Genomic DNA, 72089 nt, shown 5'->3' with positions numbered 1-72089 from the left:
CTTCTGCCTTAATGGCAGCGACTTTCTTGGGGTGCACCTGCCATAGCCGTTGTCATACTGGTTTGACATCTGGATACATCTTAATTTCGTGTTCAACGATACTCGAGTCAATGCCTGGCATTTCACTATATGACCAAGCAAAGACATCTCTGAATTCGTGCAAAAAAGAGCGTCATATATTTCCAGTTCTGAAGGAGAACAACATTTGCCAACATAAATATTCTCTACAATATCTGTTTTGGTTGAGATATTTATGGCGATAGTCTCTTCAATGTTGCACAAGTTTCGCTCGGAATCCACCGTGTTTACAGTATTTGATAGAAAATCAAAAACTGAAGGACGATAAAGGTCATCAGGGTTATCTTCTCCACAATCCAAAAGAAGGGAACGATGGTGGGAGTCATTCCATGGTGCTGCTTCAATTACCATTGATTGAACAATTCCTTCGTCGGTGACATGCACTTGCGACCAAGGATCTAAAGGGGTACCATATTCTTTAGACCTATCTATCCAAACTCTTGATGAGCGTTGACTTGGGTTTGCCATCCAGGCTAGGAACATTGATTGCTACAATATTTCCGTTGGGCTTGGAAGCAAAACCATTGCATGATCCATGTCGATATCGTTTTCTGAGATCTTTTTAGAAGATATCATATTGCAGGTTCCTACCGATGCTACTTCCGCCCGATTGATTGGAGGTGGAAGGGTGAAAGTTCCCATTAATATAGGGTCTTTTAGTAGGCCTACTCCGATATTTTGAAGCGAATGGGGGCTTCCATGGATCATAGGAATGATTCCTGTAACTTGAGAACCATTGGGGAGGAAGTTTTGTTGATCGACGATTGTAATCCCTCCTTGAAAGGGAAATGTAATCTTCCTAAAATAGGTCGACACAACAGCAACCATAGCATATATCCATGGTCTTCCTAGTAGGATGTTGTAATCAAGATTTCCATCGATTACTTCAACATCTATTGCTACTGTTTTCCCTCCTAGTTCAACTTTCAAGTTACTTAGAATACCATATGGGGTATATGTCCTTCCGTCGAATGCTTTTAATGTCATCGAAGATCGCGACAAGGTTGGAGATCCTAAAGTTTTGCAGCAACTCATCAACATAATGCATGTAGATGCCCCCTCATCAATAATTGTTCGATGAACAGCTTTGTTGAGGGCTTTCACTTGAACAAGGAAAGCTAGTTGAGCTGGTAATTGAGGATCGTATCCTTTATGATAGAAGGATACAAGATTGGAATCCTTTGGGTCTATTCCACCAATGGTTGATAATAAAGCCTGCTTTTGGGATGGGCAATTTTGTAGTACTTCAAGAGTCAACATAGCGGATGGCGATTGGGCCAAATCTTCCACTATATTATAATGTTGTGCTGCTCTAGCGCGGGGATTAAACATCGACTTGTGTACTACTCCCTTCGGCGGTTTTATTGTCAATTCAGGAATGATGGGCGGTGCAACTTCTATCAAAGTTGTTGTTGAACTACTAGGTTGATCTTTATCCTTGTTGTTCGATAACTGTGGATTCTCATAATCTTTGTTCCTTGTCGATATCAAAGCATAATTTTTCTGTTTTGAAACCGACAACATTAGCACTTGAGATGGGGAAGAATTTCCACTTTCAACCAGATTTGTTCCTGGATTTGGAAACGGATCAGTTAACACTGCGGAGGTTTTTGAATTCTTGAAGAATTTTTTAAGCTCAGCTCTATGTGGACAATTTTCGGTCCAATGATCCTCATCGCATATAAATCATGGATTTTTTGGTTTCCTATCTCCAGGAGGGTTTGTAGAAGATTTTTTAGGTGATGATTCTTCCTGTTTCTTCTTCTTCCCTTTGCCTTTCTTCTTGCCCCCTGGTTGTTTGGTTTCTTTGCCTTTATCTGTCGATACGACATTTACTTCCGAGGCAAGAAGTTCATCTTTTTCATTTTGACCTGAAATCTTACGGGCATTTTTGGATGTAGCCTTTGTCGATTTCGTGTCTGTTGTGCCAATCACACCATCGCCGGCATGAGAGTCATCGTTTGATTTAGGAGGAGGAGGAACTGAGAATTCCGGTCTAGGGGCGTCAGGTATTTTATCGTAGAGCATGCCAGACTGAGTGTAAATCAAGTCCAAATATTGCGCACGAGCAATAACTTGCTCTTCTGTGACGACTCCCCCCTTTGCCACATCTTCCGTGATGGAAGGTAGTAATGAATTGATAAACCATTCAGCTAAGAGCTGATAGGGAACATACGTTTTTACCATTCTACGACGACGTCGCCACTCATGTATATGATCAGATATGTGAGTGGCCATCGTCTGTTTGAAGTTGGTAAGGAGTTCCGTTCCCATTTCGTACCTTATCGGTAATTGAAAATGGGTTAAAAAGGCTGTGGCTAGGGTACTGAAGTTGTCAAATGAAGCTCTAGGCAATTCGATGTACCATTTTGCCACCGGACTAGTTAACGTCCTCTGAAAAAGGCAAAGCCTTATCGAATCATCATTTAGGGTGTTTGATGAACACCACAGATGAAAGGTCATCACATGATTCGATGGATCTTCACCCGGATTTCCATTAAATTTAGGAATATCTGATGGAAGTTTATGCGGAATCGCTGGCCACCAAGGGGCGTAAGCGATTGGATCGTTTTTTAACCGATTTAAATCAGGTAACTCTAAAGTCGCCACAAAGGGTAACTGTTGATTCACGTTAGGTGAAGCATACCCAGGATAAGATGGGATTGCCTGAGCAGTTGGTCTTTGCATACCGGCATAATGCATTTGATGCTGGTAACTTTGGTAAGGTTGGTGGGCATGACTATTGTAAAATGGTTGATTTAGACCATTTCGAATATACGGTTGTCCACTATTTGTAAAGATTTGTTGCTCAGAACCTTGGTATACTTGTTGGAATTGCAGTTGTTGGTATTGTACTAGCCATGGTTGTGAAGCCATGTGCTGTTGCCCGATACTAACAGTTTGACCAAGATGAGGGGTAATTGTACCCGTCTGAACCTGTGTCATTCCACTAGTCGGAGATTGTGGTTGATTTGCAGGGTCAAGGGGCTGTTGCATTACAACCTGAGAGACCTGAGGTTGGCATATAATAGGCAGCACTTGAACTTGCGACACCGTCACAATAGCTGGCGTAGTTGGTATATTTGACATAGGTAAGCATTGTTGCATCGAATATACAACTCTTGGTTGTTGAGGTTGTATCGGTACCCAACCGCTTGAGGTAATTCCAGTATAACCCAAATGTTGTTGTGAACTCCCGTATGGATATCCTCCTGGAGGGGATAATGAAAGGGTATACTGCCCCCCATACGGTGGTAATCCAGAACTCAAGGGAATGGTTTGCCCTTGAGGGCCAGACTGCCCAAATTGACCTCCAAAAGGATCAATTTGTTGAGACTCAACATAAGAGTTTCCGGATACTATTTCGGATGAACAAACAGGAACGGACCATACTGTCGAAATGGCCCCTGAGTGGGATCCTTCTAGCGGTTGAGAGCTAGTTGGGACAGATGGTATACTGGCAAACATTGTTGGAGTGATAGCAGGGAGTTCTACCATCGCTGTGTCAGACGACAGAGTCCTAGATGTTGACGGTTGTTCAGACATTTCTAGTCTATCCAAAAGATTACCTAGCGATTCTACAGGAGCTTCCACTGGAGGTAGACTAATTTCTGATGAAGAAGGATACAGAGTGATCCCGACTCCAAATTGCGATGGAGTACTAATTGGAGGATCTTCCACAATCTCTTCTATGGCAATCAGACCAGGTGGAAGGGGTAGACCGTCAGGTCCGTAGAATATTTCTGGTGCCGAAGAAGGTATGGAATCGGCAGCGATGGATGTTTGAGGAGCAAGACTCTCCGAACCAGTTGTAAATGGAACTGGTTCGGTAACAAAAGTGCTTACCCTCAGACTAGGATCAGTACTACTTTCCTTCTGTGGCTGCTGAACTTCTTCTGTAGAGGCAGGGATTCCAGAAATGTTTGGAGTAACCAGAGTCTCTGATGTTGTTGGAACACTTGTTCTAACTTTAACAAGAGATTTGGAACCGGTTAAACGAGTTCGTTTTTTCCGTACTAGCTTCGATTCCGGAGACAAAGACGGTTCACTCGTAAGCCTCCACGAATGACGGGGTTTCAATTGACTTTCTTCCACGATTGCGGATTACTTGATCAACTAAAAATAAAGGGGAAGTATGTTTCTGAATTAAATGAATTTTAGACGCTTTGACACAACTTGTTTTTTCAATTTTTAAGAGTCGAGAAAAAACAAAAGATGACTCTAGTCTCCTTCGATTTTTAATGAGCCTGAAGTGACAAGTGCTCAGATGGACCTTTTCTGTTAAAGAGTCTGAAAAGGAATGAAAGGGACTCTTCTGGAAATCTAGGTAGAGGAATTACCAAACCAATCACAAAACTGCAGAATACTTTTTACGGTATGGCAGTCAATCTTCCCGAATGCTGTGTTCAGTGCATTGTGATCGATAGGGTGGCAGCCACGACTTCCTATGGATAAAGGATTAAGCCTATTGGGGTCTCCCAAAATATACTCGACGGTACGTGGGAGCACAAGTCCGTACTGGCACTTATCATCTCAAAGTGGAGGAATCACCCAACCATCAGTGAGAACAACAGTTAGCAGGCTTTACAACGCCGGAATACGTCTCTAGCCTAGACTTCTAAATGTTGTGCGTTAAGTTCCAAAGCGTTGTTAGATTCATTAAATTTATTTTATAGTTGATCTTTTTTATGAAGTTCGCCTTTCAGGTTCACCGCGAGATGTAGATGTAATTCCTAAAATGCAATCTAAGATGATAAACAATCTTTTTATCTTCTTTGTGCAATGAAAATCCTAGCTACTAAGGAAAGAAAGACATAATCTTTTCACAAAGAGCAAAGAGCACACTCTAAATGCACTTTCCTAAATCAAGCCAATCAGACTGTCTATATGCAAATGCACATGCATGTATTTGTTTTCGACTTTCTTAGTATATGAATGATAAAAAGAAAGTTGATGCACAAATCTGAATTTCTTTTCAAGCGACAAATATCAACAAGTTTCTTTTCGAAATAAAAAATGGAGACGATCACAACACCTTACGATTTTGAAATGAATACTTGTTCTTGACACTAGAAAATTACAAATTCGGACCAAAAACAATAGTAACAGGATAATCAACCATCAACAGCAATCAAACTCTTTCCTACGATTGAAATCGACACTTGCGACAGTTTCAAATCAAAGAACGACAGTACGATTATGCTACTTTTGCAAAGGAGAATTGAAAATGACTCAACAAACACACAAAAACATCTACAGTTCTTTTGTACAAAGGAGGCATAATAACAGCAAGGAAAAGGGGTTTCAAACAGACATATACTGAGCACAGGTAGCAAAATTCAGGAATAGAACTGGAAAGAATGAATCACAGAAACCAAAACTGCACAGAGCTTAGTCTGATGAGCGCACCTGTAACACAGAGAATTTGAAATGCAGTGCACCTTGTCCACTCAGGAAGTGTGCTGAAGTTCAGATTCTCTGAATAGTACCTACGCTGGGCCAGAAACAAGATTCTGTTTGGGTTCCGGGTCACAGTTTGCAGTTCAGTTCTTGGGTTTTGGCCGAGCAAAAAACAATCAGTAATGCAACAATTAGGGGTAGATCTAAGGAGGATCTAAGAGCTATCACAAGGGTAATCAGAGAGTTTGTGAATCAGTTGTTTAAATCATAAACAGATCCAGTAGATGGACTAAAGTAGCACTTGTCTACTTCGCATTTTCTATGGCAAATGCAGTTCGAATGCTACCTGTAAGTTTATGAAATAGACAACAAGGAATGATAAACAAACAAACTAATTCTTCCCCAGAGGAGTCGCCATTTTGTTACAGGGAAAAGTGTCTATATAGAACTTCTCTATCCCACTAAGGTGTGATAGCTGCCTTAGAAACAAACAGAGAAAAGCTACTTTTGTTTTCCCTTTATGAATTATAGATAGAGAAGAACAGAAAGACCAACCTTTGTCTTGCGCTAATCTCCTGATTTGATTCCTCTCTTCTTTGATAGTCTTTAGCTACCTGCTCCCTTGCACGTCCAGCTTCACAAAGTACCTGTAAGATCACAGTAGCATAGCACTATACAAAGACATGGATCTATAATCATAAACAATCTAGGATCAGATATAAATTGACCATACAAATGTAGCAAACATCAATGACACAAGAGCATGGAGGAAAACTTGAATAACTTGTATTGATAAACAAGAAAGAGCCAAGAGGAGTTACAACCAGTTGTTCTGACCCAACATCAACCTCCCAGCAAGGAAGCCCCTCTTCACCTCAAACAAAGCTTAGATCACCCAACAATCTGATGTTTGTCTCAAGAAACCAACAGCAATTCCTTACAATATGGAAAATTCCAGCCTCTGGATCTCTGGGATGAGGGATCCATATATAGATATCTATAATGGAGATGAGTAAGCTCATGATTTGATTAGTGTCTTCCCTCTGATAGTTCTTGCTTCCACTTGGAGATTGATGATCTCTTACTCATCCTTGGTCGAATTCAGAGAGGCAGGTGTCACAGGAGAAGATTCTGGAAGCTTCCATTGCCTCTACACCTCGCGGAATGACACTGCCATTTGTCATTTCTCGCCCATCGCACCCCATAGAAGGGCTTTTTGAAATGCAGCGCACCCACACAGTGTATTTAGGTGAGATGCAACGCACCTGGCTAGTGGAGCAACTGAAATGATCCTGTTTTGACCAATTCTGAGCATTTTTTCATGGAGAACTTCTGGGAGAAGCTGTAATCTGTTGACCTTGTTCCTTTAGGGGTTAGAACAACACTTTTAGGGACTTAGGAGCCCTTGGTTTATGGACATTTCATGCTTGGGGTTGTAGTGCCCAAAAATGTCTATAACACTACCTTTGTCAGGATCCCTTCCAATGCTCTGTTAATGACCTCCACCTGCCCATTGGCTTGCGGATGATAAGGGGTGGAAGTACTGTGCATGATTCTATGATCTATGACCAACTCTCTTGGATACTTGAACTTGTAGAATATGTTCTCTCTCAAAAATTCAGCTGCTTTTTCCTCTGTCACCGCTTTGATTGCTTTTGTCTCTGCCCACTTTGTCAAGTAGTTGGTGCACACAATAATATATTGCTTCTGTTTTGAAGGAGGGATGATAGGCCCCACAAAGTCCATGCCCCACTTCTCAAATGGCTCAAAGGTCACTTGAGGCTACATGGGCATTTCATCCTTTGGAGTGGGTTTCCCCATACTTTGACACTAATCGCACTAGCTGACATATCTCCTCACATCTTGATGAAGAGTGGGCCAATAGTATCTTGCTTACAGTATCTTGAAGGAAACTCTTTTTGCTGCAAAATGACCTCCACAAGGCCCATCATGATAGCCCAGGAGGATGTCAAAAGCTTCCTCCTCCCTGAAACATCTTCTCAAGATCTAATTTGGGCCAAGTTTGAAGAGATTTCCCCCAATCCAGGTGAAAGGGGTGCTTTTCCTTACTATCTTGCTCTTCTCTTTTGAGGATAAGTGTGGTGGGAATTGTGCTGAAACCAAGTGGTTTGCTATATCAGCAAACCATGGAGAGAGTACTGGGATAGCAAACAGGTGCTCATCTAGCTTTAAATAATCCAACATCCCTTCTTCACCTGCAGGCAAAGTTACTCTAGACGAAAAGTCAGCAACAACATTTTCTTTAACATGCTTATCAACAATGGTTAAATCAAACTGCTGTAGTAAAATCAACCATCTAATAATGTGAGCATTTACATCTAGTTTATTCATTAAATATCTAATTGCAGCATGATCAGTGTGCACAAAGGTTTGATAGTCTGTGATGTAATATCTGAATTCATTTAAGGAATGCACTACAGCTAGGAGTTCCTTTTCGGTGATAGTATAGTTTAGATGTGCCTTTGACAAAATTTTTGCTTATAAAGTATATGGCATAAGGCAGTTTTTCATCAATTTGTCCCAAGGCTACTCCTATTTCTTTGTTCGAGGCATTTGTGTGAATGTGGAAAGGTAGGGCCCAACTTGGGCCTCTCAAAATTGGGGTAGTCACAAGCTTGCTCTTCAAGGTATTTAGGGCTTCTTGAAAGTTTTCCTACCATATAAATTCGACATCTTTACCTAAAAGACCAAAAAACGTATAGTCTAGCTTGCTGAAACCTCTAATGAATCTCTGGTAATACCCAACTAATCCTAGGAAACTTTTGACATCTCACACCTTTTGAAGAGGTGGGACCCTTTAGATGATGGCAATTTGCTTGGGGTCCACCTGCAGTCCTTGTTGAGATATTGCATGACCTAGCACAGTCCCTTTAGTCATAAAAAATTAACATTTTTCAAGACTGAGGGATACATTCATCTCAATACACCTGTCTAGAACTTTTCCTAGGTTAGAAAAAGCTTCCTAAAAGTTAGAGCCATAAGGAGTAAAGTCATCCATGTATATCTCTACTGCATCATGAAATAATTAGGAGAATATATTCCGTACCTCTCTTTGGAAAGTGGATGGAGTGTTACACAAACCAAAAGGGAGGACCCAGTATGCAAAGGTACCCCAAGGACAAGTGAAAGTGGTCTTATCTTAGTCTTTTTGGGCTGATCTGAATATGATTGTACCCACTGAAGCCATCTAGGAGAGAGAAAAATCTTTTCCCTACCAATCCATCTAACACTTGATCTATGAAAGGTAAAGGAAAATGGTCCTTTTTAGTGGCTTTGTTCAATTCTTGATAGTCGACACAGATTCTCCATTTACCATTTTTATTTAGCACTAGCACCAAAGGAGAGACCCATTCACCATCAGAGATAGGATAGATGAATTCTGCATCAAGCAAGTTCTGCATTTCTTCCTTAACAATATCTTTAAGTGTTGGGTTCATCCTCCTTTGAGGCTGTCTAACTGGCTTACAACCCTCCTTGATGTATATATGATGAGTACAGAATGAAGGGTGCACTCCCTTCATCTCCTTATAGCTCTAGGCAAAGGCATCTAAGTGCTTTCTCAACAGGCTACATAGTTACTTCTCTTGGGAAGTTGATAGGGATGGATTTATTTTCAAGGTTCTTTCTAGATCAAACTCTATATTCTTAACACAAAGAGAAGTTGAGTCGGTGGAGGTGGATTCTCAATCAGATTTTCAATCATATCATCCTCATCTTGCTGTTTTCATCGCATGGCAATTTCTAATGTACAAAGTGGTGCAGAAAAAACTTCATCCTCATCTTTCTCCTCCAACCAGAGAGGTAGATCATGCTCTAACAAAGGTTGGGTAGAACTAAGAAATTAGTAGGGTACTCCCAAGAATCAATGGAGACCATCACATCTTCCACAATCCCCTCCGGGGTAACGGTGGAGCGGTCTACTAGCTGTAGCACGGTTGTGGTCTTCCTTAAGGAACCCTGAAGGTTGAGTTTGAGAATTGTGTGCTTTGTCATCACATTAATGACAGCTCATAGATCAATCAAAGTGTGTGGGATCATGGTTCCATTGATGCGGACATCAACTACTGGGCTTCCAGGGTTTAGATATTTTGGACAGATTACCAGCCCCAACATTAGGTCGGATAGCTGCCTTATGACATTGATGGTTGGGGCATCTCTCTTGCACCTTCCTGGATGCCTAAAGCACTTCTCTTTAATCAACCTATTGTAGATAGGCACATCCTTTGTGGCTTGGAGAAGTGGTATCTTTACACATAGATGTTTCAATTCCCCTAGGAGTTCAGCTTCTTCTAAGGTAGGCTGGACTGTCAACGATAATATCTAAGGAAAGGCTAGAATTTATTTCAGTTCACTTTCCTCTTTATCTTCCTCAACCTCTGTAGGTGGAGGCTGAGTATCTGGGAGAACTTTCCCAGATCACAAGTTGATCTCTTGAATCTCCATAGCATAAGTTGGGCATGATGGTTCCCCACTATTGATCCGAATTGGATCCTAAACACTCTCTAAGTTTTCATGACTGTTTCAAATTATGCCAAAAGATTCAATTCCTAGAAAAATCAAAGCTATCAGGAGGAATCCTCGTAACAGTTGCAGTTGTGGCCAGAGTAGAGTGTGCAGATCGTTGGCCCATGATAACGTGCACTGGCACAAAATGGCAAAACTGGAGGCCAAATCAAGAAATGGGGGTGGTTTCTATTCATGTACCGCATGGTGTCCCCGTCCGTGAAGGAAAGCCTCAAAGTGCCAAGACCCGAAAATGCTATGAAATGCGGAAAAGTAATGCATTTGGTTCCGTAGCATGAGATTCCAGAAACCAGCAGGATATTGGAAGGGTTCAAGGTGGTAAGCAGTTTTGACTGAGTCTCACCTGATGCCACACATAAAGAGACACACGTCTGGTGGATGAGAGAGAAAACCACCCACATTGGATGGGTAAATGTCATGCAACTTGCCCACCCGATATGAACGACGACCATAGGATCTGGGGGGCCTAGATCAACGACGGAGGTACATCTCGATAAATGACTTGATTTGACAAGTCAAAAAGAAAGATTAGAGGGGATTTGAAGTCTAAAGTGGACAATGCGTTGGCAAACTATTCGTGCGAGCGGGTGATCTTGAAGCAAATGGAATTAGCAGCCATTCTAAAATGATTCAAGGAATCTGACACCAAGTTTGTTAGGAAATAGGTGGCCACCTCCCTACAAGGCGTTAGCCAGTGATGATGACGCAGAGCAGAGGAATTCAAATGGACAGAGGCAGGGAAACCAGAAGGCTGGGAAGCGGAAATGAACAGTCAAAGAACATACTAGCTTTAAAGATATGAACTGATAGAAGCTGAGGTTTTCCCTTTCAAGAGGTTTTGCTCAGCAATGCGCGATTAGCGCTAGGTGCTAATCGCGCATCAGAAACTGCCTCCGTTTCTTGATCCAGGCTTCCATGGTGCGATTTTTTTCCTTTTGTGTGTTTTCTTTTAGCTGATATAAAGCTCAAAATTTTTGAAAATAATGATTCCGTAAGCTCTTGACCCCGAGTCTTAAATTGTCTGTCTCTGATATCAGTGCTGTCCAGTATCCATTTAATCATGTCTGTGTATGGAATAATTTTGGGCCTCGCCACTATCCTATGTAAGAACGAACAAGCTAGCTCTGTAATGGATGCCTCAGAAGAAGCATGTGAGCTTGCAGTAGCCTCAACCTCCATCACTCTGGGATTCTCTTCCTCAAGTAGACTATACATGCCTTCCCGAGTAGCAATACCAGTGTCTCTATTAGAGGCGGTGTCTGTATAAAAGGATGCCATTTCTTTCTCTTCAGAGCTTGGAGCTTTGCCTTTCTTTCCCATGATATCCTGCGTACTACTTCGTATATTTCTCTGCACTTCGTTCCTGCAATTTACACGTGAAGTGAGAATAATGATAAGGAAAGGTGAAGGGAAAGTTTTAAATGCCAAAGACATATCAAATACACCACCTTACATGAAATGAATTTATGATAAGAACAAAACCATATTCCATTAATGACTGGAAAATAGCTCATTAATTAACATTAAAATGCATAACCAGGTGTCGGTTTATGGAAAATACATTTTTGGACAACAAGCCCGAAAGATCTACGATGAAGCGATTTTGTGATTTTCTTTGCAATATCGCGGATCACAACATCGCAGAATCACAACATCGTAAGGTCTCTCTATTGCTTTATCGCTTGCTTTCTATATTGCATTATCGCATTATCACATTATCATAATATTGCAATATCGCAATATCGCAATATCGCAGGAGTGTGGCACATGACAATTTTCGTTAATCCGTTTTCTGTGAAATGCGAGTTGCAATATGCGCCATCGCATATTGGCAGTTTAAAGTTTTTAAATGTAAGCGGTCTTTGATGGACGCGATGCGATATATGTTTGTAGTCCCGTATCGCGATCTCACAATCTTAGAATTCGGCTTGCAAGGAGGTATCCTCTTATCCTTTTTGCAATGCGATTTTTCTTAAGGAAAGATTCTACTTTATCATAAAACTTAGGCTTTTTTGATTTTTTAAGGGTATTTTCGTAAGTTTATGATGGTAAGTTTTATTTAAAAAGGAAATTAAAGTATTAATTGATTTTTAAAATTTTTTGACTAAGGGTCCCCACTTATTTAGTATTAGGAATAACACTAAATAAGAAGGGGGGTTATTGCTGGCCACAACAATTGGCGATTCACTTGGAAGAACCAGTTATCTCTGCTTTTCTTTTGAATTTTCTAAACTTCCAAAACAGAAAATTTTCCAGAAAATTAAACTTTATTATAGAAAGACAAAGTACATTATGCTTTTACCTATCAATGATATTTTGTTTCTTCTATTTTCAACTTTGATTATTTACTCCCTCAAGCTAGTTCTTGTAACTACATCAGTCATTACTTGGTTTATAAAGATAAAAACAAACCCTTCTCTGTAAATCAGTTTTGAATATGCTCATTTGTCGTAGGTAGAGCCTCTGCTGCCAGCAGGTGTTTATAGCCTCGACAGGGTTACCTGTTACCCAGCAATGATCCTATATCCTACTTAGAGAAATTTACAATTTTCAAAGAGAAATCCATATCCACACTTATTTCTTGCATTTTTCTTTTTACCCTTAAAGAACAATGTATTGGTTTGATAGCCAATTTATGACATAGTCATTCACTTGATTTATAGCTTTGCTGAACAACCTGGCTCGTGATGAGACCCCTTGTCTTTTGATTGCAACAATATTGAGTCATTGCCTTGTTGTGGTATGCAGTGTTGGCAAAGTCAGCAAGCTATAATATCTATGATCATGATAATTCGGCTCGTGATGAGACCTCTTACTCTTTAAGTTAAAGTGTATCTTTGGATCATTCTCTGAACATTGTAGTTTCCTAGGTGGGGAGGAAGTCATTGTTTCCTTAAGATGGCTCTGGATGACAATAGTAGAGTTTTTGGAAAGAGCTTTTCTACAGAGAATCTTCATTTTTGTTATTGATACCTTTCATTGGATTGATATAAACAATTTCCCACTAAAGGTTGCTTTTCATCAAAATTTACAAGGTCGAAACTAGTATCCTTTCTAGGCATAGAGCCTTTAATTGTATCTTTCAATAATAATGATCAATTTTCTAAAATAATTCTATTTATACAAGTGAAGAAACAAAATCTAAAAGAGAATTTGTGTCTTTTTCATGAATTCTGAATGTAACCATTTACAACTAGTTTTATTATGAAACTAAAACAACTACTCTACAAAATAGAAGAATCATCTCCTATGGAAAATATTTTTTGAGGATCTGTCCATTAATAGGTAAAGAATCTCTTTTTCCTGTTAAATCCTATAACATAAAAGTGGGCGGGCCTATGACTTCTACGATTTGAAAAGGGCCAAGCCACATTCGTTGAAATTTCGTATGTTTCCATTTTTCCTCATGAGCCTTGTCCCATTTTAAAATTAGATCTCCCATCTGAAAATATCTTCTAGATATCATGTTTGAATCAAAAGAGGCTTTTACTAATGCTTGATGATGAGCATGAGTTATTTTAGCCTATTCTCGTTGTTCTTCCAACTTAATTATTTCTAGTTGCCTTAGTTGTAAGGAAGAAGTTGGTGCTTCATCAATATATTGAACCAAGGCTAAAGAGGGAATTTCCAAATGAGTTGGAAGAACCACTTTTTTCCCATAAACTAAAGTAAAGGGAGAAGTGCCAATGGAGGCTTTCTACGTTATCAGATCTGCCCATAAAGCATATATTAAAGACTTATGCCAGCTTTTGTGATTTTGATCAATGGTTCACTTAATGATTCTGATTAAGTTCTTATTTGTAGATTCAGGTAACCCATTCCCTTGTAGGTAATAATTGGCAGAGTATTTAAGCTTGAAACCCCTTTTGAGTGCAAATTCAGTCATCGCATTACTAGAAAAATATGATGCATTATCAAACATTATAAGAGAGGGTAACCCAAACCTGGTGATTATGAATTGATCTATGAACTCGATGATATTTTCAGAATTAGCCATCTTGAGTGGAACTACTTCTACCCATTTAGTAAAGTAATCTTTTGCTGTAAGGATATATCTATGCTGTTTAGAAGAGTGAGGAATGATCTCACCTATTATTTCCAATCCCCACTGATCGAAAGGTTGTTCAATGTTAACTGGTTGTAGTGGCAAGGATGGTTTCTTTTGTCTCCTAGCAGCGGTTTGACAGACTTGACATTTCCTCACGTAGTTATGTGAGTCTTTGAATAATGTGGGCCAGTAATAGCCTACACATAAGATTTTATGAGCAGTAGCATCTCCAGCATAGTGTCTGCCTGTTGGCCCATCGTGGAGTTCCTGCAAAACTTTTTCAACTTCAGATTTCTCAAGACATCTAAGGAGAACATAATCATAATTTATTCTAAAAAGAACATCGTTCACGAGATGATATTGTTTGGCTTTCAACCTTAGAGCTCTTTTCTTGGTATGATCGAGGTTTGAAGGAGCGTATCCATTCTTTAGATAATAAATGATATCAACATATAATGACTCAACATCGTTTAGGCTTACCTCGTACATTTGTATCTCTGGAGATGGAATTTCGGACATCAGCGATGCTCCGGCCAGCATTTTGCAAAATCCTTGACCTTTTACAATACTTGTTGGTTTGATTTCTATGTCATATTCATGCAAGGCAGTAACCCAATTGGCTCTTTTCTCACCCACATCCTTCTGTACTAGAAGATTTCTTACTGTTGGAAATGGTACTATGATTTTTGTATGTGTTTTGAGTAAAAAAAGGTCTAAAATATTTAATTGCTTTGAAAATAGCATAAGCTTGTTTCTCCACATCTGAATAATTTAACTTAGCCCCTTGTAGATTGGAACTGAAAAAAGCAATTGGGTCTTCTACCTTTTCTTGATTTGCTTCAGTGAGTATCACAGCATATGATCTATCAGAGGCAAATGTATATAAAATAAAAGGATCGGAAAAATTTGGAGTTGCTAAAGATGGAGCATTAACAATTGCTTGTTTGATCAGATTGAATGCCTCATGTTCATCTTGGGCCCATTTCAAGTTTGAGTTCTTTTTAATCATTGCTTATAAAGGAGACACGATTCTTGAAAAATCTAGAACAAATCTCTTTACAAAGTTAATCTGGCCAAGAAAAGATTGCATGGCTTTCTTGTTGTGAGGTAGGGGTATTGCAGAAATCTCCTTGATTCTATGAGGATCAATGTGAATTCCATATTTTGACACTATGAATCCAAGAAGTTTTCCTTCACTTAATGCGAAAAAGGTTTTTTTTGGGTTAAGTGAAATTCCATACCTTTGAAAACATTGGAAGATTTGTTTTAAATCTCTAAGATGATTGTTTCGTTTCTTGGAATATACAATTATATCATCCAAATAGATTACCACTGATTTATTAACTAACCCCTTGAATGCGATGTCCATGGCTCTCTGAAATGTGGCACCAGCGTTAATCAGACCAAATGGCATCTTTTGATATGCGTATGTGCCCCATTTAGTTTTGAATGTGGTTTTTAATTAATCATCGGGATGTACCAACACTTGATTGTATCCTGAGAATCCATCCAAGAATGACATTAATTTTGAGCCCGCGACTGCCTGCAGAATTTGTTCCATGGGAGGTAAAGGAAAATTATCCTTTTGGCAGGCTTTGTTAAGGTTTAGAAAGTCAAAGTAGATTCTAATCTCTCCATTTTTTCTTTCTAACAGGGACCATATTGGAAACCCATTTGGAATGTCGAACGGGAAAAATTATTTTGTATTTCAATAACTTATTGAGTTCATATTTGATTTGGTTTTCTAGATTGGGATGGATCTTTCTCAACTTTTTTTGGACAGGTTTTTCATCGTCTATCATTGGAATAGTATGCTAGATGATGGAGGTGTGGTACGTTTTGAGTTCATCATAATTCCAAGCAAAGACACTTTTGTATTGTCTCAAGAGATGAATATATGCTAATTTTACTTCAGGAACTAGACCAAGGCATAGATTGATATTCTGTGGTTTGGTATCAGTTCCTAGATTTACTAATTCATAGTTCAAAGTTGAACTTTGGAGTTTTTAATTGGTAGATCTTTCAAACCGATCTTTCAAATCATAAAGGTCTTCTAACTTGACTACTGACTTAGGTATACATTGTTAGTGCTATCTTGTTGCAATTGTCGATCAAGTTGATCTTCGTCAATTATTTGATTGTTGTAGGGTCCTTCAGATGTGAGGAAACTCATGATGTCAGGATCATTGTTGAAAATCCTCCAATTGGTAATTTTATCAGGAATAGATGGTCTAAAAATTAATTCAATTGAAAATCGATCAGGGCTAAAATCTTCTGAAGGAATGAGCTTGGAAGCTACGTTAGCTAAGATGTCTACACTAGCATTCTGGAGTTTGGGAATTGATGAAATATTAAATGCTATAAAGTGTTCAGTCAGATCTTGAACTAAATATTGGTAATGTTTTAAATGCCTTGATAAACAATGTATAGTATTACGTACCTGTCTCATTACAATTTCAGAATATTCGAAAAATTGAAGGTATTTGACGTCTAATCCGATTGCTTTGTATAACCCTTGGACTAAAGCCTCGTATTCTGTGGTATTGTTGGTGCAATCAAATTCGAGTCTGCAAGTTAGCATAGTTTTATCTCCCTCTGGACTTATTAACACGCATCCTGCTCCTGCTCCTTTGTTAGACTTAGAACTGTCAAAAAATAATTTCCAAAATAAAGATTTATTTACAGGACTATCTATAAAATTAATACATTTAGAACTATCTGTTTGAGAGAAATTTTCTACTTGAGATAAAACAGAATGTTCTAAGTAAGGTGAAGTATGAGCATTAAAATTTCCTAGGAAAGAATCTACTGAGTAGTTGCCAATGATGTTATTGTTGTATGCTACTGGTTCATTTTCTCCCTCCAGTTCTGTTACTATGTATTTCTGATGTCTTTCTTGCTCAACTTTTATTTGATTTGGTTTACCATTGTGAGGGAGCCACATGTGCGACCAGTTAGTTGCAAAGTATCCATGAAGTTTTTCTGACCAATCTCTGCTAAGAATTAAGCCATAAAATTCTGAAATATCAGCAACTAAAATGTCGATAACTTGACATACCTTTGGGTTGGATGACAGCCTTATGGTAACCTCATTTAATTTTCCAATCACTTTGACTTGCCATCGATCTAATTGAACTATGTGCACAACAGATTTTTGTGGTTGATCGTTCAATTTTGCACATATTGACTTTGGTAGAATATTCAATGAAGCTCCAGAATCCACTAAGCAATTATGCAAATTTTTATTGAAAATTTCATAAGTAAGAAGAAATGGGGGAGTATGGGATCTCGATCTTCCTCCAATTAAGGTCATATCATTTGGATCAACTTTATTAATCACATTAGTGGGAGGTCTTCCCATGTCGTGGGAAGCTTAAGAGATTATAGCGGCGGGCAAAGGTACAACTTGTACAGCATGTAATTCTTTCAAAAGTATCTTTTGCTGGTGTTTTAACTTGCTCAATTCGTAAAACGTGATATTGGCCCTAGTCTTTTTCATGTCTTCTATGATATTATACTCCATTTCATCCGAAATGATCATCGTTTCAGATGGATTTGATTGGTCTGTTTGGACTGGGCTAGTTTGAGTCGCTTTAGGTGTAGTTTTCTTGGCTGCGACTTTATCCTTAGTCATTGAGCTTGCGCTCTTTGGCTTAGGGTAGGTTGAGGAGGGTCAAGTTGAATTCTACTGCGAGTACTAACTGGGGATGCCTCTTGATCCTCTTCATGTAGGAGGATGAAATCCCACATACCTTGTAACTCTACAACTTCTTCTTCATCGGTATGTTCTTCAATAGCGATTTCATCTTCTTCTTCTTCGGATTCAGCACTTGTGATAGCATTAGGGGGCTTGGCATCGGTCGAAGGGTTTCTTTTAAAAGGTCTTTACGGATTTTTAGAAGAAGTTTCTAACACTTGTTTCTTAATGTCGACCATCTCGTTAGACATGGTCTTCAAAACTTTTTGCAATCCTTCTAAATCGAATGGATCTTTGGATTGTTTTTTCTTGGATCTTCCTTGAAAGAAACCTTCTTGGATTTTCGTTCTTCTATCGGGTTTTTCTTTTCCAGAGCCATAATGTGTTTCTCTACTACTATTGCTTCTTTCATATTTTCAATTAAAGTTGTTTTGTTAGCCCTATCAACAAAGATTGCTATTTTTGATGGTAAAGCAGTAATGTACCATTCACTTCGCACTTCTTCGCTAGGCTTGGAAGCAGTAGGAATTTTGTTTAAGATTTTATTGAAACATAAATTGAAATCTTTGATAGGTTCTTTTGACTCAACCCTAAGGTTAGACAGGTCGTTGATCAGTGTCGCCGTAGACCTGTCATCACCGAACTTAGTCAGGAATTGTTCTTGGAAAATCTCCCAACTAGTAATAGATCTAGACGGTAATGAGAAATACCATGATCTGGCTGTTCCTTGCAGAGCATAAGTGTTGTAGGGAAAAGTATCCGATTCGGATGACCCTATCCCACTCTAAGGGTGATAGTACCTCAGCAACAACTGTAAAGAAAACTACTTAAGGTTTACTTCTTTATGAAAGCAAGAGAGAATGAAGAAATGCACTAACCGTTGCCTTGCGCTTAATGTCGAATCCAAACTCTTCTCTTTGCTTGCTTGCTCCCAGCTCCTTGCTCTTTTACTGGCCCAGCTACAATGAGATCCTGTAAAATAACAAAGAAAGAAACTACAAGAAGCATGCAATCATAACTGATTCAAGGATTAGCATAAATCAAATATACAATTATCACAACACATCATTGAAACAAATGTATATAGAAGAACCTCAATAGCTTTTATTAATAGAAGAAGTAAAGTTCTGAGAGTGTTACAACCATTGAAGGCCCCAATCCAGCAACACCTCCCAGCAGAAAGAATTTCTCCTCTTCACCTCCTTCAAGCAATCACCCAATAGTTCTCTAGTGAAACCAACAGCATATCGTTACTTTGCACAAAATTCCAGCCTCCTGAGCTCATAGGAGAGAGCTCAATATATAGATGAATTGAGAAAGGATGAGTCAGCTTGCAACTGATGTGTAGCTACCTTGTGTCCTCTCTCTCTTCAGTTGATCTTCAGTTCTTGAGTCCACTTGGAGAACTTTGCTTCCACTTGGAGAAACAGAGCCTCTGACTCATCACAAGGCGAAATCCCTGATCCAAGTGTCATTTTTGGAAGATTCCAGAGCAATGACTCAGTGTGCCACTTGTCCCATCTCGCTCAGCGCAGGTGGCCTTTGTTCTACCTGCTTTGCAACGTAGGTACACCATGGAGGAGTTGAGTTTCAGCGCAGAAGCCTAGTGGAGCACCTGCTTTGATTTCAGGATTGCTTGTTTTTGAGTGTTTTCAGGTGGAGAACTGATCTGAGAGCTGTTGGTTTGCTGACCTTGTTCCTCTAGGGGTAGGAACATCATGTTTAGGGACTTTGGATCCCTTGGATTATTGACAATTCATGCAAGGCACAAAATTGTCTATAACCTTTTCGACCTTTAGACTTTCGTCTGGTCTGGATTCAGCAGGTTCATTCTCAATGACGGACACTTCAGCTGACCACTTGAGCGGGCCAGCTGGATTTTCAACTATCGAGGGATTAGGCACGAGTTTTTGATATCCAGGAGGAAGTCGTAACGGTGATACCGGACGATCTTCCAAAACTATCTTCGCCTCATCTAAGAATGGACATCGGTGGATGGCGTGATCGCCTTCACACAACATACAGGGTGATCTTGGTCTCCCTTTTCGTCCTTCACTCTCGCTAGTTGATGGACTGCAATCAACATGACTACCAGAGGTTGATGCTACCGGATTGTGCAACCTGGGGGACTAGTCCCTTAGTATCCGGGGAATACAAGGACAATCACGATGGAAGTGGGTCCCTTTGCAAATGACACATGGCGATTTAGGCCCGGTCGGTGCAGTGTGTGGATTTTTGTCAGATGTCTTTTGCTTGCCCCCAGTCGCCTTCGCCATAGGCCCCTTCTGCTTCTTTTCTTTCTTCTTCTTTTCCTTCTTCTCCATGGGAGGCTGACTTCTGCCGGCTCTACCTTGTGAAGATGAAGGATCAGAGGAAGAATTGTAAGAAGTGGAAGGCTGGTGGGCAGCTCTAGACTGGTCTGACTGTTGATTCGACTGCTCAGGATTTGTGGCAATTTGAACTACATTAGGTGAAAAGAGCCATACAGGTAGGCCAATTGTCAATCCTGGAAGTGACAATGTGGCCATATGAGGCACACCAACATCTCCCCAAGAGGAGAAGGGATTGGGATTTCCACCAAGGTGACTTCCTTGGTTGGTGGGCTCCATACTTTTCAACTGAAATATCAACATGGGAATAACAGGTGATTATGTTCCGATTAAAATAAATTTTATTAACGACGCTTTAGACACAACTTTGCTTTTTCATGTTTTAAGAGTCGAGAAAAAGCTAAAGATGACTCTAGTCTCCTTCGATGTATTAACGAGCCCGAAGTGACAAATGCTCGGATGGACTTTTTCAGTTATAGAGTTTGAAAAAGGCCAAAAGAAACTGCTCTGGAGTTCTAGGCAGAGGGTGTGCCAAACTTTTCGCGAAACCACAGAATACGTTTTACGGTACGGGTGGTCGATCTTCGTGAATGCTGTGTTCACTGCATCGCGATCAGTAGGGCGGCCGACACGGCTTCCTATGGATAAAGGCTTTGTCCCTATAGGGGTCTCCCAATATATACGCGACGGTACGTGGGAGCACAAGTCCGTATTAGTGCCACCGACTCTCAGGAGGAATCACCCACCTTCGTAGAGATCGACAGTCACTACGTTTAACGACGCCGGAACACGTCTCTACCTAGACCTCTATGTGTTTGCGTTATGTTACAAAGCGTTGTTATGTAAATTGAATTTATTTTAATGTTGATCTTGCTTAGCAGTTTTCCTTTAAGGATCACCACGAGATGTATGTAACAAATTCCTGAATGCAGTCTAAGATGAGAAGCAAACTTTTCAATCTTTCAACTTTGAAAATCTTAACTACTGAGGAGAAGAAAGGCAAATCTTTTCACACAGATCATAGAGCACACACTAATGCAAAATTTCCTAAATCAGCATGTAAACAGTCAAATGCAAAATGCACAATGCATGTATTTTCTTTTCCCTTTCTTAATGTTGATGTATTACAAAAAGAAAGTTGTTATATAACTTTGATTTCGATTTAAAGCGAAAACAAACAAGCTTGTCCAAAATCAAAAGACACCTTAAGATTTACTTGTTTAATCACTGGAAATACATGAAATCAAACCATAATGACGAAAGTAAAAAGACTAATCAGCTATGGACAGCAAACAAGCTAACTCTTTAGACCAGCAAAATGCCTAACACAGGTTCAGATCTAGGAGGCCAAAGCAAGACTAGTTTACTTTCGTTATGGGAAATTGTAAATGACGTAAGAAATACAAAAGAACAAGTACAATTTCGCTATATAACAGAGGCGGAATGATGGCAAGTAAGGTTGGTTTCAGAACAGGTACAAGACTGGTAACTGGCAGCCAAATCTATAGTGAAAACAGGCAAGAAAAAGGGAGGAAACCCCAACTGCACTAGGCAAAATTGGGCCAACGCAGGTGCTGCACAGCCAGTCTGGCTCTCAGCGCAGGTAGCCCCTTTGGGACCTGCGTTGCAAAGCAGGTAGCCTGTGTACTACCTGCTTTGGAAAACGAAAGTTGCGTTTTCTCAGTTTCCGGGTCACAATTTTCTCAAAAATGCACAGTTTTTGCTCAAATCAGAAGCAATCAGTCAAGCACACACAAAGGGATGATTAGGAGGATGAAAAGCTATCACTAAGAGCTTACAAGGATCCTTGTAGATCAGCTCTTCAAATCATGAACATGCTCAGAAAATGAGCCAGAGTAGCTGCCCTCTACTTCACTTTTGATATAGTCAAAAGCTTTTCGATTTGGTACTCTTTTGTTCAGGAAATGAATAGAAAAATACTACAAACAATCAAACAGATACGATCCCCAGTGGAGTCGCCAGTTTGTTGTAGGGAAAAGTATCCGATTTGGATGACCCTATCCCACTCTAAGGGTGATAGTACCTCAACAACAACTGTAAAGAAAACTACTTAAGGTTTACTTCTTTATGAAAGCAAGAGAGAATGAAGAAATGCACTAACCGTTGCCTTGCGCTTAATGTCGAATCCAAACTCTTCTCTTTGCTTGCTTGCTCCCAGCTCCTTGCTCTTTTACTGGCCCAGCTACAATGAGATCCTGTAAAATAACAAAGAAAGAAACTACAAGAAGCATGCAATCATAACTGATTCAAGGATTAGCATAAATCAAATATACAATTATCACAACACATCATTGAAACAAATGTATATAGAAGAACCTCAATAGCTTTTATTAATAGAAGAAGTAAAGTTCTGAGAGTGTTACAACCATTGAAGGCCCCAATCCAGCAACACCTCCCAGCAGAAAGAATTTCTCCTCTTCACCTCCTTCAAGCAATCACCCAATAGTTCTCTAGTGAAATCAACAACATATCGTTACTTTGCACAAAATTCCAACCTCCTGAGCTCATAGGAGAGAGCTCAATATATAGATGAATTGAGAAAGGATGAGTCAGCTTGCAACTGATGTGTAGCTGCCTTGTGTCCTCTCTCTCTTCAGTTGATCTTCAGTTCTTGAGTCCCCTTGGAGAACTTTGCTTCCACTTGGAGAAACAGAGCCTCTGACTCATCACAAGGCGAAATCCTTGATCCAAGTTTCATTTTTGGAAGATTCCAGAGCAATGACTCAGTGTGCCACTTGTCCCATCTCGCTCAGCGCAGGTGGCCTTTGTTCTACCTACTTTGCAACGCAGGTACACCATGGAGGAGTTGAGTTTCAGCGCAGAAGCCTAGTGGAGCACCTGCTTTGATTTCAGGATTGCTTGTTTTTGAGTGTTTTCAGGTGGAGAACTGATCTGAGAGCTGTTGGTTTGCTGACCTTGTTCCTCTAGGGGTAGGAACATCATGTTTAGGGACTTTGGATCCCTTGGATTATTGACAATTCATGCAAGGCACAAAATTGTCTATAACAGATGCCCCCTAAAGTATGAGGTCGTTTATCGGGTGAAATGCTTTATTAGGAGGATCCGAAGTTCATTCAATCTACTGAGAAGTGTCCTGTAATAAGACACAATACAATACATTATTCTTTCATATTTTTTCATGATCTAGCTGAGGCGGGCATTCCCATGCTCAGCTTTATAAATACATTTTGGTACATAGAACAGACGATTGTCTGATGATAGACTGATAATTCTCTGCTGAAATTATCATCCTTTGAGAAGGATGATCATCTGCTGCAATGATGTACATATCAAATGTCTTTATATCCTGAATATATATCGCAGCCCGGATGGATGAAACTAGATCCGGGGTCTTCAATCTCTTCCGATCTTCACTCGATGTACAAGTCGATCCATGTGAGAATTTCTTGAAGTCGAACATGGAAAGACATCGCTTGATTACCGGTCAATGATGTAAACCGTTAACAAGCGCGAGAGGAATCACCGATAAGGATGATGACCCTCAAGGCACGGCAGTACAATTCACATGGTGGGAATAAAGGACTTGGTGTCGACCACCATGAAAAATCTTCTGGTCGAAGGTCATTGATGTATACCTATCGCCGGAAGTGAGAAACTTGCCATTGAGGCATGCAAGCTTCAAAGTACTGAAGGGGTTGTTCCTAGATCAACTCCTTGGATAATGAGCTGATGTCGACAAGGAGCGATCCGTCAAAGGAGGGCCTTAATGAATCCCACATCATTGACACGGAACGGAGCTAGTGATTGTGATGAGGTGAAAACAAACTGTGATGTATGATTCAGGGTGGCGGTCATGAAATGGATGAAGGACAATGTATGGCAGTGGATGGGACACGGTTGACTCTTTGCAGAACAACATCTCTTGAATATATAACGACACTGATGTGATGGATCGGTAGCATTACCCCAAATGTGGATGGTGTGGCGAGGACCATGGTGATGAGACCGGTGAATGAAACAACCCAACCCGATGTGATACGGAGGACAAAGTGTCATGTTCAAGAGCGACTTGCTACCATTAAAGCTGTGAGGTTCTCCCAATTTTTTCCCCAGTCATTGCTGACCAGTACCTCTTTATTTTTGTCAAGCTTGAGGAGGATAACATATGCTTGTTATATAACCTGCCCTTCGGGCAAGCCCATCGCTATGTTTTAACGAGCCTAGCGATAGGGAAACTCATTCTCGTCTAAAGACAAGTTTGTCGCTATTTAATGAATTTAACGAGTCTAACGACAAGGATAACTCGGTCCTTTTCATTTTTAGAGAGTCTGAAAAGGTACGTAAAGTCAACTCCAAAATTCCTTTTTCGTCATCTAATCCCTTAAGTCCGAAAAAGTATAAAACAATACAAAAGGGATGAATTTTCGATTGCTTTAACGAGCCGAACAAAACAAGCGCTCGATCTTTTTGTGCAATAATCCCTCAGGTCCAAAAAGATTAAAATCTAGAGGAGGGATAGCTTTCCGGTCGCTTTAACGAGCTGGAAGGCCAAAACTCGACAATCTTTTCATATTTTACGAGTCAGTGAAAAGAGCTTAAAGACGACTCGTCTTTCGAGGAACGAGTGATGAACAAGGCAGCAGCAGATTCCAGGTACAGGTTGGAATATTCCAATCACGGCAGTGTCACAAGGATGGCTTAGTGAAATCACTCTTCGCAGCTGTTCCTCAAAATGGGTAAACAAACATATGGAGATGAACGATTGGCCAAGTGAACGGATGGAGGTGAGATTGCAAGAACACGACCAAGGGCTTTAATATGGCTGTCAAAGGTTACATTTACCAAGGTTATTTACCGGTTCATTTTTTCTGGGTGAGCTTGAACTCTAGGGGAAGATTGCTCACAACTTATGTTTATTTTTTAACGAGCATGAACTGTGTGCTAAAACTGCTCGATTATACCAGTCTTAAAACAAGAAACGCCTCAGGTGAGGTAGTCATATTTAAGGAGCTATACCTCACTAGTTACTCCAATTTGGAAAGTTTTAACTTCTGCCCCACATCCTTTCTTTATGCAAGCTGGAAACGGCTAATCCTACGAGTTTAACGGGTTAGACCTACAGGTTTAAAGGGAGGACCTAAAAATTTAAAAAATAAATAGTCGTCCCATGCTTGCACTCCAAAAGGTTTGCATGCCCCGAGGTATAAAGTATAATTTCGAGGCGTTGCCTCTTACTTATTATCCGAAAAATGGTTTTGTTCGCTGCCGCAAACTAAACTCTCTTTTTCCGGCGATGTCTATTACTAGGTTACTAAAGATGGTGACCACTTGTTGCAGCAATTTCATCTCTTTCTTTGGAGGCTGCCCCTACTTATCCTTCAAAACATATGTTTTAATGGGTGAGGCTTGCCTTCAAAGATGGTGGCTACTTGCCGCCACAAATGGATCTCCTCCCTCGGCATCCTACTTATCTAGACAAGGGGAGCGAGAAGCTGATTATCTCACTCACATAACTTTGACAAAAGAACTTTATTCTAGAACAACCCTCTCTTCCATGCCGGACGGGGTACAGACCAGTCATATTCTTCTGCGGAAATTAACTTTATACCCAAGGTTTTCTATGCCCAAGGCAGGCCAGGGTGCATGCCCCCTAGGTCCCAGTTATATCTTTCCGAATCACTCGCATTCATCGGGAAGTAGAATCGGGGGTGGAGGCATTTCTTGAGTGAATAAGCCATTTAGGGTTGGTATTTGACTATTTGCGATGCGAGATCCCGGAAATGAAAGTCGGTCTACGAGCTTGACCATCTTTCCTTCGTGTGGAAAACACATTACTCTAAAGAGTGAGGAGACTATAGCTTCCATGCAATATATATAGTCCCGTCCAAGGAGTAGGTTATAATCCAAGGGTCCTTGGACGACCATGACGTTCATATGAACTGTCTTCTTCCTCAATGTAATCGGAACATTGGGGAGGATCCCTAAAGGGCGACTGGTTCCTTTATCAAAACCTGATAGATTTCTCATCTCAGGTAAAAGCGCCGGGGAACCCAGTGCTTTCCAAGCAATAGAGGAAAGGATACTCACAGATGCCCCTTCATCAATGATGGTTCCAGCCATTACCATTCTATAGATTTGGACAATGATTCTGAATGGTATACTGGCTGGTAACCGGGGTCTGCCTAGTTGATTCCAATCAAAGGATACAACTAGGTTGCTTGGTGGTGGGACCGAATACACGGCCGGATACGACCCTGACGATGTTCCTCCCTGCGATAAAGGAATGGGCGCATTGCCCTGATGCTCATCAGAGTCTGTGTTGATGAAAAGAATCTGGACGGTGTCATCCTTATTCTCTTCAGTGAGGGTGTCATTTGAAGATGAATCTTCAACGACGGTGTCATTTGAGGATGAAACCTCTGAAGGAAGAACAGGGTCAACTGCCGTTTCGACCTTTAGACTTTCGTCTGGTCTGGATTCAGCAGGTTCATTCTCAATGATGGACACTTCAGCTGACCACTTGAGCGGGCCAGCTGGATTTTCAACTATCGAGGGATTAGGCACGAGTTTTTGATATCCAGGAGGAAGTCGTAACGGTGATACCGGACGATCTTCCAAAACTATCTTCGCCTCATCTAAGAATGGACATCGGTGGATGGCGTGATCGCCTTCACACAACATACAGGGTGATCTTGGTCTCCCTTTTCGTCCTTCACTCTCGCTAGTTGATGGACTGCAATCAACATGCCTACCAGAGGTTGATGCTACCGGATTGTGCAACCTGGGGGACCAGTCCCTTAGTATCCAGGGAATACAAGGACAATCACGATGGAAGTGGGTCCCTTTGCAAATGACACATGGCGATTTAGGCCCGGTCGGTGCAGTGTGTGGATTTTTGTCAGATGTCTTTTGCTTGCCCCCAGTCGCCTTCGCCATAGGCCCCTTCTGCTTCTTTTCTTTCTTCTTCTTTTCCTTCTTCTCCATGGGAGGCTGACTTCTGCCGGCTCTACCTTGTGAAGATGAAGGATCAGAGGAAGAATTGTAAGAAGTGGAAGGCTGGTGGGCAGCTCTAGACTGGTCTCACTGTTGATTCGACTGCTCAGGATTTGTGGCGATTTGAACTACATTAGTTGAAAAGAGCCATACAGGTAGGCCAATTGTCAATCCTGGAAGTGACAATGTGGCCATATGAGGCGCACCAACATCTCCCCAAGAGGAGAAGGGATTGGGATTTCCACCAAGGTGACTTCCTTGGTTGGTGGGCTCCATACTTTTCAATTGAAAGATCAACGTGGGAATAACAGGTGATTATGTTCCGATTAAAATAAATTTTATTAACGACGCTTTAGACACAACTTTGCTTTTTCATGTTTTAAGAGTCGAGAAAAAGCTAAAGATGACTCTAGTCTCCTTCGATGTATTAACGAGCCCGAAGTGACAAATGCTCGGATGGACTTTTTACGTTATAGAGTTTGAAAAAGGCCAAAAGAAACTGCTCTGGAGTTCTAGGCAGAGGGTGTGCCAAACTTTTCGCGAAACCACAGAATACGTTTTACGGTACGGGTGGTCGATCTTCGTGAATGCTGTGTTCACTGCATCGCGATCAGTAGGGCGGCCGACACGACTTCCTTTGGATAAAGGCTTTGTCCCTATAGGGGTCTCCCAATATATACGCGACGGTACGTGGGAGCACAAGTCCGTATTAGTGCTACCGACTCTCAGGAGGAATCACCCACCTTCGTAGAGATCGACAGTCACTACGTTTAACGACGCCGGAACACGTCTCTACCTAGACCTCTATGTGTTTGCGTTATGTTACAAAGTGTTGTTATGTAAATTGAATTTATTTTAATGTTGATCTTGCTTAGCAGTTTTCCTTTAAGGATCACCACGAGATGTATGTAACAAATTCCTGAATGCAGTCTAAGATGAGAAGCAAACTTTTCAATCTTTCAACTTTGAAAATCTTAACTACTAAGGAGAAGAAAGGAAAATCTTTTCACACAGATCATAGAGCACACACTAATGCAAAATTTCCTAAATCAGCATGTAAACAGTCAAATGCAAAATGCACAATGCATGTATTTTCTTTTCCCTTTCTTAATGTTGATGTATTACAAGAAGAAAGTTTTTATATAACTTTGATTTCGATTTAAAGCGAAAACAAACAAGCTTGTCCAAAATCAAAAGACACCTTAAGATTTACTTGTTTAATCACTGGAAATACATGAAATCAAACCATAATGACGAAAGTAAAAAGACTAATCAGCTATGGACAGCAAACAAGCTAACTCTTTAGACCAGCAAAATGCCTAACACAGGTTCAGATCTAGGAGGCCAAAGCAAGACTAGTTTACTTTCGTTATGGGAAATTGTAAATGACGTAAGAAATACAAAAGAACAAGTACAATTTCGCTATATAACAGAGGCGGAATGATGGCAAGTAAGGTTGGTTTTAGAATAGGTACAAGACTGGTAACTGGCAGCCAAATCTATAGTGAAAACAGGCAAGAAAAAGGGAGGAAACCCCAACTGCACTAGGCAAAATTGGGCCAACACAGATGCTGCACATCCAGTCTGGCTCTCAGCGCAGGTAGCCCTTTCGGGACCTGCGTTGCAAAGCAGGTAGCCTGTGTACTACCTGCTTTGGAAAACGAAAGTTGCGTTTTCTCAGTTTCCGGGTCACAATTTTCTCAAAAATGCACAGTTTTTGCTCAAATCAGAAGCAATCAGTCAAGCACACACAAAGGGATGATTAGGAGGATGAAAAGCTATCACTAAGAGCTTACAAGGATCCTTGTAGATCAGCTCTTCAAATCATGAACATGCTCAGAAAATGAGCCAGAGTAGCTGCCCTCTACTTCGCTTTTGATATAGTCAAAAGCTTTTCGATTTGGTACTCTTTTGTTCAGGAAATGAATAGCAAAATACTACAAACAATCAAACAGATACGATCCCCAGTGGAGTCGCCAGTTTGTTGTAGGGAAAAGTATCCGATTCGGATGACCCTATCCCACTCTAAGGTTGACAGTACCTCAGCAACAACTGTAAAGAAAACTACTTAAGGTTTACTTCTTTATGAAAGCAAGAGAGAATGAAGAAATGCACTAACCGTTGCCTTGCGCTTAATGTCGAATCCAAACTCTTCTCTTTGCTTGCTTGCTCCCAGCTCCTTGCTCTTTTACTGGCCCAGCTACAATGAGATCCTGTAAAATAACAAAGAAAGAAACTACAAGAAGCATGCAATCATAACTGATTCAAGGATTAGCATAAATCAAATATACAATTATCACAACACATCATTGAAACAAATGTATATAGAAGAACCTCAATAGCTTTTATTAATAGAAGAAGTAAAGTTCTGAGAGTGTTACAACCATTGAAGGCCCCAATCCAGCAAAACCTCCCAGCAGAAAGAATTTCTCCTCTTCACCTCCTTCAAGCAATCACCCAATAGTTCTCTAGTGAAACCAACAGCATATCGTTACTTTGCACAAAATTCCAGCCTCCTGAGCTCATAGGAGAGAGCTCAATATATAGATGAATTGAGAAAGGATGAGTCAGCTTGCAACTGATGTGTAGCTGCCTTGTGTCCTCTCTCTCTTCAGTTGATCTTCAGTTCTTGAGTCCACTTGGAGAACTTTGCTTCCACTTGGAGAAACAGAGCCTCTGACTCATCACAAGGCGAAATCCCTGATCCAAGTGTCATTTTTGGAAGATTCCAGAGCAATGACTCAGTGTGCCACTTGTCCCATCTCGCTCAGCGCAGGTGGCCTTTGTTCTACCTGCTTTGCAACGCAGGTACACCATGGAGGAGTTGAGTTTCAGCGCAGAAGCCTAGTGGAGCACCTGCTTTGATTTCAGGATTGCTTGTTTTTGAGTGTTTTCAGGTGGAGAACTGATCTGAGAGCTGTTGGTTTGCTGACCTTGTTCCTCTAGGGGTAGGAACATCATGTTTAGGGACTTTGGATCCCTTGGATTATTGACAATTCATGCAAGGCACAAAATTGTCTATAACAATAAGGGAAAAGTTAGATGACAGAATCTTCATTGGTAACTCCATTAAGATTTATGGATAGCATAAAGTTATTTATATGTTCTTCCGCTAGCATGCCTGCCTCAAGATTAAACTTAGGCAGCCATTTTTCAGGATGGGCCGGTAGCTGACTCAAGGGTGCAGGCATTAAGACTGCCCCTAGGTTATTCCATGGAGATTGGGCCATTGCTGATCTATTAACAGAGGAAAGTGCAGAAGATGATCCCTGCGGTTGAGAAGATGAGGATATTACGACTCCAGATGATTGAGAAGGAGATGTGGGAGTACCGATGGATTGATGGACAATGATCTGAAGTGGAGGAGTGGATGGTTGACTTCGCGGTGAAGAGGTTGAGATGGATGATGATGATGAAAGAGTCTCGCTATCGGACTCTTTAGGAGATTTCCTTACTCTCTTCGTTGTAGGTAGAGGTAACTTGGTTGGCTGAACACCAAACTTTTCGCTCTTTAATCTGGTAAGAGGGTGAGCAGGGTTATATTGCGAAGTCATGCTGCCTTGAGATTTATCATATCTTTGAGGAGATATAGAAAATCACTGAAGTTTGTGAATCAAAGATTCAACTTCAGGAGGTCAAATAGTAGATTGTTCTGAAATGTCAGGGTTTGTAGCAACGGCTGTTGCTCTTGCGACTTCTGGCTCTAGATTTAAAGATTCTAAATGCAATGGAGAAGTTGGGGGAGATGGTGAGGGAGATTTACTCTCAGAATGGTATTTTGATTTAGACTTACTTGCCATTCACAGTTCGGGGCCCTCCTTCTAGCGCCAAATATGTTGAAGCCCCGAAAATTGGGTCTACAACAAGGGGGATACCCACCCAGTCTGGACCTTGGTTAGCAGCTCCTCTTCCATTTGGTATAGTGGGTCCGATTGGGGATATGGGACCAGTTTCCCAATTTATGTGTGTGTGTGTGAAGAATTGATATTTCCATTTCTAAAATTTCTTAAGTGAGATGCTCTAATTCTAACTCTAATCTAATAACATGCAAATTGTATTCTAATAAGCAAAAATATCTATATCTACACTAACCTAGGGTGTAATCCTTGTATTATGCGATCTAAAATGATTTCAGATAACAATTGGTAATAAAGATCATTCAAATGTTATGAGAGAAGAATTCAATAAAGATGAACCACTTCGTATAAAAAGTGAGACGAAACAGTTGTGAAAGGCATATCGCATAGTAAGCTACTCATACATTAAGCATAAATAAATAGCTACCACCGTACAAAAGTGCCAAATGATAACTCAAGAATTCACGCATCAATATATAAACAACTGAACATGAATATCACTTTTAACACAAAGGCAGAAATAGTTAAGAGATAAAAGTACCATTTCTAACTAGTCCTACTCATGAGCTTCAAGTGATAATGATTTATCTCTTCTTAATCCAACATCCACTAAGAGTACAAAAGTGCAACATCAGTAGCAGATATTAAATGCAGATATCAATAAATCCTGTTCCATTCATTCATCAAAACCTCCTCAGAGGGTACAAAAGTGCATGTTCTGGGGATAAGTTTTTGATAAATTTCAGGACCCTTCTCTAAATGCATGAGAAGGGTTTAAATACTACTAACTAAATCTAAAAATAACTTATTACAAAAATGTAGGATGCGGTTTAAATGACCGTCCTCATTTCAGGCAAAAATAAAACAAAATTAATACTAACATTGAATCTAAAACTAAAACTACTAACTATTTATGCATCTGATCCTTGAAATCGCAAGCATTCAGCATTTGTTTGAGAGGAGTCAGCTGGCCGACTTCCGATTTTAGTTGTGCTGTGAAAACAGAATAGGCAAGAGCTGATGCCATCTTCTTGGCAGAATTGATGATACACTTGAGAGTCATGCACTGGCTGTGTGGTTTTACCAAGTACATCCAGTAAGAATCCCAATTCAACTTGGTTAACCTTTGGATTGATTCTACCTTTTCTTGAGCTTTCTGTCTCCAGCCTATCTGCAGTTGCTGAGCATATATACATACCATTTTGAAGATATTTCTGACAAATACCACTGGTTTTAGGGTTCGAGTTTTACTTTTTTACCTCTAGCATTCTTTTTACAAATTTCTGGGCTTACAGGTGACTGAGCAATTAGAGGTTTTCCCTTTCAAGAGGTTTTTCTCAGCGATGCACGATTAGTGCTAGGGACTAATCGCGCATCAAAAACTGCCTCTGTTTCTTGATCCGGGCTTCCCTAGTGCGATTTTTTTCCTTTTGCACGTTTTCTTTTAGCGGATATAAAGCTCAAATTTTGTGAAAATAATGATTCCGTAAGCTCTTGACCCTGAGTCTTAAACTGTTTATCTCTGATATCAGTGTTGTCCAGTATCCATTTAATCATGTCCATGTATGGAAGAATTTTGGGCCTCGCTGCTATCCTGTGTAAGAACGAACAAGCTAGCTCTATAATGGATGCCTCAGAAGAACCACGTGAGCTTGCAGTACCCTCAACCTCCATCACTCTAGGATTCTCTTCCTCTAGTAGACTATACATGCCTTCCCAAGTAGCAATACCAGTGTCTCTGTTAGAGGCGGTGTCTGTATACAAGGGCGCCATTTCTTTCTCTTTAGAGCTTGGAGCTTTGCCTATCTTTCCCATGATATCCTGCGTACTTCTTCGTATATTTCTATGCTCTTCGTTCCTGCAATTTACAAGTGAAGTGAGAATAATGATAAGGAAAGGTGACGGGAAAGTTTTAAATGCCAAAGACATATCAAATACACCACCTTATGTGAAATGAATTTTTGATAAGCACAAAACCATATTCCATTAATGACTGGCAACTAACTCATTAATTAGCATTAAAGAACATAACCAGGTCTCGGTTTATGGAAAATACTTTTTTGAACAACGAGCCCGAAAGATTTTCCATGAAGCGATTTCGCGATTTTCTTCACAATATCGTGGATCGCAACATCACAAAATTGCAACATTGCAAGGTCACTCTATCACTTTATCGCTTTCTTTCTATATTACATTATCGCATTATCACAATATCGCAATATCGCAATATCACAGGAGTGTGGCATATGACAATTTTCGTTAATCTATTTTCTGCGAAATGCGATTTGTGATATGCGCCATCGCATATCGGCAGTTTAAAGTTTTTCAACGTAAGCAGTCTTTGATGCATGTGATGTGATATATGTTTGTAGTCCCGTATCGCGATCTCGCAATCTTAGAATTCGGCTTGCAAGGAGGTATCCCGTTATCCTTTTTGCGATGTGATTTTTCTTAAGGAAAGATTCTACTTTATCATAAAACTTAGGCTTCTTTTATTTTTTAAGGGTATTTTCCTAAGTTTACGATGGTAAGTTTTATTTAAAAAGGAAATTCAAGTACAAATTGATTTTTTAAATTTTTTGACTAAGGGTCCCCACTTATTTAGTATTAGGAATAACACTAAATAAGAAGGGGGGTTGTTGATGGCCACAATAGGACTCCAATAACTTCATTAATGAGATCAAACACATAAAACTAGACCAAAATGACATATTGGTAACTTTTGATGTAAAGGCACTATATACTAATATTCCTATAGATGAACCAATGGAAGTAGTCCACAAAATCATTGATCCTGACATAGCTAAATTAGTAGAAATTTGTCTGAAATCCACCATTCTCAGCTTTAGGGATGATATATACGAATAGACTTGTGGTGTGGCCATCAGATCACCTCTATCCCCCATCATTGCCAATTTTTTCATGGAACATTTTGAAGCCAAATCCACTGAGTCTTCCCCTTTAAAACCTAAGCTTTAGAAAAGATATGTCGATGACACTTATGTCATTTGCCCTCATTGAAAAGAAAACCTGGACAAATTCCTAGAGCACCTTAACAGTCAATCAAATTATATCAAGTTTACAATGGAAGTATAAAAGAAAGGTTGTCTTCCATTTCTTGACATCCTAATCAAGAGAAAGCAAGATGGCTCAATATCTCACCAGGTCTATCACAAGAAAACCCACACAGACACTATGTGCATGCCAACTCTTACCATCATCCTGCCCAGAAACTTAGGGTGCTCATCACTCTAGCTACCAGGGTGGTTCGTATTTCGGATCATGATCATTTTGACTAAGAGAAGAACCACCTCTTAGATGTTTTTGAAAAGAATGGATATAGAAGACACCACAGAATTAAAGATTTCAAAAAAGCAGAGAATCCTAAAAAGAAACAACCATTGGATGACTGCGCACACAAGGTTCACCTTCCCTACATTCTAGGCACCACTCACAAAATTTCACCCATTTTAAAAAAGAATAATATAAAAACTACTTTCAAACCCTTGAATACAATTAGCAAATGTCTTAAATTTGTAAAAGATCCCAATGATCCTAGGCACCACAAAGGGGTTTATTTAGTTACGTGTTCATGTGGAAAATCCTACATTGGTGAGACTCATAGTTCTATATTAACTAGGATTCAAGAGCATGCTGTTGACATAAAACATAACTTCTCCAAAACCTTAGCTTTGGATGAGCACTCTAGTAAAACCAATCATCACATTTGTATCGAAAACTCTAGTGTTTTGGCTAAAGTCAATCATTATCACCATAGAAAATTTAGAGAAGCTATCAAAATATGAAAACACCCCAATAATCTCAACCGTGATGATGGTTGTAAAATTACTGACAATTGGATTCCTACACTAACTCAGGATTCTACTGTCCCCGAGGTACTCCTGGTCCCTTTATCTCTTGATGGTTCACCTATCCCTAAAATCATTAAATTAACATTTTAATTAGTATATTCAAACCTTGATTAATTGAATCAAGTACTAAACAAAAAACTAGTAACCTTTATAAATCAACATTTAATACTAATGTAACATCTAAATCTAAGAGCTTCCTAAAACAATTTATCTCAATATTATTAATTAATAAAAAGAAATATAATTAAAATTCAATTAATAATATATATATATAACCAAATTAATTAATAAACATTATTAATATAGTAAACATTATTAGTTGTTAACGAGAAACCTTTAAACCTTTATAGATCGATATATAATATTAATCTAACATTAGAACCTACAAACTTACTTAGCAATAAAATTTAGATGTTTTAATTAACTTGCAACATTTAAAACATTAATGTTAAAAATAAATAAATTTAACATCAATAATTCAACAAATCAATTAATACTCAAACTTTTAGTTAAACATTATAATATTTGAAATATTATAGAATCATAATTATCACATCATATAATGTTTGAATAAATAACATTATAATAGTTGAATTAATAACATTAATCAAGAACCCTAGAAAAAAATAAATTTATGAATATTTTATTAAAATTATGTTCAAATAATTTTAATTTTATATAAACTTTAGTTTCCCTATCAAGTAATTAATAAAAATAATAAACATCATGAAAATATAAGCATACAAATATCAAATAAATTAATACTTAATTAAGTAAACTAAATTTATTTATGAACATTAGCAAACCTCTTGGCTCCATTCATTATCATCCCAACCATATCCTCTATTTATTGCTCCATTATTTATTGACTTTTTCACACATTTGATCTTGATGATGAACCACAGAGGTTGGTTCAAAACATCCATACTATAAAATCATGAATGCGATGACTCCAGAAAATATCACTACACAAAATGAAGATCATAGAAGCCTCAAATCGACATTTATAAAATATGTTAGTAAAATATCAACTAATGGGTAGCCAAAAGAAAATTGATTGCTAGAGTACTAACATGGTAGGCCCACCTCTTATGAGAAATCCCAAAGTTCAACCATGAGTCTTATCTCGTTCACCTAGATGAAAGAAACCAAAATATAAAATAAAATTAACATTCCTAAAATTAATTAAAGCTTATGAAACAAAGCCAAATATAAACAAAATTACTACATCATAAAATTAGTTAAATATTGCTAGGTTTTTAGCTACATAAGATGATGTTCAAATGTGATGAGAACCGTTAAAACATATTTCAATTAGTATTTTAAAATTATTATTATTATTTTCTATAAACGTGATACATAGTATATTGAATATATAAATATTATTCTTAATATATTAATTATTTTATATATATTTTTAAAATATTTTAATTATTTTAATAATGATAAAATATGTTCCACGAGGTTGAGTTGAAGTCATCTACTGTAAAATAATTATTAATTTTATATATTCCCTACAATATTCTCTTGACTGAAGTTAATATTTACGTTATTGAATGTATAGGTGTGACTAGGTATATCCTATATATAGGAAAACGTTATACAACATAGAATCCAAAATGTTTCCTAAGATTTCTTCTAACTCGGGCCAAAACTTCCACATTTTTCTCAAGCTCGGATGTTATAAAGGAGGAGGTCATCTTGTGTAATAAAGATAATACTAGGTCAGCCATAGAAATTAAATGGCTCGTGATGCTCATATGCATCAATCAATCATAAACATCAAAACATTTACTAAAGGAAAATAAATTATAACTTTATTTTGAATTATTATTCCACTCATTATTATTAGTTATAAAAATAATTAATATATAAGATAAACATATATATACATTTAAAAACATGTAACAAAATGATTAACTGTGCATATTAACCTAACTTTACCATGGATATTCTTAATGTGTAAATAGATTTTGTTACAATACCATGAACCAATATCATAGCACATTAAGAACATGAGTGGGCCTAATGATTAAGATCATGTGTTTCCTTCTCAAAGGTCATGGGTTCAAAACCAGAGGGGGGTAGAGTATGTCTTCCTTCATAGACTTAGCAGTCAAATCGTTGCGTAGAGGTGTATCCCTCTTCCCACAAACAAGGGGGTCTCATACACCAATTTGGTGTGTGGTATATTAAAATTGGATAATAATAATAACAATAATAATAGTAAAATTATTATCACATTCTCCTTTGTCCCACAAACAAGGGGGCCTCATACAACAATTTGGTGTGTGGGACTTTAAAATTGTATAATATTAATAAAAATGATAATAATAAAATTAATATCACATGCCCAACCCTTTGTCCCACAAACAAGGGGGTCTCATACACCAATTTGGTGTCTCAGACCTTAAAATCAGAGAAATATCAATATTCTTCTTTATCCTACCATAATTGCATGTAATGGAGATTATGCACATGAGGAATAAAAGAATTCATGTAAGTTAATGTAATTCTAACGGTATGCATGAAACATAATGCAATAATAGTTATAGAATATACAATGTGTCCCTTCATTAACATCTCTGATGCACTAGAATTAGTGTTCAAAGGATTAGATGAATTCACTTACACACATTATTATTCATGGAATTTATATAAAGATTAAAAAAAAAATTATGACTCAAAAAGTGTTACATAGATCTCTCTTTACCCTCCTCCATAAAGCATGGCTAGAAACCCCCACCACCTTAGATAGAGTAAATCCAAAATATTCGAGCACCCCACTAGACTCACCGTACAAGGACAAAAGGTTATAATAAGAAAAATCACACATCACCCTCGGGGTTCCACTATCCCCAATGACAGTTGTAATGAGACTCAAAGACTCTCCACCTGCCATAATAAGAACCCCACAAAGAAAAAATTGACAAACAATGCAAATTAAATGCAAAATATGTACTTGCAACACCAAGAGAAGGGGCCAATTGATCTTCGAGCAACTAGTGAAAACCACAAAGGAATTTTCACCACCTTTAACACTCACTTGGCTAAAGACCCGTCTCCTAACAATTCCCTCACAGAACAACAGAGTAGACCCCTCAACATATTTGGTAGGAGAACCTCAGAAGGCCAATTTGAAATAAATATAAGAATGATGAAGGGATTCTGGAGATACCCAACCCCAGAACCCCTTGTAGCCAAACTTTTGACCCTCTCTACGAGTGATACACTCCATTCGAACACTCACAAATACCATGCCCTTGTTTCACAATGACAATTACTATTGTTATTCCTAGAGTTGAGTAAAGCCCATTCTTCTTGTAGACATAGCAGAACATCTTCATGTTCATCGAGGGAGCAACAAATGACTCTTTCAAAAAGACACCTAGGTCACCTAACAAAATTCCTCAAACCATATACTTCTCCTTCATCTACCAAATCTTGAACACACACACTATGACTAGACCAATGATAGCTAAATAGAACGGGTTCTCTAGATCCTTCTATTGGCAAGTTCTAGTGAAGCATCTATGACACACTCAAGCAACATTAATGATGTGTGGGAAGAGGGTTGTAAGCCAGCACCATAACTACCAATACTTCATAAATCACTCCCATTAGGGAGAGTTTATCTTTCTACAAAATGTTTTCCAATTGGTCAATGTCATGCAAGTCCCCCAATTCGTAAGCAATTCTGCAGCCTCATCACTTTCCCTTCTTAAATGTGAGGTAATAGAATAAGGTAAACAGAGGATTAGGTCTAGTATTATGAAGGCTTGTCTCTCTAATAACCGTCATTTGATCTCCTTGAATATAGGGGCTCCATTAATCAACAACTTAATGACCTAAAATACCATTTGACAGTCCCGAGTGACTTGGGTCTTTAACATTGCCAACTGTTGGGTGAGTGTCATACCCTTTTCTAATATTATTTTGGACTCCACAGTTCACATTATTGGTGGTGACTCAAGAGTTTCTTGATAGTAGGGGTTGTGTTAGACAACCAAAGGCACATTCTCTAGGACATGGAGATAATGGAAATTTTTCTTGAGCACATCCCTCATACAAGGTACACAAGTTGGTGTTTTAATTAGTATATACACATTTTGGACCTATAATGACACTTGAATATCCTACTTGGAAAAATTCTCCTAGATCACCATGAGAATAGGGAGAATGTCCTCCTCTCAATGGAACACATGCATCATGTGATGGGCCTAGGCCACACAATGGAGTGCAAAAGGAATTGCCTTAGCATGCCCCCTACTATTGGTCACTTACTATGCAACAATATGTAGGCGATGTACCTTGCAACAATAGATTGAGAGAACTATTCCTAGTTTCCTCACTCCTATTATATATTTGGTTTTTTTGTTTTCTATTTTTTTGTATTTTTGTCCTACCTTGAAGGCCTTCATATTAGTATATGTCTCATGTGTTTTGAATTATGAAATAGGATTTTATCTTCAACTTGTATTAAATGAGGAGATTTTTGGATATTTTCTAGTTTTTGAGAGTGATTAATGAAACTAAAACCTTCACTTCTTCCATATAATCTCACAAACTTCCATATAATTTCTTGTTCAAAAGGTAATACAAATACCTATTCCAAGGAAAAACATTAATAACTGTATTTTACATCATATGATTAAAACAAACATATAAAGCAACACATGTTTAACCATTAGAAATATTAGTAATCTAAAGTTATGTTTAAATTTTACATATAACTTTTTTTATAAGTAATTTTATTGAAATATGAAGCATTATGAATCAATTTATAAGTGAATAAATTTATAAGTAAATAATAAATTAATTTAAAAATTATCTTACTAATATGTAAAAATTCTAAATAAATTTATAATATACCATTTAATAAGAAAATCATAAAAATAAAGAAATAATAAAATAAAAATATGACACATATATATCTTCTTTTATATGATTTTCCTAAAACAATAAAATGCTTATAAAAAATTGAAGTGTGGATTATAGGTTTATTATTTCTCTTACATATATTATATATACATGTGAGAGGGATTTGAAGGTTAAATATTAATAGTAGATAAATCATATTAAAATAATTTTTTTTAATATGTTTTATTTAAAACTTTTAAATGTTCATGAGAAGTTGAAATGTTGGTTATCTGTTTATTATTTCTTTTACATATATGTGCGAGAGAAATTATGATTATTATTTAGTATTTAGAAATGCACACCGAAAATGCACATATCCATTGATAGTTAATCCGATTCACTCAGCTAAAGCCAAAGTGGTAATAAATCATGTAATTTTTTCCAGAACAGGGTCAAAAAGTGTCAGTGTAGATTTGTGTTGTTGGAAATGTAACAAAAAATAGGTTTACATCGATTCCATTTCCATAAATAATAATTCCTGCACCACAAATGCAAAATCGAGGAACTAGAAAGATTCATAAGAGTGTTCAGAAAATTCTATGTGGAGAGGTTCTCTTACTGTGTATCCAATGGCCCCCCATCTCACAAACTCAATTATGAAGTGTTTTACAGCTCCACCCTCCATCTTACCCTACAAATCTCAGCGTTAAGTGCTTTTGTTTATCCCGAGAAACCATTAAAACAAAATGAAGGGAAAGATAAACTATGAAACTAAATGGTGTTGTACAATTATAGTTTTTAAATGATCAAATATAATTATATTCCAAAACTGTGAAAAACCGATATGTTATCATTTTGAGACATTTAATTCTACAATAGTTAACTATCCCACATATGATAAAGAATTGTATGCATTAGTACAGAGCGTGAAAACATGGAAACATTATTTAATGGGAAAAGAGATAGTTATACATACTAATCATCAACCAATTCAATATCTACACTCCCAAGCTCAATTGCAGCAATAAAGACACTATAGATGGATGGGTTTTCTAGAACAGTTTTATTTAGTCATCAGATATAAAAAGGGCATACACAATAAAGTTATAGATATGTTTTCCAGACGAATTATAAATGCATCTACTATATTTAAGCATAATTTAGTATTGCATGAGATCTACATTGAACAATATGCTCAAGATATAGATTTTAAAGATGTATATGTAACTTTAAATCAAGGCAAACAATTAGAAGAATTGGATTATCATGTTAAGGACCAACACTTGTATCATTTTAGGAAGCTATGCATTCCACAAACTAAAAGAGTAAATATAATTCGAGAAGCACACACTTCTCTAATATCAGGTCACTTTGGTGTAAGTAAAACAGTTGCACAGTTGTAAAGATTTTGTTATTGGCCAAAAATGAATGAGATGGTTTCTATTTATGTAAGAGGGTGTACCATGGGTGCTAAAAGCAAGCCTAGGAATAGAAAACTAGGCTTGTACACCACACTACCAGTTCCTTCTCATCCTTGGGAAAGTGTTTCCATGGACTTTGTTGGAGGGCTGCCTAAATCTAGGAAAGGTCATGACTATTTATATGTTGTTGTGGATAGGTTCAACAAAATGTGTATTTTAATACCTTGTAACAAATAGATTATAGTTGAACAAACTGCAAATTTGTTATTTTAGCATGTATGGGTTCATTTTGGATTACCCACTTCCGTTATATATGATTGAGATACCCGATTTATTGGGAAATTTTGGCCAAGTTTGTGGGAATTGATGGACACCAGGCTGAAGAAAAGCATAGATTTTCACCCACAAACAGATGGCCAAGCAGAAGTGGTCAACGGGAGAGTGATCCAGTTGCTCAGAGGCTATTGCATCAAGCATCCCAAACTTTGGGATGAAAATTTATGTTATGTGTAACATGGTTAAAACCAAGCTAAACATTCTTCTACACAGAGATCTCCTTTTGAGACCTGTTTTGGTTTCACACTAAGGTCTCTCTTGGATTTTCCCTTTGGTAAACACATAAAAATTGATGGACACAGTGATGTGGACAAGGCAATCAATTTGATTGAACAAATCCAAGAGATTCACCAGTTAGTACAGGAACAACTGGAAAAGAGCCAAGCCAAGTACAAGGGAAGGCATGACAAGCATTGGATGGAGTATAGTTTCCAAGTTGGTGATCAAGTTTGGCTGTATATTAGCAAAGAAAAAATGCAAGGTGAAGGTAAGAAGCTGAAGCCAATAGGATATGGACCTTTCAAGATACTTGATAAAATTGGTGAGAATGCTTTTCACCTTGATCTACCAGCTTATATGCACATCTACTCAATTGTTAATGCAGACAACTTGAGACTATTTGAACCTTCATTAATTGGAGATCCCGAAGAGCAAAGTCAATTTCCTTCTATTGATGATCTATTGCTTGAATATCTTAATGAATTACAAGAAGATACAGTTGTGGATAGGAAGGTAAGAACTACGTGCAGAGGGGATGTTGAGTACCTCAGGATTGGAATCAAAGGTTCAAAGCCAAGCAGCACGAAATGGATAGAAATTGAGGAAGCGACGAAGCAATACCCTCACTTAATTGATGCTTAAAAGAAAACCAACTTTTGGTGGTCCAAAATATTTTTTTGGTGGTCCAAAATCGGATAAGAAGGAATCCTTGTAGCAGTTATAGTTGTGGCTAGAGTAGAGCAACGAGGACACTCGGTTGGGCATGTAGACTGTTGACCCATTGTAATGCGCGCTGGCACAAACTGGCAAAATAGAAGGCCAAATCAAGAAACAGGGGTGGTTTCTAATATGCAATTAGCGCTAATCATGTATCGCAGGGCATCCCCATCAGTGAAGAAAAGCCTCGAAGTGCTCGGACTGAAAAACACTATGAAATGCGGAAAAGTAATGCATTTGGTTTTGTAGCATGGGATTTCACAAACCGATATGATATCGAAAGGCTTCTAGGTGGTAAGCATCTTTGATTGAGTCCCACCCGATGCCACACATCTAGTGACATGTGTCTGGCAGATGAGAGAGAAAACTGCCTGCACCGGATGGGTAAACATCATGCGACTTTCCCGCCCGATACGAACGACGACTCTAGGATATGCGGGGCCCAGATAAATGGTGGAGGTACGTCCCAATAAATGACCGAATTTTACAAGTCATAAAGCAAGATTACAGGGGATTTGAAGTCTGACGTGGATGATGAGTTGGAAAACGATTCGTGTTCGCGAGAGATATTGAAGCAAATAGAATTAACAACCATTCAAAAATGATTCAAGGAATCTAACAACGAGTTCATTAGGAAATAGGTGGCCACCTCCCTACGAGGCATTGCCCAGTGATGATGATGTATCGCAGAGGAATTCAAGTGGACAGAGTCAGGCAAACTAGAAGGTCGGGAAGTGGAAATGAACAGTGAAAGAATAGACTGGATTTAAAGCTATGAAGTGATAGAAGCAGAGGATACACATAGAGAGGTAGAAAGCTAAGAGCAGAGAATAGAGAGTAGAAGCTGAGCTGACAAAAGGAAAAATCAAGCCAGACAATGCCAGAGCGAGTCAGAGAGTTGTGTATTCCATAGACGGCTTGAGAGGTTCAAGAAAACTCCTCCTCATAGGCATGTCATACTACTGTGACCATCAGAGGTCAAGTTTCAGTAAGGAGAGTCTATGCACTCCATTCCTACTGACTTTTATCTGTTTAGTTAGACTCGAATCGAGCTCACTGTTGTAAAAAATCTGCTTGAAAAAATAATAGAGAGGCCACCACTGAAGGCTGGACCAGGAGACGTAGCCTAGGAAAATTATGTGAACTCCTTATTAAACTTGTTGTGTTTACATGTTTGATTGTTATGTTTTCTCTAGTTGCCTCGATGTCTATGTATTCTAGCAATCTTATCGATCCACTTCATAAAGTAACATTGGCACATCCATGCACATGAGTCTGTAATACCTTTAATTCTTTGTCCTTGATAAATTCGAGATCAACTATAAACTTGCTGAGCCTTTCTATTGTTCAGGTTCGGATTCGGCTGGGAAGGCATTTGGGGTTGCTTTGGAGGAGCAGGAGGTAACTGTTGTGGTTGGGCAGGTGGTGGAGGAAAAAGTGTGCGGAGAGGGTTGTATTGGGGCCTCCATCCCTGATGAGGAGCATTCCATTGAGGTGATGGCTGAGCATAGGATTGAAATGAATGGTTGGCTAGTTGGGCATGATATTAAGATGTGAAGGACCAAGGAGGAGGCATGGAGCAGGAAGGATGAGCAGCGGGACCCCAACAAGGTATGGAAGTGACTGTGTTGGGGTTGTAGTAAGCCTAGGATGTCCCTTGCATCCCCTGCTGGTATGGTCTAGGTCCATGCAGCCTTCTTTGGTTTATGTAATACAGTTGTTCAATGACTCCCTCAGCACCTTGATATATAGCTTTAAGTCCAGGCAATGAATGGCACTTATCTGTAGAATGATTCTCCTCACAAACTGAACAAACCTCTATAGAGTTCAATGAGCATTAATTCCTAGGATTCCTCCTCATGCATCTAGGGAAAAAGATGTCCAAAGCCCTCTCTGCTTCCTCTTGTTTCCTTTTGATATGCAAGGTATCCATTTGCATGGCAAGAGTCTGCAGCATCTCACTCTTGAAATCTTCCAGCATCATTCCAATTTCCCACTTAATGGATGAGTTAGAGGAAAGGTACTACCTATGGCTTGACTCCCCCTACCCTTATTTCTGGCTACCCTAGAATGGTTCCTAAAAACAGTCTTGGTGTCTTCATAGGATAGCTAGAAGATGTCTCCCCCGGCTAGTAGATGGAGGGTGTCTAAAAGATCTTCCCAAATTCCCCTGAGCAGGAGCATCTTCATACACTCAGGGTCAAGTGTACACCTAACCCTTTTGTAACTTAGCTGGAACCTTTCCTCATCGTCTTCCAGGGACTCATCACTTCCTATAGTCATTCAGAAAATTTGTTCTTTAGTATCTTTTCACCTACAATAGTCTCGATAATTGTTGTTAAAGGCTTGCTACATTTGAGCCGAAGTTGTGATACTGTTGCCAGGTAATCCCATGAACTAGCACAATGCTGCATCGTTGAGAGTAGAAGGGAACAATTTCAACTTTTTCTCATCCTCTGCATAGTCATAGGTTTGACAGATAACAACAAACTCAAACAAGAAGGTGTCAGGATTTCTGTAGTCAGACTATGGAAATGAAGTAGGGTGGAAATGCTTATATTCTTCATTTTAGTGTCCCCATTGGTCTCCCAAATGGGAAATGTACCCTCTATTCTCTCTCCATTACCCCTAGCATTTCTATGTTCAGCCATTGGCTCTAAAGGAATGTTCTCTTCTTCTTCTTCCCCTATAGGTTCTTCAAATATGTCTGGCTATTCTCCTAAGGGTTCTTCTTGATCGCAGCCACCAAAGAAGAGAGAAGGTTGGCTGTGTGAAGTAGTGGGGGTGTTGGGCAAAATTTTTCCTAAATTATCTCTATTCCTACGAGGCATGAAAGGAAATATTTTTGGTTGGTTTTTGTTTCTTTTTCCCCACACTGATAGTACCTGCAAAACTGAGGTTGATTGAACAAACAAATTGCAACTAAATGAAATGAACTTGCTGAAATGAAATTGCAGAATTGAAGAGGAAAGAAAAAGAAATGCAGAACTGAAAGCAAGGAAATGACTAATCTACTTTTGCTGAAATAAACTATTAGCAGAATGTTGCAATAGAAAATAGAAGAATGCAGTAATCATAAAATACTCTGACGCTTCCCCAGCAATGGTGCCAAAAAGTGGTCAGCACTAGTATTGCAACAGTAATGCTGCAACTCCTAGGCTTCCTACTTACTCTTATCAACTCGGTAGTTCGTAACAAACTTGGAAGCGATGGTGCTGTATGCACAAGTACTAGTTCTTACTGCAGGTTGTCACTTGGTCAGCTTTCGCAATATCACTAGGAGCTTAGGCCAACTTCTATGGATTCCAGAAGAAGCTATATATGTGATGAAAGGAAAAAGAGATTACTCTGCTGATGCTATTCTACTTGCAGACATGAAGATTGAAATGTAAAGCAAACCAAGGAAATCCTAGTTAACCAATAATCCTAATTTTGCATAAAACACTATGAAAACCATGAAAATAATGCCATTATCTACTCAAGGAAGTAAAAAACATCTACCTAACCTATTTTTGAGAGTAAATGAGCAAAAAACATCTTTTTGGATTTTTATGTATTTTTGTGTGAATTTGTCATGCATGTAATTTATTTGTTTGTGAATGTGACAGCGAATAGGTGGCAATGGAGGGTGGTTTTTGGACTTGAGAGGATGGAGGATGGTGTGTATGGGTCCTAGGAGGTCTCAGGTAGCCTTTTAGAGGCTTTTTCCAAACTCAGCCTTCAAAAGAAAGCCTACAGGAATATCTATAGGAGGACACAGGAAATCTACAGGAGGAAAAATAGCGTTCTACAAGAGGCCTACGAGAGGAGGCTGAGAGTTGTTTTCAATGTTTTGAAGGCATGAGAGTGGGTGGAGAAGGTATATGAAGGTTGGGATGAAGTGTTAGGGCACCTAGGGTCTACCAAGAATCATTAGGAGAGAGAAAGATGATTGGATTTGCTTGAGGAGAGATAGGAGATTCTATGGAAAATGCAAGAAACTAAGGCAAAATTTAGGGGAGACTTGGGTGACCTGTAGGGCATGGATTAGACGGAGGATGGCATGGCTGATAGGCTAACCTTCTGCTATAGTATATCTACTACATAAACAACTGATAGTGAACTAATGAGATTAAGCAAGCACAGAAATAAGTGCATCATAAAACAGAGTTTTTGCATCAAAGTAAACTATGATCTATGAAAGGAAATGTTGATAAACATTACATGAAAGAAAAGCATGAAAGAAGACTATTTTTAATAAGGAAATGAGCATGATGAAGCAGTTCTAAAGCAAAGCAATCTAGACTATGAACCAACTAGAAAGCTGCAAACACTAGAAGTCCTATGAAGGAGGAAAATTTGTGTTTTTGGGGCAACAAGAGGGTCTTTGCCTAAAATCATTGTCCCAAAGGGAGGAAGAGAGGCCAAGGCACTATTTCTAGCCTTTTGGATGTTTTCTTTATCACTGCTTAACCTGATATAGAAAATAGAAATGGAAGCAAACTACTGAATCATCAAAAACAACCTATTCTTAACCAAAAAAAAGTTCATCTAACAGCAACCTGATCTACAACTGACATAAAACATACAAATACAAGTAAAGTGGAGCTTGGATGCTTATATTGGGGCATAACCCAAGAGCTTCAACCCTCAGAGGTAACTCAGTGTTAAATCAAAAGGGATTGCACCTTTATTCTCAAAACCAATAACAAGATTACATGAATTGTTAAGATAATAAGCTCGAAGTTGAGCAAAGTTTACATAAGAAAAACTGCAAAAAAAATCCAACAAAAATCTGACCCTAGTGAGGCCCTAAGCCTCTCTACTTATACAAATGAAGCTCCCAAGAACTTCCTCAAAATCAGGGAGGCTTGGCTCCGAAAACTTGGGATAAACATCAGTTATCCTACACTTGCTCGGATGCCTGCTAATGCATGAATTGGCTGCCTATACTCCAAGCTCAATGAAGGGGAATTCGAAGTAGGGAGTAATAAAATAGGGGATTTCCCTCCTATAAATACTCTCCTTTGTCCACGTCGAGTTATTGCTACCATATGTCCACTGGATCCTCGATTTTCACCACAAAATTCATGAAAAATCTACATTAAACAGATATTAGACCACATGGAATCATAACTAACTCAACTCACTCTATAAGCATAAATATAATTAGAAAATCATACAATAAGCTAAGACAATGGTTGATTTGACTAGGTTATGAGGTAAAATGAGCCCATAGAATTACCCATTGATGAGGCTCATCAGAAGGCTGGGTCCTAATATCCAAAAGTGGATAGTGGTTACGTTTGGTTTTTCCTTCTTATTACTTCAAAGGAACTATCAGAGTGATAACACAGTAAATACATTGTAATTGACGATGTTGTTAGCAATTCACTCATAGAATGCGACATAATATTTATAATTTATAGCCACTGCTATCTTGTTCCATGTCGACTCTATGAAGAACTCTCAATACTTAGTGATGAGTGTGGGCTAATCATCATAATAAAAAGGCCATTGTTGATATGTGTCACAATAATTCATTGTCGAAATGACCCATATGTGTTATAACAATAATTCATCTATAGGAAAATTTTCTAGTGGGTTGACTTTCATGTAAATCTCCAAAATAGTCATGCTTGAGCATGTGGAGATTGTGGTATCGAAAGTGAAGGAAAAATACATATATATGCATGATAACATCTAGATGTAAATAAAATGAAACTTGAGAAAAATTGGTATTGTGAATGATGAAGAGAACTTAGAAAGATTTGCTTAAAACCTTTAACACAATTTCTACCATTGGATCAACATCCCAAACCATGACATGAACCAGTTGATGAACCATGTGGAAAACTATATTGGAATTGATTGTTCCAATAGGTAAGATATTTAAATGGTGATTGGTACAATTGCGGTATAGATGTATGGCTAAATAAAATCACCTAACCCTAGAAAATAAGATTAGATAATAAAGAAAACCATGGTTGTAGCATTGTTGTATTTTTGTGTAATACATATACCCATGCATTGTCATGAATTGTATGTGTTACCATAGTCTAGCTGAGTCATCATTCAGATAAAAATGTTTTAAAAAGAATCATGCTTAATATTCATGCATATTAATGAGTCATATGAATCTTCCACGTAAGCACTTTCTGTTGAATTTTGGTATTAATGAAAGAAAGTAAAAGTCATTGCTCAACAATCATAAAGATGTTCACACCAATGAATAATAACGGGGAATATGTTTTGTAGAAGAAAAGAGTGTGATTGACCTAATGATTATATTGGTAAAAGTAGTGTGGAGTTGTTGTTGTGTTGTGATAGATTATATGTTTTGTTGCTTAGATGTTGGGCATAGTTGTGATTGCAGAATCAATGTTATGCTGCTATCAATGCTTACAGATATGCATAGCATGTAGGAATTTGGTTTTTGCTACATGGAGGGGATTTGAGTTGCTTGAACTATATTGAAGTTATATATTGATAGCATACATGCTTGGGGCCATTATATGCCAATGGTAAATAGGAAAAGTATGCATGACTATGTTAGGAGTCATGCTGGACAAAGAAATTGAAGGTTATTAATCTTACTGACAGGAAAAATCTTATAACCAAAAATGTTATAGCATGCAATAGGGAGCAAATGCCTTAAAAGTAATGTTGTTCGATTTTGTTAAAATTAATAACAAGTAATGCATATGGGTGGAAGATATCATTACTTGAGTGGCACACTTACATATGTTGCCTTCATGAATACAAGAAACACAAATTCTCATAAAACTAGACTATTATTCTAGCCAGAGATTAAATTATGGTCATCATGCTATAAAAACAACTTATAAATGATATAATTTCTACGAATTTATTATACCAAGGTAAAGGATGGTGAGAGCATGTTATAGTATAAGGCTATATAACCTACACAAATTGTCATTTCAATGTGATTTGTTCTCCACTTGGAAGAAAGTATGGCTTAAACAGATTTCTAGGACATATGCATTTTTTGAAGGATATGCATAATAGAACCTATAAGTATCCCTGAGTGAAAACCATAGTAATTGATGAAGTAGCACAAATGGTATGGACCACTGGGTCAATTAAATGATATTTAACAATCTATTTGAATAGATTGATATCATAATTTGTTCCAAGAAATTTTGAGAGTATCTCTTATTAGATTGTATTGATAAAGTGTGTGGACAACATAGGGAAATGTTGTGTAAATTAAACAAGAATTCATAAAATAGATGACTCATTTTTTGGGAAATGGTGACTTAATGTTAAGGATGAACTAACATGTAAATACCCTGAGATCAGAAACACTTACAACTAAAAGGAGTGTTGGATTGAAAGTAGTAAAAACTTTCATGTATAACTACACTGAATTATGCATGCCCAACAAGTTGTTGAGCCATAAAAAGGGAAATAGTAAATCATATGGGATGAATTATGATCTGATAATATGTGAGGTAATAGTCTACATTAGGACATTAAGTAGAAGGTATGATGAAAATGTGCATGAATACAGTACTATAATACTGATATTGTAACCAAATTAAATCTAGAAATGATCTGCACATCACAAAACTCTTTGTGATTACATAAATGAACCATAATCATACAAATTTCTTTTCAACTCAGCACATTTGTTTGGTTTGATACTAACATGGTAGGAAATTATGTGGAGAAAGCTTTGTCATGCAGGTGATACCATGAGGATGGTATTATAGGTTGTACCACATATGGACTATGTACATTACATATGGGACTGTAGGACTACATATGCTACAAGGTTGAAAAATGAACTGTGTATTGGTGTGTATAACATACCTTGTATGTAGGTATGCATAGAGTCATTGGATAGAGGTCTGGCCAGTTAAACCAACTTGGAGGTTACCCTGAAGAATGAAAGTAATTTTGATATAAGTAACTGTGGTTAATCGCAGTTTGGCATACATACAATTATGATGAATATATATATATATATATATATATATATATATATATATATATATATATATATATCTATATATATATATATATATATATATATATATATATATATATATGATGAATATATATTGTTATGTGAACTAATATGTTATGACCTTATGGGCATATTAATGTGGAAAATATGCTAACTGATGTATTGTATGTAGAGATACTGCAAGAAGCAGGTGTTTGACAAGAATACAAAAGGCTTCAAAGAATGCAAGAAGAGAACAATTGCATTCTTCAGATAAAATAAATGATAAGTAATAGCTTGTTTAATAATATTAAGTAACAGATTATGATATTTATCATAGTTAAAATTTTGCATCTATAAATTATCACAAATGGTTTGAAAATAAATGTTATAGGTAGCTATGAAAGGAGAGCACTCCTTGCGACAAATGTAGCTATGGAAGGAGAGGCATTGGGACCACTCCTTGTGACCAATGTACATTGGGAAAATTACATCAGATGGTAGAGCCATGAGAGCTATTGATTTAGAAAGAAACCACTTATGAACGAGAACATGATGCAATCATAAACCAAGGACAGTGTAAAATTTAAGGGGGGGAGTATGTAATACCCCTCCCTTGTGTGCTAAATTATTGTAAACCTAAGCTAAGTTAAATCTAGGTGTGATATCCTTCCTTTCATGTTAAATGTTTGTAAACCTAAGCTGAGGAAAGCTACATGATATGTAATATGAAAAGAAAATGTGTTATTAAGTAATTCATAAAATAAATCACTTGGAGAGTGTGGCACCAAGAGAGAGGAGATTCTTGCCAAATCCCACGAGGAATGGGATAGAGATGAATCTTTCTTGATATATCTTCTAGATGTGATTCTAGATAAGCTTGGATGGATTGAATATCCATCGGATGGATGGGAGATAAAGATTCATCAGACATAAAAGCTTTGTGGGAGATAAAGGCAAGCTTTTATGTGCAAAAGCGTCGTGGGAGATAAAGACGATATTTTCCGGAAAAGACCTAGGAAAATGGAAAAATCCATATAGCGATATGCCGCTAATGGTAACTAAATCATGAAAGTGAAGGATATTCAATCAACTAATAAAAATAAAAAAATAAACAACAAAAATATACGCAAATCAGAGATGGTGGAAAAGGCTTGAGAGCCGTGATGTATTCCTCACATTATAATTATAATGTACAAATAATGATAATAATACAAATAAATACATGAGGAAGTTTGTCTCAAGATAGTACATCTATCTTAGACACTATGGTTGAGCAAATCTCTCAACCAAATAGTTATCTAGGAGCCTAACTAGTTGGAGAGAATCTCTCAACTAACTAGGCCTAAACTGACTCCTAACCATGAGGAACAAACTCAATCTATAAAGGTTGGATAAAATCCAACTTTCTTAATTTTAATTAATTTAATTGTTTTGGGCTTATACTTGTTTTTAACACATGAGAGTGAGGCTAACATTCCCCCCCCAATGATTAGTCCAAAATAAGAACTAGGAACCATCTTCCAAGTTCTCATGTTGAAATTATTGATCCTCAAAAACACTACCTGAAAAACTGCCAAAGATGGATGCTAAAAAGAACTCCAATTTGAATAGAACATGAATCAACTGCAAGACTAATTCATCTCTAGATTTTCCTTGACGACTCCATCACATGACAAGCTACAAAAGAATTCGTCTGCCCTTTGCTTGCAATCATCATCCTTTGTCCACTGAGAAAATATTGAGAACGCACACTAGCTACTTTGATGTTGATCACCCACTAGTTGCTTTGATGTTGATGAACACCCACTGGCTGATTTGTTGATGATGCCCACTGGCTGATTTAAAGATGTCGACTGGCTGCTTTTGATGATGTTGTCAAGACTTTCAGTCTGAAAACCACCCTTAATTCCCCCCTTTTCCAGCTGAAAGGAGAGACAATCATCTGCATTTGATTTCTGAATTCTGAACTCCCCCCTTCAGGTGTAGGAGATTTTCATTGTTGTACTCCCACTTTCAGGTGCATGAGAGTACCATCTTCATTTGAATGTTGGCTGGAATAGGTGAGAATGAATTCTGTTGTAAAACTTATACAATCATTTTACTGTTGACCTTTAATCTAGTCGTAATTGATCTTTAATCTGGCAAGTTTGTCTTGTTTGTAACATTTCTCTGATGAGTAATTTTGCTTTCCATAATGGTGACAAGGATGGAGATAAAAACAATGATCTTCCATGTGACATTTTCTTTGACAATGTTTGCATGTGGGTTTGTCTTCAACTTTTTCATGGCTTGTTAATGTTATTTGATCAAGAAAGCCCGCACTCATGAACTTTATCGGCTTAGAATAATATGGGATATGCAAGTTGTTTTCATCTTTGTCATATCCTAATCCTCGTCGACTTTTGTTACATTGGAGTTCTTCCCAGAGCTTGATGATTGGTTTGGAAGAAGCAAGTTCAATTTGATCATGGACAACTTCCACACTTGAAGTTGTTTGGATGAGTGACTTGGAATCAACATCTTTATCTTCATCTATATGATTGAAAGACTTGGAAGCATCACTCTTCTCTTGCAACTCATCTCTTTGTAGTTACAACTCCAGTTGAAGGAATTGAATTGTTTCATGTGCATGTTGTAGATTCATTGAAATATCAAGAAGAGTTGCTTTACTGATTTGCACCATGTCTTCAGTAGTTGAGAGGATCAAATTGTTAAGAATCTATAACAACTGAATTCTTTTCACCATGTGAACTTGCTGGAACTCATGCTCACTTGCTTTTAATACTTTATGGATTTTTACAACTCGCTTGCTTGAATGATTAAGCTTTCTTTCTTGAACTCACGCTTGCTTGCTGTAGATATGAACATGCTTGATTGTTGTTTGAATATTGTCTTTTGTTGAACTCGCTCAGTTTTAGTCTCACTTGATGTTGTGAATTTTGGACTTACTTGAACTCGCACTCTTGATTGATCAAAATAAGGGTGTCTAATACTATCAAATGTGCACCCAAGAGAAACACTTACAATGATTTGAATGACTCAGTTAATAAAACAATGGATTCACTTGGTTTAATTGATTCCCTATCAATTCAAATCTTGGGTGTCAGGTTCAACCGATAATGAACCCTTACAATTCAACTCAATTTGACTTTGATTACAAGTTGACTTACAAAAATGTGGACTTTGCCTTGGAATGCTTGAGTTTTCAGCTTCACTAACTTGATTTTCCTTGAGTGAATGATGTTGAATTTCTTGTTGATGTTGAATGCTGATGTTTCCAACTTTGATTATGTGTTGTAATTTTTCAAATTCATGTGATTGTTTGTGCTTGATTGAATGCTCGTTGCATCTTCTTAATTTCAGGTTCTTTGATTAATGTGCTTGTTTCATTCAATTTCTTTACAATTCTTCTTTGTGTTAGATAAGATAATTGTATTGTCAAAAATAGACAAAAAACATGCACAATCAATCACTACACAAAGGTGTACCTAAGATCCCCTTATTCAATTTCGGGCAGATCTAGGACACTTCAACACCACAAAAAAATGTCTTTATTAAATATTTGAGTACATCAACCTTTCATTTTCACAACATTGTCATTGAAATCTCTCAAGCAATGATAATGCCAAGCTCATAGCCCCTTGAAGCAACTTGTCTTCAAAAATAAATCTACAGTTATTCAATCTGCTAAAAATAAAAGCTTTCTTCAAAATACAACAATGAGCTTTCCTTTTAAAAATATTCACTTATCACTCCAAATTTTAAAAATAACATCTTATCTCTCCAAAATAAAAATTAATTTTCACTTTCATATATTTCAGCTTCATTCCCTAAACTTTAGATTCATCTCATATAATAAACAACACCTTATTACACCTCCAAAAGAAACCTTTAGTTTAAAACTGTTACAACTTATCTCTCCAAATTATCTTCTTATCACTCCCATAAAATATACACCTTATCACTCCATTACAAAGCTTTAAAAAATACTTTTATAATCCACCTTATTCCTCCAAAAGCTTCATCTAATGATCCTTTTTAAAACGTTTTTACATTCATCCCATTAAATTATAAACTTTAAGAAGACACTCCAAAGTATTTTAACGTTTTTTTTAAAGTGATTTATGAAGACACGTTTTTCTTTTAAATTTTACAACTTATGTATGTAAAATTATACTCACCATTAGCCTTTATGCATATAAAAATAGACGATAACATACCATAGGTGTTTTTTTTAAGCCTTTTTGCACCGTATACTTTGAAGAGCACCCACAACGTGCAACAATCCTTTGAAAAAAAACACAGAGATGTTAACTGATCCAACGCCTCGAGAAATCAATGCAGAGACAATCCTTTACGCACATTCGTCAAACAGGCTCACGCTGGAACTGGCTCCTCCACATTGGCACATTTGTTGCTACTAGCCACTTTACGGATTTTGTTGCCTTCCTCGACACCTTCAATCAACGTCAGGTTAGCATGTTGTTGTGTGATTCAAGTACGCCCCTGGTGACCCCGCAAATGGCGTATCTGCTCTATTGCACCAGACGAATGAAGAAAGAAACATTATGTAAACCAATTGTTAATCTCATCGATCAATCAATCTCGCAGCCCATCCCTAGGCCTCTGGAAGCATTACAATTCTTGCAGATAATCAAAAAGACCATAAGAACTTCGCCGTGATGTAGACAAAAAGAGAAGGTACTTGATGCCCTATGCAACGACCATCACATATTCCTTCTATCACAACTTCACACAACACAATAATTCCTCTATCGCATTTTACCTCAAGATCGGTGAGCCGAAAGACAATTACTCAAATGACAACAATACCCTCATACCTTAACTTGATGAGGCCACACTTCTTCTGTCCACGCTTTACTTTAATCTGTGTATATGTAGTTTCTTCATTGTTCTCCTTTATGAGTGTGTTTATATATCTGCACACACTACACTAGAAGATTCTCCAGCTTTGATACCACATGAAGGATATTGAATCAACTAATAAAACATTAATAAAATAAACAACAAAAATATACACAAATCAGACATGGCGGAAAAGGCTTGAGAGCCTTGATGTATTCCTCACATTCTCATTATAATGTACAAATAATGATAATAATACAAATAAATACATGAGGAAGTTTCTCTCAAGATAATACATCTATCTTGGACACTATGGTTGAGAAAATCTCTCAACCAAATGCTAATCTAGGAGCCTAACTAGTTGGAGAGAATCTCTCAACCAACTAGGCCTAAACTGACTCCTAACCATGAGGAACAAATTCAATCTAGAAAGGTAGGATTAAATCCAAATTTCTTGATTTTAATTAATTTAGTTATTTTGGGCTTATACTTGTTTTTGACACATGAGAGTGAGGCTAACTGTAAGAAGGTATTAAATACCCAGTGCATCGATCAATTGAGGCAGTTGATCCTTGGCAAGATATTTAGCTTGGGGGGAATCAGAGGTGATTCATGGTTGGGTGGTGGTGCTCCTCCCTCCAAGTGAGATTTAGTTGGTGTCATTTGCATGGAATGGTTGTATGTTGACTCTTTCTCTCTCTCTCTCTCTATTATAGTTTCTAGTTTTTCTATGAGATGATTGCCTAAGTTTCCTCGCCATGAGAATGTCCCGTGAATTACATAGTATTATGTATTAATATACTTAATGGTGTTTCCCTCTACTCTGATGAGTTTTACTTTCATGGTATGGGTTCTATATTAATCCTTACTTTTCATGAAGCTAAAACATTTGGATCAGTTATGCTGATGGTTGATTTATTATCTCTATATTTATGTTTAACCCATGTAGCTTAGTTGTATAGATAAGGTGCTATCTATATGGAAATAATTGATTACTTTTGTATGTGACCTTTAATGTATATGAGAAATGGTGGAATCAGGGTAATTAGCTGTTGATACTAGTGTCAAAGTTTTAGATTTCTCATGATCAACTTGCATGTGGCTTTCTAGTGTGAATTTATCAGTATAAGGATATTAAATGAATTGACAATTTTAATATCCATGCATGGTAGCATATGAACATAATTAGATTACCTGTTCTAATGTATTACGAGTGAAAGTCATGGAAATATTATAGATATGACCTATTTTACATCTAATAATAGAGTTAGTAGAAGAAGCAACATGGTTTATGCTAAGATTATATATGAATATGTGAGATGACTATGGATTCTCTAACTGATCGTATTACATCTACTAGAGAGATATAGTATGCTCATAATGCTCTAAAGTAATATCTGCTTATGCATACTCACCAATTGAGGAAATAATATTTCCCATTTTATGACTAAAGGATTAAGTGTCTGTGTTGCATGTATAACTAGTATGCATGGGAATGAAAGGCTGGTCAATAATGTAGAGTACACTACAATGATCATGAAATTAATGTCCACTAGTGCTGGTGAAGATGTACCCAAATATTTTGATAGGATGCCTACCATCACAAGTTTAGTGGTTGATCACATACATCAGACATGTTAATGAATGTAAGGTTCCATATAAGAGAACCAGTAAAACAATTAATGAGAAATTTGTACTATGGCCTAATAGTAGTATGGCTGAGGTAATTTTAGAAGAAAATATCTACAAGGAGGGGTAAAACTTTTGCTGTGAATGAACCCAAAATTTTAAATTTGTGTGTCCTAGAGGCTAAATTCTTGGGTAGGCGAAGGAGGTTCGTTACAAGAAACCACCTTGCGGAAGTGAGCCATCACCCAGGTTAAAGTGCAATGGAAGCACTTTGGCTCGGATGAGGCCACCTAGGAAGAGGTAGAATTTATGTGGAAATCCTATCCAATGTTATTTTCTTAAAATCAGAAAGAACACTAGGGATGATGTTCCTCATATTTGGGGGGGAGATGTAACACCCCAAGCTGCATAAACAATTACTGTGGTTACTAAGTTTTATCTTTACTGTTTACTACTTTAATTTTCTTACCCTATGTTGTTAAAATAATAAATGACTGAGGCTAGAAGACCAAGAGATATTTGGTTACCTAATTATTGGTAATTAGGAGTTCATATATTTTAACAAAAATAAAAATTGTTTGCAATAATTAAAAGAAACAATTACAAAAGATAGTTACCCATCTGTCGTGGAGGGGGAGATATAGATGGGGGAAAAGAGTCAAGGAGATATCTTAGAGCTGGGTGGAATAAACCAGTGGGAGAATACTCAAAGACAGTATGTGAAGTATAGGACTTGAGGCTGGACAGTTAGTCTGGAGGCCTAAGGTACTCGACTGTGGCTGGAATTATCTCAACTGTGAATAGAAGAAAGTGCTCAGGGGAGATTCTCGACATAATTGCCAGGCTTGCGGCTGGGAGGAGAGACTTTCCCAATAGGATTGAGGTTACATGTTTGCAAGTATTAAATAGATAAGTAACAAAGAAATTTTATTTATGAATTAATGTTGGACTATGAAATTTACTTGTTTAAGTGACAAAACAAACTAAGGATAGAAATTCCTTGAAATTACATTAGAATAGAAAATAGAATTTACCATATTCACAGTTGATAGAGAAGACAATAGATGTTACAATGATGAATGAAAGACTATGAATGTTACAAGTAATGTATGAATAAGTATCTCATTATATCAAATAGATACTCATGTTCTTTTAAGCTGTAAAAGTAATCTTCATCATGAACTATAGAAGTAATGTGTGTGATATGCTGTAAAAATAAGCTTTATAAGAATAGGTCTGGGAATCTTGAACGGATAGAATAAGAAGAAAATTTAAGTCTGAATCAATGTCTGTTCACTAAGCTGCTACCTTAAACAAAAAGGACCAAAGTAAACCTCTATCAATCATTATAGGGAACATAGTAAGAAAATAACCACACATTCATTCTTTTAACAAGACAGACTCTCTCTCTCTCTCTCTCTCTCTCTCTATATATATATATATATATATATATATATATATATATATATATATATATTCCAACTAGAACGATAAACTTAAAATAAAGTTCTCCATAGAAATACGGGCTCAATGGCTTGAGTTTATCAACATGATAAATAACCCCAAAAAGTTCAAGTTTATAACCTTATCTAGAAAAATGCATAGCATAGAATCTTTTTTCAACATTGTTAATTCAGAGAAAATATTCATGAAAACTCACAGTCAAAACAAATTCTAACCATTCAAAACCCTCGCAAATGTCGGACATAGAGTTAATAAACCTGTTAATGACCAGCAGTCAAAACCACCTTTGCAATGTTGGGGATGCAGAGAACCCCACTATTACAAAAACTATTTGCATAAGGCAAGAATAGAACAATTATAAAATATGGAAGAAGCATCCATGGTTGAAGAAGTGGCGAGGAGCATGCCCAGAATAAATGTTGCTTTGGATGATCATCAAGTAGAATACCAGCCCACCATGATCGAATGTGAAGGTATGATTGCTAAGCACCCTGTCTCTGTTTTGTTTGATCCCATTGCTAGCCTAAGTTATGTTAATCCTAAGGTGGTAGAAAATTTCCATTTGCAGAGTAGTAAGATTCCAAAACGTTGGTTAGTTCAATTAACCACTAGGGAAAAAATAAGGGTAATTGCAAAAACATAACATTGTCCTATAATTTCAGGACAACTCATTCACGTTGACATTAATATACTTCCTTTTGGTTCATATGAAATTTTAATAGGGATGGATTGGTTGTAAAAATGTTGGTCGCTAGTTGATTGCAAAGAGACAACTTTCACTTTTATCACTAAGTCGGGCCAAAGGAAGGAACTTCAAGGAATCAAGACAAATAGCAAGTTGCATCCTATTACTGCTAGTCAGCTAGGAAAATGTATTAAGAAGAGTTGTTAGATATATGTTGTCCAGGTCAGATTTACGAACTCCAAAAATAAAATGACCTCCTTGGAGAATATTCTTGTTATTCAAGAATTTGATAATGTTTTCCCTAAATCTATTCCTGGACTACCACCCAAGCATGATATTGATTTCACCATCGAACTAATTCCAAGTGAAACCCTGTATCCAGGGCCCGTTATCACATGAGCATACCTAAGTTAAAAGAATTCAAAATGCACCTCCAGGAGATTATGAATAAAAAATATATCTGCTCCAATGTGTTCCCTTGGGGAGTCCCCGTACTATTTGTATGGAAGAAATATGGAACCCTGAGATTATGCATCGATTATCATCAGTTAAATAAACTAACCATCAAAAACAAATATCACTCGCCACATATTGATGATCTATTTGATCAGGTGCAAGGAGCCAAAGTATTCTCAAAAATCAATTTAAGGGCCGACTACCACCAAATAAGGATAAAGGAGGAGGACATTTATAAGACTCCATTCTGAACTTGTTATGGTCATTATGAGTTTGTGGTGTTTCCATTTGGTCTCACAGACGCCCCAACTAATTTTATGAGTTTGATGGACAGTCTCTTCCACTATTACTTTCATAAATTCGTACTGATTTTTATTGTTGGCATTTTAATATACTCCAAGAATCAGGAGGAGAATGAAGATCATCTAAGGATAGTCTTGAAAAATTTGCGAGAAAATAAGTTATATGCTAAAGATAAAAAGTGTGACTTTTTCGAAGGTGAGACTCAATACTTCAGTCACATTATATCAATAGATGGAATAGCAGTGGACTCGGAAAAGATCAAAACCATCATGGAATGGACTGTTCCAAAGAATGTTGGTGATATTAGGTCATTCCTAGGTTTGGCCAGGTACTACCATCGATTCATTGAAGGAGTTTTAAAAAATCGCTTTTCCAATGGCCTCTTTACAGAATAAGGGATGCACTTTCCAATGGACAGCCAAATGTCAACAAATCTTTGAAAGACTAAAACACCTACCTACAACTTCACCCATGTTAAAGGTAGGAGATCTAGAAAAGTCTTTCGTGGTTTGCATGGATGCTAGTGAAGAAGGTGTTGGTGGAGTGCTGACACAAGAGGGAAAAGTTATTTCTTATGAATCACAAAAGTTGAAGGAGTATGAGCAACGATATTCTTCTTACGACCTTGAATTAACAACGGTAGTGCATGCACTTAAAATGTGGCGACACTACCTATTGGGGAATAAATTTATGTTATTAACATATCATAGCAGCCTTACAAATTTCTTTAACCAGTCTAGCATAAATGCTCGGCAGGCCAGATGTAAACATTTTTAAGTGAATTCAATTCTAAAATGAAACATCTTAAAGGGAAGGAAAATCGAGTGGCCGAGACATTGAGTAGGAAAATATATTATATTTATGAGGTCCAAATCAATTAGGTACGCTAAAACATCCCTGAAATTATAAAAGAAGCCTCCCTTAAGGATCCCGAGCACACTTTTCTTTGGAAACAAGCACAGGAAGCTCAGTTGGAAAGGGAAAAATTAGATTTTGAAATAAATTCAGATAAGATCCTCAACTTCAAAAATAGAATTTATGTTCCTAACCAAAATTCTGTTAAGTAATTGATATTGGATGAATTCCATAGGAAACCATGTGCTGGCCACCCAGGATACCAAAAACTATTTTCAGCCATCAAGAAAGGTTATTTTTGGCCCAGGTTAAGGAAAGATGTCACTGCGTACTTGTCCAAATGTTTGGAATGTTAGTTGGTGAAGGTGGAACATCAAAATCCCACTGGTTTTTTGTAACCATTGCCCATCCCAAAGTGGAAATGGGAGACCATATCTCTAGACTTCATCACTGGCTTATCTCGCACCAAAACAAAGCACGACTCAATTATGGTGGTGATGGAAAAATTGAGCAAAACGACTCACTTTATACCAGTGAAATTTTTTGTCTACACGGAATACCCAAGGTGGTAATTTCTAATAGAGATGTAAAATTTACATCCACATTGTGGAAAACCATCTTTACAGGATTGGGTACTCAGATCCAATTTAGTACAACTTACCATCCTCAAATGGACAGACAAACAGAATGAGTAAATCAAGTGCTAGAGGACATGCTACATATGTTTGTAATGAAACAACCACATAAGTGGGACGACTATCTCCACTTAGTGGAATTTTCTTATAGTAATGGGCATCATGAATCATTGGGTATGAGCTCCTTTAAGGTGTTGTATGGGAGAATATGCATATTCCCCATAGATTGGAATAATACAGCTAATCTAAGGGCTACCCAAGATAGGCAGATAAAAAGAGAACATACAAAGAATTTCAGCTAGGGGATCTTGTTTATCTAAAACTAAAGCCTTGGAAAAGTTCCTTAGAATAGAGGGGTTGTGCCAAGTTAGCACCCCAGTACTGTGGACCCTTTCAAGTCTTGGAATGGATTGGACTGGTAGCCTATAAATTTACGTTACCAAGCCACATTCAGGTCCACAAGGTTTTCCATGTGTCCTTGCTAAAAATGTATGTGTACAACCCTTAGCATATCATTAGCTGGGAAAATATTCAGGTAATCAGTTAAGTAGAATATATAACTTTTGGATAAACTGTTTTGAAGAGGTTGTGACTGTGAATTGTATATGTGCAGGTTGAACCAGAAGGAGAGTTTCTTGCACAACCTCTTCGTATTCTCGATCAAAGAGAAACCACCTTGCGGAAGCGAGCCATCACCCATGTTAAAGTGCAGTGAAATCACTTGGGCCCGAATGAGTCCACCTAGGAAGAGTAGGAATTTATGTGGAAAGCCTATCTAACGTTATTTTATTAAAATCAGAAAGAACACCAGGGACAATGTTCCTCATATGGGCGGGGGAGATGTAACACCTCAAGTTGTATAAAAAATTACTATGGTTACTAAGTTTTATCTTTACCATTTACTACTTTAATTTTCTTACCCTATGTTGATAAAATAATAAATGACTGAGGTTGGAGGGCCAAGATATATTTGGTTAACTAATCATTGGTAATTAGAAGTTCAAATACTTTAACAAAAATAAAACTATTTGCATTAGTTAAAAGAAACAATTACAAAACACAATTGCCCATCTTCCCTTGGGGGGAGATATAGATGGGGGGAAAGAGTACATGAGATATCCTAGAGGTGGGTGGAATAAACTAGTGGGAGAATACTCAAAGACAGTGTGTGAAGTATAGGACTTGAGGCTGGACAGTGAGTCTGGAGGCCCAAGGTACTTGATTGTGGTTGGAATTATCTCAACTATGAACAGAAGAAAGTGCTCGGGGAGAGTTTGGACGTAATTGGCAGGCTCGTGGCTGAGACTAGAGAATTTCGAGACATGATTGAAGTTACATGTTTGCAAGTATTAAATAGATAAGTAACACAGAAATTTTATTTATGAATTAATCTTGGACTGTGAAATTTATTTGTTTAAGTGACAGAACAAACTAAGGAGTTAAATTCCTTGAAAGTACATTAGAATAGAAAACATAATTTACCATATTCACAATTGATAGAGAAGACCGTAGATGTTATAGTGATGGATGAAAGACCATGGATGTTACAAGTAATGTACAAAGAAGTATCTCATGATATCAAATAGATACTCATGTGCTTTTAAGCTGTAAAATTAATCTTCATCATGAACTATAGAAGTAATGTGTGTGATATACTGTAAAAATATGCTTTATGAGGAGAGGTCTGAGAATACTGAACAGATAGAATAAGAAGAGAAGATAAGTCTAAATCATTGTCTTATCACTAAGCTGCAACCTTAAAAAATAAGGACCAAAGTAAACCTCTATCAATCATTATAGTGAAGAAAATAACAAAATAACCACACATTCATTCTTTTAACAAGACAGACTCAATATATATATCTATATATATATATATATATCTATATATATATATGTATATATGTATATATATATATATATATATATATATATATATATATATATATATATATATATATATATATATACATATATATATATATATATATATATATATATATATATATATATATATATATATATATATATATATATATATATATATATATATATATATATATAGATATGTAATCCAACTGGAACGATAAACATAAAATAAAATTCTGCATAGCAATATGGTCTCAATGGCCTTAGTTTACCAACATCATAAATAACCCAAAAACATTCAAGTTTATAACCTTATTTAGAAAAATGCATAGTAGAGAATCTTTATTCAACATTGTTAATTCAAAGAAAATATTCATGAAAACTCACAGTCGAAACGAATGTCGACCGTTCAAAACCCGTGCAAATGTCGGACACAGAGTTTAATCATTATATACAATTATCTAATAAAGAGAATAACCTAACAAGTCTCAGTGTAAAGCCTCTGCTCGGAAAACAATTCCTTTCGCAGTGCTATTAACATATAGTAACTAAACATTCATGAACCAGAGGTGATTTTTCCAGCCTGGAAATTGCCATAGAGAACATAAGCTCCTAAACCCACAAAAGACATTCTCTTAACCAGATAATTAACTTGACAACTACAGTAGAATTGTTAAGCTCTTAACCTACAAAAAGATACCCAAATACAGAATATGCAAAGAAAGATACCTAGAACATAGAATAGTGAGAGACAACAACAAATATTTTATTATTTAGAAAGTAATGTTCACTGGCCTCTTCGAGGGGGCAACCTCCAATACAGCAGAGCTCGATACAAAATAAGACACGATGCTCCTCGCAGGGAGTCTCTATCCTTTATATATGACTCATACATGCAATACCACGGATCAATGCCATGGGTTTTATTAATACCATCTATCTAATAGTACGACCCATTTGCAACTAACTGTGGTCCCGTCATTAATTGCGGGTTAACCACTTACAATTATTAATATGGGCTTTATTTACTCTTGACTATGTCTCTATCCCATTACATAAATAAGGGGGTTAGGGTGGGACCCTAACATGCCCTCCCCCTTAAGACTAGCCTTGTCCTCAAGGCTGAAGCTGCGGAAACTGCTGAAGAATAGCGGCTGTTTCCCAAGTTTCATCTTCCGGAGAGGTGTCTTTCCACTTGACGACGACTTCCCTAATCATGCGGCCCCGCAGGTGCCTATCTCGTGTGTCTAGGACCTATTCAGGTTGGAGCCAGATTGACCCTTCTTTGTCCAATTCAGGTAGACTGGTTTGAATTCTGCAATTGTTCCCAATCACTTTCTTGAGGCATGAGACATGGAAAACTGGATGGATTTTTGTAGTAGGTGGCAAAGCCAACTTGTAAGCCACTTCTCCAATGCGCTGAAGTACTTGATATGATTCGTAGTATTTTGGGGATAGTTTCTGACAACCCTTGTCTTTGAGTGATGTTTGCTTATATGGTTGCAGCCTCAAAAAGACTTGATCCCTGTCTTGAAATTGGCGCTCTGAGTGATGTTGGTCTACCTGTTGCTTCATGCGGTTTTGAGCTTGATGAAGATTCTCTCTAAGATGGGCGAGCATGGTTGCGCGGTGTTGTAGGAGTTGATCCACTGCTTGTACTTTTGAGCACCCCTTGATATAAAAAGTAGGGGAAGGAAGGAGTTGACCATATACTGCTTCATAGGGAGTCATTTTGGTGGTGGCATGATAGTTGGTGTTATACCACCATTCAGCCAGAGGTAACCACTGTACCCAAAGATGTTGCTTTTCTCAAGTGAAACACCTAAGGTAGGTTTCCCGACATTTGTTGACCGCTTTAGTTTGACCACCGTTTGCGGATGATAGGAAGTACTGAGTTTTAGTTGAGTGCCTTGTATCTTGAAGAGTTCCTGCCAAAAATTACTGGTGAATATCGGGTCGCGATCGGACACAATAGAAGTGGGCATGCCATGCAATTTGAAGATCTGATCCATGAAAGATTGAGGGACCAAAGTTGGTGTAAACGGATGTGGTAGGACGCAGAAATGAGCATACTTCGAAAGTTTGTCCACAAGCACCATGATGACTGACTTGTTTCCTGAGTTTGGAAGACCTGTAATGAAATCCATAGAAACCTCCATCCAAATTGATGCCGAGATGGGCAACGGTTGTAATGTTCCTGCTGTGTTGACGGTCTCCCCTTTGTGGCGTTGACAGACATCGCATTCTGCTACAAAAGTAAGGATATCATTTGTCATGCCACTCCAAAAAAATGATCTTCTGGTGCGAGCATACGTCTTCTGAAAGCCTGAATGTCCTGTAATGGGGGATGAGTGCAATTCTGCCAAAATGCGACTTTTGAGGGTGGATGTTGGTGCTATTACGACTCTGTCCTTGTAGCGAAGAATCTCATCCTGCCACGAGTAGCCCTTGGTGGAATTTGGATCTACCTGCAATTGAGAAATGAGTTGGGAGAGCCCGGGATGTGAAAACCATTCCCTGCGAGCCTCTTCAATCCATTTTGGAATGGGGAGGGAAATTGCTAGCAGAGTACTTTCCTCCTCAAATTGGCGAGATAATGCATCTGCTACACTATTGTCTTTCCCTTTCTTGTAAATGATCTCATAATCATATCCCAGCATTTTGGCGAGCCATTTATTTTGTTGTGGGGAGGATAGGCGTTGATCCAAAAAATATTTAAAACTGTGATGATCGGTGCGGATTTGGAAACGTCACCCCGATAAGTAAGGTCGCCAGGTCTCTACTGCATGTAAGATGGCCATCATTTCCTTCTCGTAGGTAGATTGGCCCAGATTCTTCCCACTTAGTTGTTGGCTTGTGAAGGCCAAAGGTCGCCCTTCCTGCATTAAGAATGCCCCAATACCTGTACCCGAAGCATCACATTCAATGACAAAAGATTTGGTGAAGTCAGGTGGTGCTAAGACTGGAGTGGAACACATGGCATTTTTGAGAGCTGTAAATGCCTGTTGTGCTTCCTCATTCCAGAAGAATGAATTTTTCTTCAGGAGTTGAGTGAGGGGCTTCGCTATGCAACCATAGTTGCGTACAAATTTATGATAATAGCCTATGAGGCCCAAAAATCCTCTCAAGCTCTTCAAGGTCTTAGGTTGAGGCCAATCCTGCATTGCCTGGATTTTTTTGGGGTCCACATTGACACCTTCACGCCCCATAATGTGGCCCAAATACTCAATTTCTTCCATGCAAAACGAACACTTGGACATCTTGACAAATAATTTATGCTTGCGGAGCAGTTGCAAGAGTAGATCTACATGCTGAAGATGTGCGGCCCAAGTGCAACTATAGATGAGGATGTCATCAAAGAAGACAAGGACAAATTTCCTGAGATATGGTTTGAGAATGTGGTTCATAAGGATCTGAAAAAGTAGAGGGGGCATTACAAAGACCGAATGGCATGACCAGGAACTCATAATGGCCTTCATTAGTTCTGAAAGCAGTCTTTGGAATGTCGACTTCCTTCACGCGAATTTGGTGGTAGCCCGAGCGAAGATCTAGCTTAGTGAAGAATTGAGCCCCATTGAGTTCATACAGCAAATAGTCAACCACCGGAATGGGAAATTTATCTTTGACTATCAACTTATTGAGGGCCCTGAAGTCTGGACACATCCGCCACTCCCCATATTTCTTGAGCACCATGACCACCGGTGATGAATAAGGAGTAATGCTGGGACGAATGACACCTACTTCCAAAAGTTCCTTGATTATTTTTTCTATTTCATTCTTTTGGGTGAACGGATATTTGTATGGGTGAACATTTGGGGGTTGGGCCCTTGGAACCAAGGTGATGCTATGATCATGTTCCCCTCTCGAGGGTGGAAGCTCATGAGGCTTGTCAAAGACCGACATATGGTTATTTAAAATCTGTTTCATCTCAGTATGAATCGGCAGAGACTTGGTTTTGACTGCCTGGATGGAATTAAATTGAGCTATAACTCCATGATGGCCCTTTTTTAGCAATTTTTCCATCCTATGTGAGCTGATGATAGAGGGAGCTCCTGCCTGGAGTCCACGGAGGGTATGTGTGGAGTTGTTCTGTTTAAAACTCATATATAACTCCTGGAAATCCATTGTGATTAGCCCAAGAGTGCAGAGCCATTCAGTGCCGAGGACAATGTCACATCCTCCCATGTGTACGAAAAACATGTGGGTTTTCAACTGATAATCCCACATTTGAAGTTTGAAATTTTCACAGCAGCCTTCACATTTCATTGTGCCCCCATCCGCAATTTGGACTTGGAAGTTAGAAACTGCTCGTACAAAACAATGCACTGCTTCCGCGACTTTTTGATGGATGAAATTATGCGTACTTCCACTATCAATCAAGACTACTACTGGGCGATGTTTAATAAAACCTCTAATTTTGAGAGTTTGAGGTGAAGAAATCCCTGCCAAAGCATGCAGCGAAATAACTGGTTCATCAGAGACATTGTCCTTTTGGTTGTCCTCTTCTAGTGCCTCATGTTCCTCAAGTGGTGGATCTTCCTCTGATGAGCTGTAGTTAGTGGCATCAATTTGAAAATATTTGGCCTCCTTGCATTTATGACCTGGGGAGTATTTTCATCACAGTAGTAACATAATCCTTGCTTTCTTCTTTCGGCCATTTCTGTAGGTGACACCTTTTGGACCTTAAGTGTTTGAGTCGTGTTGGGAGCCTGTGGGGGCGACCTTTAGCGGAGAAATTTGGGTGACTATACTGGGCTGCTAATGCACGTTCCACGTTACGAGCTACCTTGCAAGCCTCCGTCCATGTGGGAGGGTGGTGCAGTAGGACTTGGGCTTTTATGGCTTCTTTAAGACCATTGATAAAACATTCTATGTAGAACACATCTGAGAGACCCCAAGTGTGGAAGGCTAAGGCTTCAAAGGCTGTAATATATTCATCCACTGTGCCAGTCTATCAGAGCTTAGTAAGATGACCAAAAAAAGGAGATTCCTAGTCAAAGCAGTCTGTAAGAGCTTCTTTGAATTTGGTCTAAGCCCGAAAAGGTCCATTGCAACATTGATGCCATTCCCACCATTGCCACCTTTCATTGTCCAAGTACATGCTCCCCACCATAAGCCGAGTCTCATCATCTAAGATGTTATTCAGATTGAAATACTGCTCCACTTGTGCTATCCATGCTGCCAGGTGAGAACCGTCAAATTTATGCATATCCAACTTGGGAGGTCGCTGACGGGATTGTTGGTGGGTGCGGTAGACGTGAGGAGAGTGGCTAGACTCACCCTCACTGTGTCCATTTCCATTATACTCCTCCTCGTGGGCTTCCTCCTTGCCCTTCGAGATTATGCTCGGCATCATGCTATTTAGTCAGTCAAGGTGAATTCGGAGGGATTGCAAGGATTCTTCAAGTTTGTCCATCCTTTCATTGGCCATAGCTTGAGCTCTAGTTTCTACCATGCACCAACCTGATGTTCTTGAAAATTGGGACCACCTAAAAATTTTTTTTTCACTAAGAATTGAATGGTACCACCGTGCTCAGCTCATCATCCTGACTCTGATGGGCTAGATCACCAATAAGCGCTAGGGGATATCTCAGACTAAACTCCGTTACTCCTTCCTTATAAATACTGCAGTCGCCAAATCCTCAAAATGTCAATGCTGCCAAAAGTCCTGCGAAAATTATACCCCGGTATAGGAACCCCACACAACTACTCAGATCTGGTGGATTTGAGAGATCTGAATGGCGGATCGGATATCTCTGGGCGGCGGAACAGACTGCTGCTGCGGATCTGATGGATCTAATAAATCAGAATGGCCGGTATGGAACTGTGGGACTGATGTCTGTTGCTGCTACACCTCTTTGCGCGCTGATCTGGCAAAGATGATGTGTGATCCCCAGATAGAAAAGGGAACTATGGTCTCGAGGAGTTTCAAGTGCTACAGATCGCAATATACATAAGGGTCTAACAGTAGTAGTCGGCCCAATGTTTCAGGGCTCTAACTAAGGAGGGTCAACTGTACCCTTAGCCATACAACCCGATTACCTTATCGTACGGGTGAGTAATCTCTCCGAGTGCTGTTCTCGATGTACTGTAGTAGCAAGACAACCGACGGTTTATCTATGGCGAGGTTGCAGAGGAGCTAAGGGGCTTCTGATATACCCAGAAGGTACTTGGAAGATAGTTCGTACGCAGTTCTGTCTAATGCGCTACTACTCGAAGGGGTACCCACAGGGGTTACAAGGGAGTCCAACAAGCGTGACCACCTCTTGTATTTCCTGCGTGCATGCCTCCCCAAATCTGCAGGTTTATGCGCTCAACAATAGATCCCGTGGTTTAAAGATGCCGGAACACGTCTCTAGCCAAAAAAAAATTTTGCTAAGAAATGGAGATCCCACTGGCCATGGAAAGTGCTATGATACCACTTGTTAAGCTCTTAACCTGCAAAAAGATACCCAAATATAGAATATGCGAAGAAAGATACCCAGAACATAGAATAGTGAGAGACAACAACAAATATTTTTATTCAGAAAGCAATGTTCACTGGCCTCTTCGAGGGGGCAACCTCCAATAGAGCAGAGCTCGATACAAAATAAGACACGATTTTCCTCGCAGGGAGTCTCTATCATTTATATATGACTCATACATGCAATACCACAGATCAATACCATGGGTTTTATTAATACCATCTATCTAATACTATGACCCATTTGCAACTAACTGTGGTCCCGTCATTAATTGCGGGTTAACCACTTACAATTATTAATATGGGCTTTATTGACTCTTGACTATGACTCGATCCCATTACATAAATAAGGGGGTTAGGGTGGGACCCTAACATGAATAGATAAGTAACACAGAAATTTTATTTATCAATTAATCTTGGACTATGAAATTTATTTGTTTAAGTGACAGAACAAGCTAAGGAGTTAAATTCCTTGAAAGAACATTAGAATAGAAAACACAATTTACCATATTCACAATTGATAGAGAAGACAGTAGATGTTATAGTGATGGATGAAAGACCATGAATGTTACAAGTAATGTACAAAGAAGTATCTCATGATATCAAATAGATACTCATGTGCTTTTAAGCTATAAAATTAATCTTCATATCATTAACTATAGAAGTAATGTGTGTGATATACTGTAAAAATATGCTTTATGAGGAGAGGTCCGAGAATACCGAACAGATAGAATAAGAAGAGAAGATAAGTCTAAATCATTGTCTTATCACTAAGCTACAACCTTAAAAAATAAGGACCAAAGTAAACCTCTATCAATCATTATAGGGAAGAAAATAACAAAATAACCACACATTCATGATTTTAACAAGCCAGACTCAATTTATCTATCTATATATATAATCCAACTAGAACGATAAACATATAATAAATTCTCCATAGCAATATGGTTTCAATGGCCCACGTTTACCAACATCATAAATAACCCAAAAACATTCAAGTTTATAACCTTATTTAGAAAAATGCATAACAGAGAATCCTTATTCAAAATTGTTAATTCAGAGAAAATATTCATGAAAACTCACAGTCAAAACGAATGTCGACTGTTAAAAACCCATGCAAATGTCAGACACAGAGTTTAATCATTATATACAATTATCTAATAAAGAGAATAACCTAACAAGTCTCAGTGTAAAGCCTCTGCTCGGCAAACAATTCCTTTCGCAGTGCTGTTAACACATAGTAATTAAACATTCATGAACCAGAGGTGATTTTTCCAACCTGGAAACTGCCACAGAGAACATAAGCTACTAAACCCACAAAAGACGTTCTCTTAACTAGATAATTAACTTGACAACTACAGTAAAATACCTACACAAAAATGTCAGCAACAATAGAGTTCAGTATGTGGGCAAGCCTGCTAAGTAAGCAAAACAAAATGATGTTGAGAGGGTGGAAACCTTACCTGAGACTGGAGGATTCCAGCAATGGGCGGTCCGTGTGCATCACAACAAATGTTATCACCAGCCAAATTTAAAGTCGAAAATCCATGAAGCCTATAAAGTTTGAAACCTGCATACTTACCTTCGAGAAATTGATGTCAGATCTGGATACCTCCCACAAACTGGAAAACCATTGAGCCACCCCTGGACAGTGGAAGCAATCAGTTAAACTCTACACCAGGCAGAGGTTCAAAGTAGAAAGAAAGATCAAACAACACAGAAAATTGAAATGGCATAGGTTCAGGCTATTGGGGGTCCCTTCCTTTGCAGGACTGACCATAACATCCATCAAAAATAGCTGGAAGGGTCATTATCTATCCTGAAACCACCGCACACCTATTTCATTGCAGAGCAGTGAGACACCAAAGGTTGATGACAACAAATGAAACTAAAGCGTGCTGGACACGAGAAGTTGGTTAGAGGGTTAATCCCTAAACCCTCCCCACCGTCAGATTGCATAGCAAAGATCAATGGATGTAAAGTGGTCCAGGTGTCGTAAGATATCACAACCATCTGGCGGACACGTACAACAAGCTTGGCCACAAGTATGCCACATGTACTAGCATACCAGAGCCTCTTAACCAAGGTTTGATCATGGACGGCTACACCACTCAGGGCGATGTGAAAATTAATTACGAACCACCACATATGCATCACTAACTGTGTAATTTAATCAACCATATAAAACCATATAAGTGCAGTACTATAATTATAGTCAAGTATTAAGTGCACAATAAAACTTCCTATAAATTTACTGCAGGATCCATTTTATCAATCTTTGTTTTATATGTATTAATTAATTTTTTTGTATTTTCCATAGTATTAAGGTTTTAGGTGTTATAGTAACCCTATGAATTCTTATGATGAATTTTGTTATCACTTATGTTCTTAAACTTTTTATTTTTTATCTTTTTCTTCTCATTTTTTTTTTTTTTTTTTACTTTTTGTTTTGAATCTTTATCTTATTTTATTTTTAAACATTTTCTCATCTTCAACTCCCCCACTTATTTTCTTTATTATTTCTAATACTTTTTATTTTAATATTTAAATTTTAC

The sequence above is a fragment of the Pinus tabuliformis genome, chromosome 5_2 (assembly GCF_031772625.1).
Source record: "Pinus tabuliformis cultivar Carrire ecotype Pingquan chromosome 5_2, CPIR1, whole genome shotgun sequence".
NCBI classification, from domain to species: domain Eukaryota; kingdom Viridiplantae; phylum Streptophyta; class Pinopsida; order Pinales; family Pinaceae; genus Pinus; species Pinus tabuliformis.
The sequence above is the reverse complement of the archived record's forward strand: the minus strand, read 5'-3'. Positions refer to the sequence as shown.